The sequence below is a fragment of the Lentinula edodes genome (genome assembly GCF_021015755.1).
Source record: "Lentinula edodes strain Le(Bin) 0899 ss11 chromosome Unknown C8R40scaffold_50, whole genome shotgun sequence".
In the NCBI taxonomy this organism is placed as follows: Eukaryota; Fungi; Basidiomycota; class Agaricomycetes; order Agaricales; family Omphalotaceae; genus Lentinula; species Lentinula edodes.
This window is the reverse complement of record NW_025764356.1, coordinates 262288-332659: the sequence shown is the minus strand read 5'-3', so window position 1 is coordinate 332659 and position 70372 is coordinate 262288. Positions and strand designations below refer to the sequence as shown.

Below are 70372 nucleotides of genomic sequence, written 5' to 3'. Positions count from 1 at the left end.
TTCTTATGTAAAACTTATGTGACAGGGTTGTCACATTTATCTTCAATAAGTTCTTTCATAAGTCCGCAATCTTATCGGGCTTTCATTTTTCGACAGTATCTTATAAGTTTTCGCTAAGCTGCGCAAACTTATTAGTCATTGCATGCAGTGTAGATCGGCAAATATTTAATAGATAGATCAGAGTAAACCGGAGGCTATATCAGAAACTATCGGAACCAAATCGGAACTTGTTCTCGGTCCCGATTGTTGATTGAATTGAACATCAGGCACCTTTAACACTACCTTTTCACAGCTTTTCACCGGTCGATCTTCCTCCTGTTGCAATAAAACTCCATTTACATATGTGCATCCTTCAGTGAAGATGGTTCAAGCGGAAATTTTTTTTTTCATTGGTTGCGTCCATATGAACTTGGATCTATATATATGACTACGACGGTAGTTCGTTGCATCCGAGATGGTACAGCACACGATTTTGTGATCGTATCTGGCCTATGTTCCCCGCAAAACACGCAAAGAATTTTGTACTAGATGTACATACATGGCTCCAACGAAAGGAGTCATTCCACACATATGCTACACCTTGCTACACAAAGAACTTCGTTCGAAACGTATGTACATGACTCCAACGAAAGGAGTCATTTCGCACATTTCCTACCGTGCGACGCAAGGACCAGGAGGAGAGTCATGGAAAGTAATCAATACATTTCAGGATGGGATGTAGTAAGATATTTAGTTGTAGTTAGAGAGTTCCAGTAAAGTACATGTTATGTATACAGGCGTAATGTACACAAGTTATCATCTTTATCGTTAGTACTAGTACCGATGGCGTTCAAAGATTCATAAGATAGCACGAAATAGTTCGTCAGTTATGGTGAGTAGAGATGTACATTATGGGGTGACGGCAAGGAGAACAAATAAAACGAGGGTATTCTGTGAAAGCACTATTCAAGCGACAACCGCACATTGTCCTAGTCCGGGGTGCCCGAGAGTATAAGAATTGAGAAAAGACCAGGCGTTGTCGGAGGTGTATATTTGTAATCAGGCTCTCTGCCGTCGTCCTGTTTCGAGGCTTGGAGAGTCGAAATCAACGGAACCAGAATGGCATCTTTCATGCAAGGTTCACACGATTGTTTTGGCCCAAGATTGGATACAGAACCGGACAGATCGCTGTAGTGGTAATGATCCGCAATACGCCAGGCACTGGAGATGTCGCCTTCATCAGCAGCAAGACTTGATATCGATACGGGCACCGGATAGGGCAAGGAAACTGGTTCCTTGTATTCCCAAGGAGGAGGAGGATCGTACCAGCTTTTTGAACCTATAATGGACTCATCACCAGTGTCCGTTGTGTCCTTTGCTTCAAGGATGACACCCTCTTCGAAGTTTCTGATATTCATAACCCAATCACAGAAAAGAGACCTTGAACGCTCGTGAGTTGATACTCTAGAATCCCACATGAAAACATGAGCATTGGAACCCACCTAAAATTTAACAAGGGCGTAGACAAAAAAGACTTACTCATAAGAGCACTGTTGACAGAGAAGAACGTGAGGGCCGAAATGCCTTGTCGGAGGGAAGCTAAGAGGGAGTCTTCGCGTCTTGGGCGTAAGTCTTCTTTGCTATCGAACTCCGATCCTGCGTACAAGTGGTGCTGATGGTGATCGTGAGATGGGGAGATTGAACTTGGATCTGACGACTGAGACGAAGATGACCATAATTCTGGCGTTTGTCCGGAGGGTATAGAACGTATACGGACAACTTCCCGAATGAGTGTTTGACAAGCCAAAGCCCAGAGCGTCTACGGGAAGAACATCAGCATAAAAGTTCGTCATAGAACGTGAAAGGCGTAGGAAGAAAGAGATGAAACAGACGGACCCCCATTATAGGATTCACGCATCCGAATTCGGCTACATTCAATCCACCTCCGTGAACCATGGCCTGCGCACTCTTTATGCAGCTCTGGCGGCAATCCGCATCCGAATGTGAGAACGTCTCATTCAAGCGTATGATTGACCCGTGTATCAGGGAGTGAGCGAGATGTATTTCTCGGAGTGCTGACAGATTTCGACTTTGACGGTCAAGTTCTTCCAGCGGAGATAGTTGGGAACGCAGGGAATTAATCAAGTACTGTACGGATTGGAACGCCGCAAAAAGGGTTTGGGCATCGCGCGCGGGCATGTCTACGGCGAACGAAGTAGTATAAGATCTAAACAAATAGAACGAAGAAATTGGCTGAAAACAACGTACTTGGATAATACTGCCCAGCGACGAACGAAGCTTGATGGAGAAGCAAAGATGCTTTCGTGATCATGTTCGTCGTACTTGCAAGCTGATGTTCGTCCTCCCTCTGTTGGATATGGTTGAGGAATTCATAAACTGTTGAAGAGCTACGAGGTGGCAGGATGTTCTGTGCATAAACAGGAACTGACGCTGAGCTTACTCCAAGCGCGGATGAAAGATGTTTGAAACGGAACACACCTTTTTATACATATCCATGTCTAACGGCCATGGCGTATCGATCTGGCATCCGGGAGCATCAAATACACCGCACACAGACCTAGGAGGGTCCACTGCGACGGCAACATCTCGATAGAGCGTGAACACGGCCCAAAACGCGTTAATGCGTTCACCTTCCTCAATTGGATCTTGCGGGGGAGGAAGACTGATCGACCCACCCAGGACTACTGGGGCAGACGCCAAGATCGGATTTGAGCTCCACTGCTGTTGCTGAGAAGACCGAAGAATGTTCAGCCTACAGCCTAGAGCAAGCGATGCAGCACTAGAGGTATGACGTTTGGCTTCGAGAATGTTACCGTTACGGAAAAAATAGTACCCGAGCAAGGTCTCGGCTTGGATAGTATGCATGAATCGATGTGGATGTGGGTCAGATGTGCTCAAATCCGAGGCTGTATCTCGAAGGGCTCGCATAAGCAATGTGTGTTCGAGATCCTTATGCTGAGTTTGCGGCGACAGGTGGATGCCCCATAGATACACGGTACTCAAAAGACCCCGACATGGCCTGGATTGGTGCCCGAAATGTAAAGGGAGAAGAGCTGAATTTGTGAAACGCGAAACATTGAGGAAAAACCCGAAGGATGATGCATGTGTAAAAAACCATTCGAGGCTGCCACAGACTTAGTAGAGCATGAATAGAATAAGAGACTGTAACGTACAGATGTCTAGTTGCAGGTAGAGCAATCCCTGGCTCGGTGGCAGGTGAGGCAGAATTTTTTCTATCCGATGATCCAGATGATCCACCTAATCAAAGTTATGAGTTGTGCAATTCAGTATAAGAAGACAAGACCATACCAGGATGAGGACTAGGGATGTTTGCCGAAGGAGACATTACGGAAAACGGGGATGACGGAGAACTATGAGTGGAATACGAAGAGGATGGTGCGTCAATCTTTATCTGAATGGATGTACCGCTTTCATGACTTTGACCGTGCTCGTATGGATTATGAAGCGCCATCGGTGGTGTCTCTTCGGGATGTTCATATTCTCGGAGACGAGCCTCTAATCGCGAAACCGTCTCTTCAAGCGTTCGAGTTCTTGACCTTCCCGGGCCGTCAGCATATTCGCAAGGATCGTCTTTCGGAGTACGTTGACAGGGGCCACATATTGGTCGAGTACCATCGCACCTCTGAGGATAATTTGTTCAGGAAAAGTGCAACCATCAGCGAAGGAAGCGTACAATCTTAAGGAACCTGTAGATAGAGGTTGAATTTGTGTGAGATCGTCAATAGGAAAAAACGCGCCTGCATGTCAAGCAAGCCTTTCCTCTCTTCAATGGCTTCGAGGTGCCAGCACCAGGCGGGGTGTGTTGTCTCTGCGCGTTATTGGAAATCATGAAGATACAGCGCGGGAGTTAAAATTACAGCAGCAAAAGAAAACACAGCCAGTCCGAAGGCCAATGTAACAGAAATTGCGAGTTCAGCTCGCATGTTCGTTGTTCGTTCTTATATACGGCCGGGATTGAGCATGACTTCCTTTTGAAGCGGATCTTCAGTATCGGGAGGTGGATCTATGGTAGTCCTTAATTTAGTCGGTAAATATGTAGACCGTCGAGACGAAGCTTAGGAAGAAAAGAAAAAAGCTGTGATCGTCAGGGTGAAAAGAAACGCGTATTCCCGGCTGGTGAGAAAATTGATAAATTAGCACGTGCTGCATTTATTTTGACCGACCTTCGAAGCTTCAACCTAGACTTCAATAGCGCTCCTCAGAGTCACTGGGCTGGCGGTTCATTAAACTTGCCAACTCACTTATCGTTGACATGCCCACGACTGCGGAATTATCTCAAGAAATTCATCTCTAAACATACATTTGCAAAGATTCTTGACTTTACCGTCCAAGTTTCTGTTCCTCGCTGTACAACCAGATGAAGAGCATTCAATCGTGCCTGGTGGATGAACACTCAATCTCTCGAAACGAAGGACCTTCATGATTTCCTATCGCGTCGGAACGGATCTACGCATTTGTTGTGAGTTACAAGCAAACCTTCATCCGCACCGTATATCGTTCATACTGACCTATGCACAAAGTCATATTTCTCTTATATATTGCTGACGTGGCTGAACGTGGCTTCGTCTGTGATTGACTGGTTAACCAAATTCTTATCCACCGAAATTTGTCGTCCCTATGCCCATATTGCGCACTGCGAATTGCATTACCTTCAACGAACAAGATGTGCCGTGCTGAAGTTCAATCCATTCGCTACCTCGTCAGTCAATTTAGTATGGATATTGAAGTCTTTTTCGGACAAGGTACGCGCTATATCCAAGTACAAGACGCGGTAGCGAGGTATGTGACTCAGATGCTGTACTTTTCTATACCCCACGTGAATCCTGGAGCGCTGGAGCCTCCTGCCTCGTGTATTGATACCAGTCACCGCCATTTAATGTCTCACTCACCAGGTACCAGTCAAATTGTGTATAGATGAGCTCCTCACCACTCCGCAAAAACAGTCCAAGAACGTGTTCTTAATGGTCATTTTCGGTGAATTTCCCTTCCGACTGCGGCGACGTTCTGCAACAGTCTTTCCCGTAAGTAGGTATTACCTTCTTCGGCATTTATTTCCTCTCTACTTTAAGCATCTTTGTCTCTCCGACTGATCGGAAGATTGTCAGATCATCTGTTCATGTAGCTTTCCGACTAAATTTGGCTAGGACCAGGTAGGTACACAAGTATGTCGCTTCAGTTTGTTCTGCTCATTGATTGGCTGGTTTCATCGATAGGATTGGTTTCAATATGTCCGAAATTCATACATTTTCTCATCATATGTGCTGAGTTAGCTTCACCTTCACAAATTAACACATACTCTGTGTAGGTATATTCAGGTACTACCTGTTGAAGGTTGAGGCCTGAGGCTTGTTTCGGGCTTGACACATGTTTGAGCCTCAGGGTTGTTTTAGCCTTTGGCAAAGGAAAAGGTTACCCTTGTCAAGGTCCTCCACATGAGCATGAGCTTCACGCAGGCTTCACGAGAAGAGTAAGTCCTTAGCGCTTAAATTGATATAACCTTTCCGTGTGTCTTTCTGATTTCCTCCATTTGCTCGAAAGTCGCACTGTGTCCAGCCCTAAAGAACCCGACTCGGTCGATTCGTTATCTGAATAGACCAAGTCTAATTCAATCAACCAGTGTAGCAATTCAGGCCGTCGAAGTCTGACTGACCGACTCAAAGACATGGGCTGTCTACAGTAATTTGCGAAAAGCTTTGCACATCATGATGCATTGGATTTCTCCCAGGCTTTCAAAATATTTTTGCCAGTTTCCTTGTTCTGGGAAACAGACAGATAAACATGAACAAATGGCGAGAATAAACATGCAAAGAACTAGCAAAGCACTTGTATCATCATATGTATCACTGGGCGGAAAAGCTCATAAATCACGTGACTTTTAGCAATATTACCATAAACTTATAATTTCCGAAAACTTTCAAAAGTTTACAATAAGTTTTGACTCTTACATTGAATTTACATAAGGGCATATTTTTTTTTTTGCATCCTATAAGATTGCTGTAAGTAGCAATACTTACAGTCAACTTTTTGAATATTTTTAGCAAAAGATATAGTAAATTTCCCATAAACATTTAGCTTAAAAAACTAACATCAAATTTACTATGAAATATATTGTAAGTTTGCAGACTGACAGGTAATGATATTTTCCCATTGGCTTTGCATAAGCTTGATAATTTCAGGTCGACTTTCTATGAACTTTCAATTAAAATTATAATAAAATTATGATTAAATTACAGAACTACTTGTAACACTATGTTGTAAGGAAAACCAAGGACTTTCAATGAACATTCAATATAGCTTGTCACTCAAAAGATTTGTTTAAAATTCACCATAAGTTTTCTGCAATATATAATCCATAATTCTGGTGACTTTGAGGAATATTACAGGGAACTTATCATTTCCAAAAACTTTCAAATGTTTACAATAAGTTTTGCCTCTTACATGGAACTTGCATAAGGATTTTTTCTCTTTTTTTGCATTCTATAAAATTGCTGTAAGTAGCATTGTTTACAGTCAACTTACTGAATGTTTTCAAACAAAGATAAAGTAAATTTCCGACTAAACACATAGCCAAAAAATTAACATCAAGTTTGGCATAAATATACTGTAAGTTTGCAGACTGACAAGTAATGATACCTGCCTATTGGCTTTACACAAGCTTGATAATTTCGAGTCAACTTTCTTTTGAATTTTAATTGAAATAATGATAAACTTATGGTTAAATGACAGGACTAATTGTGGCATTATGTTCTAAGAAAAATGAAGAACCTTTAATGAACTTACAAAACAACTTCTCACTTATGAGATTTGCTTGAAGTTCACCATAAGTCTGATAACTTCAGGTCAACTTTCCATGAAATTGCAATTTAAATAGTAATAAACTTATGCTGAAATTATAAGGCTACTTGTAACACTATGTTGGAAGGAAAATCATGGATTTTCAGAGAACTTTTGATGTGACTTGTGACTGGAAACATTTGTTTGAAGTTTATTATAAGTTTTCTGCAATATATAACCTACAATGTGGTTACTTTCAGGAATATTATGGGGGACTTATAATTTCCACAAACATTGAGAAGTTTACAATAAGTTTCAACTCTTACATGAAATTTACACAAGGGCATATTTTTTTTTCTGCATCTTATAAGATTGCTGTAAGTAGTATTACTTACAGGCAATTTTTTGGATATCCAGACAAAACACTAAGCAGAAAATCTCATCAATCACAGTGACTTTGAGTAATCTTATGATCCACTGATCTTTTTCTGAAATTTCTTTGTAAGTCAAATTACTTACAGATATTCTTTTGAAAATTTGTAAAAAAGATCCTAAATAAATTAACACAAACTTATGGGCAAAAAATTTAAGATCAAGTTTGCAATAAATATATTGTAAGTTTTCAGACATATATTTTTTTGTTGGCTTTTAATAAGATCTCTGAAAGCTTGATAAATTACATGCAACTTTCTATTAATATTGAATCAAAAGAATCAGAAACTTATAGCAAATTTATACAGAACACACCTGGAGAACACTTTTGGAGGATTCCTTGCTTGGAAAGTAAGAAAAGTCATAACTTTTGATCAATATATGATTATATTTCCAACTTATTGGATTTGAGAAAGATTTAGCATAATTTTTTTGCATTATACAAAATTTATAATGAAGGATTTCTATTTCCTGGGCAGGGTGTAATATTACTGTAAGTTTAATGCATTTGGATAAACTTATTGAATGAGTTTGTTGATAGACAATTAGAGACTTATAGGCAAATGGTATCTCCTAAATTCTTTGTAAGTTTATTAACTTTTAAGTAAAGAATTTGTACATAGTGTAAGTCTCCATAAGTTGGCACTACTTACTAAAAACTTATGCAAACCAAGGCAATGCATCCACTCCATCTGGTCTATCCAAGTGATCTGTTCCATTTGTTCACTCAATCCATTCCACCTGTTCTATCCAATCAGTCCATCTGTTCTATCCAATTGATCCATTCCATCCATTCTATGCATCCACTCCATCCATCTCATCTGTTCTATCCAATCAAGCCATCTGTTCCATCCATCCATCCATCCACTCCGTCCGGTTCATTTAATTAATCCATCCACTCCATCCGTTCCATCCAACCGATTCATTCCATCCATCCACTCCGTCCATTCCATCCATCCATCCAACCAATTCATTCCATCCATCCACTCCATCTATTCTATCTATCCACTCTGTCTGTTCCATCCAATTAATGCATGCACTATGTCCGTTCCATCCAATTAATCCATGCACTCCGTCCGTTCCATCCATTCCATCCATCCATCCACTCCGTCCGTTCCATCCAATTAATCCATGCACTCCATCTGTTCCATCCAATTAATCCATGCACTCTGTCCGTTCCATCCATTCCATCCATCCACTCTATCTGTTCAATCCAACCCAATTCCATCCATCCATCCATCCACTCCATCCGTTCCATCCAATTAATCCATGCACTCCGTCCGTTCCATCTAGTTAATCCATGCACTCCGTCCATTCCATCCATTCCATCCATCCACTCCATCTGTTCCATCCAACTGATTCATTCCATCCATCTACTCTGTCCATTCCATCCAATTAATCCATGCACTCCATCTGTTCCATCCAGTTAATCCATGCACTCCGTCCGTTCCATCCAATTAATCCATGCACTCCGTCCACTCCATCCATGCCATCCAATTGATCTGTTCCATGTATCCAATCGATCCATTCCATCCATTCTATGCATCCACTCCATCCATTCCATCCAATTGATCTGTTCCATGCATCCACTCCATCTATTCCATCTAATCCATCCACTCCATCCGTTTCATCTGTTCCATGCATCCACTCCATCTATTCTATCCAGTTGATTCACTCCATCCATTCCATTTTGTGATGGATCTAACACTAAATGCAGAGTAAGTCGTCGAGCTCATCACTCCGAGTCATCTCTGACCTGTGCAATTGATAGAATCTTCTATCAATTTCTCCACTGTTCTGTACAAGTATCTAACAAGTATAAATCTACATAGCATGTAAGGAATAATGACCTTTTTACGATTCTTTGAATATCATCTATATTGAGCTTTACTTCGTGTGAACGTAAGCTAATCCGAATATCAGCGCACTTGACGCCTCGTGCTCATCGTTGATTTCGACTTCCCGGCGTCCAACGCGCAAGCTTGACGACAAGGAAGGATATTCATTGTGTCTATCTTAAGGTATATAGTATTTCGTTGATTTGAATCGAGAGTCTTATTCAAATATTACTCAGAAGCATTACACATTTGTTCCATGCATCCAATCGATCCGTTCCATCCATTCTATGCATCCACTCTATCCATTCCATCCAATCCATTCTATGCATCCATTCGATCCATTCGATCTAGTTAATCCATGCAATCCGTCTGTTCCATCCATTCCTTCCATACACTCCATCTGTTCCATCCAACCGATTCCATCCATCCATCCATCCACTCCATCCATTCCATCCAATTAATCCATGCACTCCGTCCGTTCCATCTAGTTAATCCATCCATCCATCCACTCCGTCCGTTCCATCCAATTAATCCATGCACTCCATCTGTTCCATCCAGTTAATCCATGCACTCCGTCCGTTCGATCTAGTTAATCCATGCACTCCGTCCGTTCCATCCATTCCATCCATCCACTCTATCTGTTCAATCCAACCCGATTCCATCCATCCATCCATCCACTCCATCCATTCCATCCAATTAATCCATGCACTCCCTCCGTTCCATCTAGTTAATCCATGCACTCCGTCCATCCACTCCATCTGTTCCATCCAACCGATTCATTCCATCCACTCTGTCCGTTCCATCCATTCCGTTAATCTATGCACTCCGTCTGTTCCATCCATTCCATTAATCCATGCACTCCATCTGTTCCATCCAACCGATTCATTCCATCCATCCATCCAACCGATTCATTCCATCCATCCATCCACTCCGTCCATTCCATCCAATTAATCCATGCACTCCGTCCGTTCCATCTAGTTAATCTATGCACTCCGTCTGTTCCATCCATTCCATTAATCCACTCCATCCGTTCCATCCAATTAATCCATGCACTCCGTCCGTTCCATCTAGTTAATCCATACACTCCGTCCATTCCATCCATTCCATCCATCCACTCCATCTGTTCCATCCAACTGATTCATTCCATCCATCTACTCCGTCCGTTCCATCCAATTAATCCATGCACTCCATCTGTTCCATCCAGTTAATCCATGCACTCCGTCCACTCAATTCATTCCACATCTATTGTCTCTCTGATTGTCTATACGATCGAATATACACTTTTACTTCAAGTCTCAGCCATCCGAGTGAGTCTCCGAGCTCCCTCAAACATTACTAAAGCTCCCCAATGCCTAAACGCTTTGGTGAGCTACCCTTCCCCAAACCTCCCAGAGCTCCCTAGCTACTTCGTAAGCTTCGGACCTCAATCTAAGTAACGTTGAAGCTACCCCTCACGTTGAACTACGTATCGCTTCTCCGTTACCACCTCCCACACTCGAGGACGTCCATCCTCAAGCCCAGTCCCCAGGGACCTACCCTCCCAGGCATATACCTTCTTGGGAGCTTACACCCTCGAGACCCATTTACATCTATGACCTACTCAATCCTATATTGATGTTCTAGCGAGTACAACTCCTACTACGCAATACCATACGGTCCCGCACTCTTACCTAACCTCCCTACGCCTTAGGGACCTCCCTGGACCTCCTAGGAACCCCTCAAGGGTCACCATCTCGTCGTTCCAGCCACTACTAGGTCATTCCCGTCCTCGGTCACGGTTCCCATAGCTCCCTTCGAGCTCCAGCCTGCTCCTAGCACACTACAACATAAACCCTCATATACCAATCTCTACCATAAGACCCATTCCGACCCAGGTCTTACACATCCAATTGATCCACTTGATCCATTCTGTCTGTTTTATCCGTTCCATGCATCCAATCAATCCATTCCATCATTGTTCCACTTCACGTTGGCAGGCTTCTAATGTGTGCAAGGCATCTCGCAAAGCCAAAGTGAGAGAAGAGTTTTCCTGCTGCGACTCCACAAGCTGAGCCTCCAAAGCACAAACCCGCATGGACAGTTTTTCATTCTCAACGCTATAAGGGTGTATGGTGGAAGTACAAGGAATGAGAGGAGACCAAGAAGGAGGCATCTTGTCTTGCCTGATACCCTTCATACTACTCCAGGGACCACAATCTGTACCAGCCCGTTGTTCTGCGACAGCTGCCAAACAAACCAGGCCAGTAGGACCCTGCACTGAACCAGGTTGATTAGGCACGACAGGGACAGGAAGACTTCAACTTCCAGGATCCTTGGGGATGACATGATGATTTTGCCCCCTGTCAAGCGACACCGTACTGGCAGATGAAAGCGTCGACTGATCACTAATCTTCAGAGAGGGGTCTTCGCGTGCACAACGAGCTCCATTCCTAGACAGGGAGGGTGCATCTGTTCATCAATTGAGAGTGGAAGGCTGCTTCCCACATCATCGTACTTGTTACAATCACTTCTTTTTCATCTTATCTTTTTCCTATCTCTTGTCTTATCTTTTATCTTTTGTCTTATCTTCTATCTTCCTTATCCTATATCTTATCTTATCTTGTCACCTGACCTATTATTCATGCTTACTGATACAACATGCGCTTTTCATTTACTTATATTAAACACAGCAGTCTTACAACACATATATAGCATGACAATCGAGCTTTTATTACTTACACATTGCTTTACTTATGTTTTACTCATGTTTACCACTAACCCAGGGCGTTGGGCATTACTAGGGTAGAGGGTTGTTTACTCGTATATAGGCTGTAGTTACTTGCTGTATTTCCTTAGCTTTGATCTTGTCTATTCTACCTGGTTTAGTCCAGAACTTTGCTTGTCCTCTTTATCGCTCCGCCCTCTACGCTTTATCTGAAGTGTGATACCTGGTGATACCTGTCACTAGAACCAGTCGCTGACAGTACACTATTTTCGAAATCTCTCCCACATTATTCCCGACTTCTACAAATCCAATCATACATTTTCCCATCATCAATACCGAGTTGCATTAGTAACTCGTCTTCCTTACAACGGATTTTACTTCAAGACTAGGACGACCTAGACTTTCGGTACAAACCGATCATTACTGCACCCCTGACTCATCTGCTCCATCCACTTCATCCTCTATCGAACGAAATATCACCTCATTCATACCCGCCTACATACCACCCAACTTCAGCATGTCTAACCCTACTCCCGCTCCCACCACCACTACCTCCAATATTCATGGCAAGTCGTTGCTCAGAGAGCCTAGCATCTTTGATGGCGACAAAGCGCAGTTCAAAGAGTGGTGCCGTACCCTCTTTGCCTACATTTGTGATCCAAGGAATAGAATCATTACAAACAGTGAAAGAATTGATATTGCGGTCTCGTATATGCGAGGTCCCAAAGTCAGTAGCTGGGTCCAGAATTACATGGACGATAACTTCGACAATGATGAAGAGGAATGGGCTATCACATGGAAAGGATTCAAGGACGTGAGATACAAGTCCGAATGGTGATAGTGTTAAGATCATGTACACCGTGTAACCGTGCCAAAGCTACAAGGTGCCTAAGTGCGGAAGACGAGTGGGACAGTAGTGAAGTTATTAACAACACCGCCGTTACGCCGTTAGTCCCCGGAGAACGAGAGTAGAGAGAGAGGCGCTAAGTAGCAGCCAGGTCGGAGCGGCGGTATCGCCGGTGACGAGGAGCGAACCAGAGAACGTTTAAAGTCCTAAGGTCGAGGAGAACGTACTTCAAGGCGTTGAGCCTGAAGACTTAGAGAAGAGTTAAGTTGAGAAGGGAGATCTAAGTTGATAATTAAACTGAGGAACTACAGTAGCGTACAGGCAGTATTTATATCTACGGAACGGCGCATCGGTGCGGAGCGCTAGACTAACTACTAGGAGCTATACGAGTAGTACCTGCAGGGTAGAGTAAAAGACAATAAGGAGAGACTAGAACGAAAGAGTAAAAGACAATAATGAGAGACTAGTACGAAAGGATATGTGTAGCGAGAAAGAACAATAGGAAGAGATTACAATAGGAGCAGATCTTCGGAGTACCGAGCGGCGGAATGGAGGCCCGCGGCATGGACTTGACAGTATCCCCCTCTTAGGCTTGAGCCCTCGAAAGCCATTAATACCGGTAGCTGGTTAGTCACCAAGGAAAAATTTTAAAGGCCGTCAGGATCGGGGATTTGGCCTATCAGTCAGCAGGAAATTTTCGAAAGCCGTTAGTACCGGGAATTGGCGTTAGTCATCAGTGAAAATTTTCGGTTCACCGTACACCCCGTACAACTCGAAGGAAAATTTTCGCTGGTCCGTGCGCAGTTTTTTGTCCTATAAAAGGCCCAGGGTTTTGCCGCGAAGGCCCTAACTTTTTCAAAAACTCTAAGTCCACCAGGATGTCGACAAGCCGTACTACCACCACCACCCACAACTCTGCTGGCCCTTCGCGGTCACGACCCGCCGCTCCTCCGCCCCCCGCTACTCCCGTTGGTCAGGAAAATGAGGACCTGGGGGACGACGAGGACGAAATCCTGAGGAGGGCGCACGAGAGGGTTCGACGTATCAGGGAGCAGAAGGCCGCAGCGGCGGCGAAGAAAAAGGCCGACGAGGAAGCGGCTAAGAAGATGGCGGAGGAGAGTCGGAAGAAGAAGGTGGCCGCGGCGCGGGAGTTAGAGGAGAGGAGACGATTAATGGCGGAAGCGGCGACCGCCCGAAGTCAGAGGGGAACGTCTCCTAGCGAGATGTCCGCTTCTCCACGACGACCCGTGGTAGAACTTCGGCGGGCGGCAAAGAGCAAGGGAAAGGGAAAGGCCCCAGCGCAGGTGAGTAACCTTACTTTTGGTGTGAAGCTTCTTGGCTAACTCCTTGTTTTGTAGCCAGTTGGTGGAGATCCAGATGACGGCGACGATGGCGACGACGATGACGACGACGAGGACGACCGAGCGCCGTGCGAACGGTGTAAAAGCAAGAAGCTCCCTTGCCAAATGCAGGCAGGCAAGCGGAGTTCGATCATCTGCAAGCCCTGCCACGACGCCAAAGTGAGGTGTTCGTACTCGGGGCGTCCAACGACGTCGAAACAGCGGGAAGGCGGCTCCGGCGAGCGCATCGCTGTCATGGAGAGCCAAATGGCTCAAAGCCTCGCCGACCTCCGGGCCCTACGGGAGGCCGATTCAAAAACTCACCAATACCTTCGTCAGTTGTTGAGGAGACAAGAGGACGACCATGCTCGTCTTATAGCCATGGAGACGAGGATGGCTATGATGGGTATGGGAGAAGGAACGGCGACGGCGGGACCGTCGAGGAGGAACAACACCGGGCGGCGGCGACCGCTGAAGCGGAGGAGGATCGTAGAGGAGAGTGAAGAAGAAGAGGAAGGAGAGGAGGATAGAGGAGTGGAGGAGAAGGAGACGGAGAAGGATGGAGAAGGGGAGGAAGAGGAGGTAATTGAGGAAGAGACGGCGCCGACGGAGGCGCAATCGGTGAAGGGGAAGGAAAAGGAGGTGGTAGAGTAGTGTAACGGACATCGGACTTCGGCCTTCGGCCATCTTCTTGTATACTTCTTGTCGCCCTGCCCTCGTTGTACAAAATTTTTTTTTTTTTTTGATCTTTGTATATAAAAAAAAATGTTAACTCGATTTTGAAATCGGAAAGCGAATGGGCCGCGAAGCGGCGTTAGAAATAATTAGTTTTGAAGTATAAGTAGTTTAAGTGTGAAAGAATTATAAGTGAAATAGGGGATAGAAGAATGAGATTAATCATTAAGAGAGAGGGATAAACACTCAATTTACTATCATCGTGTTTACCCTCTAAACGCACAAAGTAAACTTCGGCGGAGCGCGGCGGAAAACGGGGAAAAGGAATAAAATGATTTTGTGTAATCAAGGTCCAGGTTTCGTAGGGTATCGAGCGTGAAATGCGGGTACCAGTTCATCAGCATGTAGTTCATCAGCAGCAACCCAGGAGAATTCATCATCGGTACCTTCATAACCGGCCCACCGAATATAGTAACGTAGAGGACAACGTTTATACCTTCTGTCCAACTTAGAGTCCAGGATTTCGGCAACGTTGTACTCCTCTTCACCATCAACTTCAATTGGAGGTGGAGGAGATTGAGTACGATTCGGGAATGGATTCGGCGTAACCGGCTCCAGCTGTGAGACGTGGAAAACCGGGTGAATTCGGCGAAGATAATCTGGGAGCTTGAGCTCGTAAGACAAAGTACCAGGTCGACTGATGACCTTGAAAGGACCAAGATATTTTTCTGAGAATTTTTCAGTAGGGCGAGTAGAACGAATGTGCTTAGCAAGAACAAATACTTCGGAACCGATCGGGAATTCCGGGTGCGAGATTCTTTTCCTGTCAGCTTGTTCCTTGTATCGAGATTGGGCTAAAAGGATTTCCTCTCGAAGGAAGACGTGGAGTTCATCGAGATTGACGACGAAGTCTCTAGCTAGATCAGACTTCATATCGACCTCGGGCCAAACGGTGATATTTGGGTGGTATCCTTTGTTAGCGAAGAATGGAGTAATACCAGTGGAAGCATTGGGAGCGTTGTTATAGGCGAACTCGGCGATCGGGAGTAAAGGCGACCAGTCATCTTGTTGGTAGGAACAGTAGATCCTGATGTACTGCTCGAGAGTCTGATTGACACGCTCAGTTTGCCCGTCGGCCTCCGGATGATATCCAGAGGTATAGTGAAGTTCCATGGAGAGCGCTTTACCGAGAGCCCGGAAGAACGCCGAAACAAATTCGGAACCACGATCGGAAGTAACATGATTAGGAACACCATGCTTAGAGAAAACGTGAATAACAAAAAGCTCAGCTAGTTGTTCGGAAGTAATGGTGTCGTGAGTTGGAATAAATATAGCTTGTTTGGAAGATCGATCCACGACGACTAGGATAGCTGTATAGCCATTCGACATTGGCAGTTGCTCAATGAAGTCCATGGAGATAGAATCCCATGGGCGGACCGGAACCGGCAGGGGTTTCAACAAGCCGTAAGGCCGGTGACGGCGGGGCTTATTGCGACCACAGATAGTGCAGGAGGTAACGTAGTCACGAACAAAGTCTCTGACCTTGGGCCAGGTGTATTGACGACGTACAGCTTCGAGAGTGCGGTTCTGGCCGAAATGGCCGGAAAGTGGATGATCATGGAAATAGCGAAGTACTTGAAGGCGAAGATCGCCGTGATTAGGAACATAAATACGGTCGTCAAGGCGTAGTAGCTTGTCGCTACCTAAGCTCCAACGTTCATTGGAAGGATCTTTTGCAAGTTCCAAACCAGCAACGGAGCTCGGATCGGCGGGAAGGGCGAGAATGATAGCTTGGTGTAAAGCTTCGATATCCATGATAATCGAGGCTCGTAAAGCCGGACCTTCCAGAAAGGTAGCTCGAAGAGACGCAGTGAGTTGTTCGTTAGTAAAGATAGGACGAAAGTTATGAGGGTTCACTTGGGCGTAGCCGATATCCCCCTCTTTAGGGTAGACGTCCCAGCGTCTAGTTATCGAATCAGGTTTCTCGCCGAGTTTCCCCGGTCGGAAGCGAATGACCATATTAAATTGATGTAAAAATTCAGACCATCGGACCTGTCGGCGTGTAAGAACCTTGGTAGTAGAAAAATACTCAAGATTCTTGTGATCGGTGACGACGTCCACCGGATCACCCGAACCTTCCAGATAATGACGCCAAGCTTTAAAGGCCTCGAAGATGGCCAGTAGCTCTTTGTCGTGGGTATCGTAGTTGAGTTCCGCCGCATGAAGCGTTCTGGAAAGGAAGGCTAGAGGATGAATTTCACCGTCAGCATATTGGATGGAAAGAATAGCCGCAATGGCGTAATCGGAAGCGTCGGTCTCCACGATAAGTGGGCGATTCGGCTCCCAATGAGCCAGTATCGGCGCAGAAGTGAAAGCAGTTTTGAGATTTTCGAAGGCCTCTTGACAGCTGCTGTCCCAGATCCAGGAAGCGCCTTTTCGGGTAAGCCGAGTCATCGGCACAACGATATCACTGTAATTATAAATAAAACGACGATAGAAGTTTGCAAAACCCAGGAAGGACTGAATGTCCTTAACCTTCCTCGGAACCGGCCACTCTAGAACGGTCTGAACTTTCTCCTTGGACATAGTCAATCCGTCGGGAGAAAGAATGTAACCCAAATACTCAACAGTATCCATATTGAATTCGCACTTCTCGGGGTTGGCGTAAAGCCGATGTTTCCGTAACCGCCGAAGAACCTCCTTAACGTGTTCTCGGTGTTCTTCTGGCGTATCAGAGTAGATTAGAATATCGTCAAGATAGACGATGACACAGACATCGAGCATGTCAGAGAAGATGTCATTAACAAACCGCTGGAAAGCCGCAGGGGCGTTCGTAAGGCCGAACGGCATGACCTTCCATTCGTAAGAGCCGTAACGGGTCCGAAAGGTGGTCTTCCATTCATCACCTTCAGCGATTCTGACCAGATGATAAGCGTGAGCGAGATCCAATTTGGTATATATTTTAGCTCTTTTCGGAGCGTCGAGAAGGTCTGAAATGAGTGGGAGTGGGTAACGATCCTTTTTGGTGATACGATTGAGTCCACGGAAGTCGACGCAAAGGCGAAGTTTGCCGTCCTTCTTCGGGACAAAAAGGACCGGAGCGCCGTGAGGAGAGGATGATGGGGTGATGGCACCAGTAGCCAGCTGTTTGTCAATAAAGTCTTTAAGGGCGACTAGCTCCTTTTCAGACAAAGGGTAAATACGGCCGAGAGGCGGCGAAGCGCCCTCTTCCAAGTCAATCTTTAGGTCGTAAGGTCTGTGTTCAGGAAGTGAATCTGCAGCAATCTCGTCGAAGACGTCTGCAAATTCTGCGTACTCTTCTGGGATAGAAGGATGGAGTGGAGGGACAGTAGGAGTGGTGGAAGAGCGGTCGGCGGCGCGGGCCGCGACCTCTGAGTGGATAGCACGAAGTAAGATAGGTTCCATACCAGCGTCCTTGCAAGCCCTGTTAAAGACTGCAGCACTGACAAGTGCAATGTCGACCTCAGGAGTTTCCAGTTGAGCAGCGAATTGAGAGACCGTAGGATAAGAATAGATGGGTTCAAAAGGGAATTTGGACGAAAGGGGCTTGGCCCGTAAAGTCCGAGAGCGGGAGCGAGAGCGAGAGCGAGGTGAGTCCCCAGGAGGGGTCTCCAGAATTGTCGGTGAAACCGACGGCGAAAGTTCCGGTAGCGGAACAGCGACCTTTGCAACAACGGGGTTGATGGCAGAAGGCACAGACGTCTGTGGAGAATCAAGGTGTGAAGTGTTACGGAACGTAATGTTTCGAGATGCCCAGTCAATCAACGGATTGTAGCGGGATAAGAAACTGTAACCTAGTACTGCTTTACAAGATGAATCTAAATGAGTAACATAAAAGGGTAATAGAAGCAGCTCGCCGGAAGGGAACCGAACGGCGATATTCGCCATATCGGTAATGGGTTTAGAAGATAATGAACCATCAAAGAGACGAAGATTAACAGGAGAGATTTTGGTCGTAGGAATGGAGTTTTGAGAAACATAACGAGTATCGATGAAAGAGTCAGTAGAACCAGAATCAACAAGAGTAGGAAATTTAAGAAGAGCAGAGATAGGTTCGGCCGGCGCGGCCGAATCGGATAAAGGAAATTCAGTAGTTAATGATATTACAAGAGATCGTTCAATGGAAGAAAGAGCGGACGCGTTGAGATATAACTCCCCAGGTGAGGTACGAACCTGATCAACGCAGCTCCCGTTTCGTACCGGGGAACAAGAGCTGCGGACTAGTTTTCCGATTCCTCTTCAACAACCTCAACGGTTGCTTCGGGGGTTTCTTCAACCTCGGCAGCACGGCCCTTCGATTCTCGGGCCTTTCGCTTGTTGCAGTCAGCAATCTGATGCTTACCACCGCAGAAGAGACAAAGGTTGTTCTTCATCCTTCTTTCCTTCTCGGAGGGAAGGACTTTCCCATCTGCACCAAGATGGTTGAACGCGGGGCGCTGACCGCCGGATTGGCCGGAATTCGAAGAATTCTGGGGCTTACCATTGTTGTTAGGCTTACCACCAGAGAAGGGTTTGGGCTTCGGCGTGAACGGCGCCGAAGAACCAGAAGGCTGAGAGTTGTTTTGCTGGTTAGTAGAACCAGTCTTAAAGTCCGAGGAACCCTTCTTCGGGTTCCGAGCAACAAAAGGCTTACCAGCCTCACGCTTTCTAGTTTCCTCGCGTTTCCAATAACGATTGTCAATACGAAGAACTTCTTGACGATAATCGGCAAGCGTCGCCGGCTCGGGCAAACGCGCCATTTCGTCCTTGATGCGCTCAGCTAAGCCTCGTCCATAGGCCCATTTTAGGGCAGCAGAATCCCAGTTGGTACTAGCAGCCAGGGTGTTGAACCGGATGTTGTATTTCCGGATGTTCTCGGTTTCCTTCATCTTCAGATTACCGAGAGAATCTTCGGCCTCGCCTTGGGCGTCGTAAACGCCGAAATTATCCTGAAGCTCCTTTACAAGGGCTTTGAAGGAGGATGTCCAGGCCGGCAGCGAGTCGAGATCCGGGTCGAGGATATCAGGGACAAACCATTCTTTGGCTGACCCACTGAGATAGGAAAGGGTGTAGTTCACCTTCCGTTGGTCGGTGAAGTACTTTGGACGGTCATTAAAGACCAGGGCGAGATTGACGAAGAACGTCTTGAGTTTTCGGGGGTCCGAACCGTCGAATACCTCGGGCTCCTTGACTTTGCTCTTGGATTCAGAGCTGTCAGAGGGACGGCCGAGAGCGGCGAGGACGGTGCCAAGGGTCTCAATGGAACCCTTGAACCCCGAGAGGAGTTCCAACATAGCACGTTGCTCGTTGGGGATGTCAGGAGATATGGGAGAACGAGGTCCACCAGGTCCACCAGGACCGCCGGGACCGCCGGGACCACCAGGACCACCAGGTCCACTGGGGTCACCAGGCTCACCACGCGGTAAACCGCCGGAATCATCATCCAGATCGTCATTGTTATTATCGGCGCCCGGATCGTCGGGGTCGACAGGAGGGTCTTGATCTTCGTGATCACCGGTGTCCAAATTGAAGTGAGGAGGTGGGTCACGAGGAGATTCAGAAGCAGCTCGACGTTGGGGTTGTTTACCCGTACGGCGGGCTATGGCTTGGAGGATTGGAGAATCAATCCGAGTAGTAGACCGGCCCCGAGCCGGAGCGACCACGGGGGGTTGTCCACGGCGAGGGGTCAGGACTTGGACAGGTTGTCCGTCACCAGTGTACAAGGTGCTGTATTCGAATTGTTGTTCCTCTTCCATAGCTTCAGGAAGAGTCGACGTAGTTGGGACTGTAGCTGGACCGAAACCGCGATTACGGCGACGTGGTTGACCGATAGCAGAGATAGAGTCGGAGAATGGGGCAAATGATTGGGCTGTAGTGAAGAAAGTGTTTTCTTCGGAGTTAGCTCTAGATTGAGCTCGAGTTTTCGGAGGCATAAAAATGATATGTCAGTACGACGTTAACGGATTGAGTTTAATTATACTGTTAAGATCATGTACACCGTGTAACCGTGCCAAAGCTACAAGGTGCCTAAGTGCGGAAGACGAGTGGGACAGTAGTGAAGTTATTAACAACACCGCCGTTACGCCGTTAGTCCCCGGAGAACGAGAGTAGAGAGAGAGGCGCTAAGTAGCAGCCAGGTCGGAGCGGCGGTATCGCCGGTGACGAGGAGCGAACCAGAGAACGTTTAAAGTCCTAAGGTCGAGGAGAACGTACTTCAAGGCGTTGAGCCTGAAGACTTAGAGAAGAGTTAAGTTGAGAAGGGAGATCTAAGTTGATAATTAAACTGAGGAACTACAGTAGCGTACAGGCAGTATTTATATCTACGGAACGGCGCATCGGTGCGGAGCGCTAGACTAACTACTAGGAGCTATACGAGTAGTACCTGCAGGGTAGAGTAAAAGACAATAAGGAGAGACTAGAACGAAAGAGTAAAAGACAATAATGAGAGACTAGTACGAAAGGATATGTGTAGCGAGAAAGAACAATAGGAAGAGATTACAATAGGAGCAGATCTTCGGAGTACCGAGCGGCGGAATGGAGGCCCGCGGCATGGACTTGACAGATAGGAGATCATGCCGAACGAATAGATATGGCAGTTACCAATCTAGGCATAGACTGGCTATGTTACCATAATCCCAGCATTGATTGGAAGGAATCTACGTCAACGTTCGAACATTGTCCTGACATATGTGGGTATTTGCCACATCATGAATCACCTGAGGATGATGGTACAGAGGAAAAGCTTGTCGATGGTGAAAGGATCTTCTGGTTTGATCGGGATGGATATCTTTCTGACCAAGGCCATATCAAAGTACAAACTCCTACTACAGACGCCGCTGCTCCATACCTTGCTGAGTATGCTGATGTATTTAGTAAAAAGGACTTTGACCAAATGCCAGAAAGATGTCCATGGGATCATGCCATACTAACACCAGGTTCCAAGCCAGTTGATTGTAAAGTCTATCCCCTCAGTCCGCCAGAACAGAAGGCTTTAGATGAATTCCTAGGAGAAAACCTTAGATCGGGATGAATACGGCCATCATGTTCACCCATGGTGTCATGCCCTGTCCCTAAAAGCTCCCCTTGTTCATCCTCCTAGACATCCCAGGGATACTTACCAGTTCCTCCGTACCTCCTAGATAACCTCCCAGGAAACCCCCATGAATCACGGAACCCCAACCAACCTCGCGACCAATACTAACCTCCATCTGAAGCAACTGTCTCGAGACTCACGTATGCCATCGGACAATCCCCCCTATCAATTTAGCCTCATGGATTCCGCACTTCACGCCATCCCCATTAGATGCTCATTTATTACAATGTCTCCTTACCTATTCATCCCACCTATATAAGTATCTTCGGTAACATAAATGGACCCAGCTTGGTATATTTTGAACACACACCCTTTTGCGTAGGTCCAGTCCCTGTCCCTTTGTACCTGCTAACCATACGGATTTCTCTTTACTCTTTGTTTCTCTCAACTCTTGTCTATTGTCTCTACGATCATCTATACGATCCAATACACGCTTTCACTTCATGTCTAAGCAATCCGAGTGAGTCCCCAAGCTCCCTCAAACAATACTAAAGCTCCCCAACGCCTAACGCCTTGGTGAGCTAACCTCCCCAAAACCTCCTTGAGCCCCCCAATTGCTTCACAAGCTCTGGGACCTCAATCTAAGTAACATCGAACTATGTGTCACTTCTCCATTACCACCTCCAACACTCGAGGACGTCACCTCTAACCCCCAGTTCCCGGGACCTCCCCTCCCGGGCGTATACCTTCTCAGGAGCTTATACACTCAAGACCTATTCTCTCTACGACATATTTGATCTTACGTTGACATTCTAGCGAGTACAACTCCTCCTATGCAACACTACTAGGTTCCGTACCTCTACCTCCTCTACTTACGCCTTAGGGACCTCCCTGGACCTTACAGGAACCCCTTCAAGGGTCACATCTCTCAGTCCCAGCCACTACTAGGTCATTCCCGTCCTCGATTGCAGTTTCCGTAGCTCCCTTCGAGCTCCAGCCTGCTCCTAGCACGCTACAACATAAACTCCTCATACCAAAACCTACCCTAAGACCTATTCTGACCCAGATCTTACACATGGCTTCACCTTTCTTCTTTGTCAAAAAGCAAGATGGAACACTACAGCCCATACAGGATTATCGAAAGCTAAATGACATGACTGTCAAGAATCAATATCTACTCCCGTTAATCCAGGAACTCATTGATAAACTCAAGAATTCCAAGGTCTTTACCAAAATGGATGTCCGATGGGGATTCAATAACATCTGGATCAAAGAAGGAGACAAATGGAAGGCAGTGTTCAGGACAAACAGAGGCTTGTTCGAACCTACAGTTATGTTCTTTGGACTTACAAACTCACCTGCCACGTTCCAAGTGTTTATGAATCACATCCTTCGAAAATTAATTGATCAAGGACACGTCATTGTCTACATGGATGATATCCTTATCTTCACAGACGACATTGAGGGACACCGAGTCATCGTCAGAAAGGTTCTTGATATCCTAAAAGCCAACAAGCTGTATTTGAAACCTGAAAAGTGTACCTTTAAGACTAGGGAGGTTGAATATCTTGGAATCATCGTAGGCAATGGACAAATCCGGATGGACCCGAAAAAGGTTGAAGCGGTCCAAACCTGGCAGCCACCAGAAGAAAAACATGAACTACAATCATTTTTAGGGTTTTGCAACTTCTTCCACCGGTTCATCCGAGACTTCAGTAAAATTGCCAAACCCCTAACACGGCTCACAGGGAATATGGCTTGGGAATGGACATCTCTTGAACAGGATGCATTTGATCGACTAAAAGACCGGATCATCGAAGATGTTACTCTCATTATCCCAAGAGAAGCTGGAAAGTTCTGGGTTGAAGCCGACTCTTCCGATTATGAAAATGGTGCCGTATTGTCACAAAACGTTGACGGAAAGTGGAGACCAGTAGCCTTCAGGTCCAGATCACTCAATGAGGTTGAACAGAACTATCAGCTTGGCGCCAATAGAATCCTTGGCCATACCACTCCGTGCCCATTGATATTTGTTGGGATACTCCTCGGCCAGGATCAAACAACTGGATGCATGCTTCTTGATTCGAGTTGAATCGTTATTTCCGCTCTCTTGGTGAGGACATTTTGTTGCAATACATGTCCAACCTGGTTTTCCTGTCTTTGTTGTTTTCTCGACCCGCTCTATTAGTTGCTTGATATTCATGTTTGGCAGCCATCCCATAGCAACTGTCTTACCCTGTTCATGATCATTAATAGTTAACTTTGATTGAGATGTGCAACAGCTATCATTACCTTGACAGATACTGCTGTATCAGGTTCTGAAGAAACAGAACTGGTTGTTGCAGTAGATAATATGCTATCAGGTGTGCTTATGAGGTGAATTAGTATCATATCATTCATATGATTATGGATAGAAACAGCCTATGCAAGGTATTTGACTCCATTTAAGACATGTTCCAAACGTTCCTTTACTATGTCAAATGGAAAGACTTTCAGATCCCACTTTATACCATACAAGTACACAAGGAAGTACTCCATTCCGAGTTCACCACGGCGGATTTCCACAAATCTCCCCTCCGAGTCACAGCAATCGCGACCAAACACATGATCAAGGCATTGGTTCAGATTCTCCCAAGCCTTGTCTGCAGATCCGTCTTGTGCATTGGAGACAGCAGTATAAAGTTTATCATCTGCTGTCCCAAGTGGGACAGATGATGACAACCACTTGGATATGAAGTAGAGCCGATATTTCAAGAATGTCAATGGTGAAGGGATCCATGAAAGTAAAAAGCATCAATGAGCGGCGCCCGACAGTAATGTCAGGGTAACAAAATCAAATTTGCAGAGTCTAGACAAGTAAGGCTGTTCCAATAAACATGATACTGTTTACAAGCTAGCAAGAGAAGGAAGGGAGCAAGAATGAAATTATATGCTATATAGTGGTCCCTAGCACTAACTGATAGTTTCTCACATTTCTCACATCCATTTTTCAGAATTTTCGGACCCATGTTAGTAACATTGTTAGTAACATGTATTTCTAACATATGTTATGTAGGAAGTACTGACTTTCTTGGCAGACCCTAGCTAACTGTGAACACCATCACATAGCGGGCCCTGCTTGCCGGCGCTATGACGTTATTTGCTTGTACATATGTACAAAGGATACCAGGAACTGCTTCGGTGGCAGATAGACCTTAACAAGCAAGGTGATGAACCGCCAAATCCGGATTGTGGTTGCCCCTTGGATACGTGATATTCTTGCTTGCAAAACGCAGGACCTCTCCCCCGGAATGTACAGCGAACCTGTTCATCGCGCACCGCCAAATTCAACATCGAATCTCACCATCAATCGGGCTTGCAATTGGGATTCAAACAAAGGGACCTTTGTTGCGTCGATACTATTAAAGAGGATATTATCAAAATTCTTTCCCCAAATCTTCTCACTACTCCTTCTGAATCACCATGACCGACTTAAAATTCCACTTCAGCTTCAATAAAGATGGAACCACAAAATATGTTCAGCTGCCGGCAGCTCACTGTATTGCTGAAGTGGACCATCAGAGGTAGCGTTTTCATCGTCATTACTGTGGCTTTAGCTTTTGAACATCGACTTTCAATATCTTAGCAACTCTAAGAACCACGTCCCAGACGACGGTCTCCATTTTGGTGATTTGATAGCCACCCCTCAATAGTGAGCGAGTAAATTTCGGTCCTTCCAATTACTAATGCGCTGTCGTAGTGATCACCCCCAACGCCAGTATTCTGGACATCCTATGCTGCTTTCCACCCACGAAGACACTAGTACTACTACGGCCTCATAGTGAGTCGCTATCAAATTCGCTATTTGCGCCTCTGACATGCTGCATAGTGTGTCTCCCAAAAACCAACATCGTGATGCTGGGGAGTATCACTCTGACATGAATGTTCCTCCTTCCAGGTAAGCTATTCAAAGGCTTGGAATTGGAAACCCTTCAAGTAGTCGATGCTTTTTGTAGTCTCAGTGCTGAGCCACAGCGCTATGACCTCCCTAACTTTCCAAATTGCTTCATGCCTCTACCTGCCGTATCGAATCCTGCCCAAGTTGAAGGTCTTATGTGTAGTGCTGTTGCCATGTCCCCGCAGTGAGTTGTTCGAAGCTGTGCCAAATCTGTGCGATCACTGATGATTTTACAGTATTCAGCAATCTGAACAAGCTGACCTTCCTGGTTGTTCCACGGTTCAAGACAAAGACCTGTGTTCTGGCAGTACTGACCACTCTCTCCTGGGGTAGCTATCCTGAAATTGTGCCGATTCCTCTCAGCCACTGACCTTCATGTAGTGTCCATCACAAGCATGCTCCTACTTCCAGTAAACCTGCACCAACGACTGACGACTCACACGCCGCTGATCGTGCTTCGACTGCATCTCCAAGGTGAGTCTTATGAACTTGAACTTGTCCTTTCGGTCGCTGATGATATGAATAGTCTTCATGAAAATTCTGAACATGTACATGCTACTTCTTCGGCGGTTTCTTCCGAGGCGAATCATGATCCAGACCTGCAAAGCATGCCCTCAGATGCAAGCGTTACAAATTCATCCGAAAGAGATCTAAGCCCCAAGGCCGAATCAGGATCGGTTTGGACTGGTATCAAGGTATCTGCCCAGGATTCTGCCCAGGATTCTAAAGCGCCAAAAGAAAATCATTTACGAGTTGGCATCCACGGTGGAAAACCTTCATCTACAATCATTTTTGTTCAGAAAAAGGTGAATCACAAGGATGCCTGGACTCGTTCCTTCATTCTCAAAGCTGCGCTCATGGTTGATCACCCTCCGGACTTCGAATTGCCTCGCGGCTCCGGCCTCCTACGTCCTAACGATCTTTTCGTTTGTGTGGACCTGTCATTATGGCACGAAACAGAGGATGTTTTGAGTGCAAACTCCATCTCCTCTACCTCGATATCTTCTAGTGCCCTTTCCTCCAACTCCAGTACTGCATCATCGAGGAATGATCCATTGCGTTGGTCTGATCCAACCATGTCGCAATACCTGCGTATATGGTGCTGGGACGATAAGCTCAAAGTGTGGCAACCGATACAATATGGTTGTTCGCGCTGTATTTCGAGCTATGATCTTGTCTTAAGCTTCTATCGGAACACATTCGAACCTTTGTGGGTCACACCTGAATCACTGCGCAGAAAGGATCATCATAGATTGGAACCCTTGACTAAACCGAAGGCAAGAAGGAAATCCAAGTTGGGTAAATTGCGGTCGAAGTGAAGACCATCATAGGTGAAATCACAGTAGACATTCAGTGGATATACTACATGCAAACTTGTTATTTTGTTCGGAAATTCATATACTTAAACTCATTAACTCTCATGTTTCGAAGTCAACATCTGTGTTACGGGGGTCGGTTCATCAAGAATTTTGTCAAATCTAGTTATGTAGGTCGAGAAAATAAGGAGCGGTTTCTTGATGTTTCGCGATTCGGGATTTGATGAGAACAGCTTCTGTTTCTGATACGGTAGCGATCGCGTGAAGAGCAGCGATTCAGAAAACAGATAAAGGACTAGCTATATGACGTCACTAGTCGCTCACCGACCAATTGCAAGTCAACTGCGAACGCAATGGTCAGACTCGCGATTACTGAAGATAGTCACCGATACCATCAGCAAGCCCCAACGCACATGCAGCTTCAACACTACCGCCAACATAATCGATCTTCGTACGTTTCTCGCCTCTGAGTTTAAAATCGTCCAGTTTACCAAAATACACCCCCGAGAGCACCTCAAAACTTGTGACAACCCGTTTAGACAAGATGTGTACAAACAAGCAGCGGAGAAGAGTGTGGAATCAGTCAAGAGGTACAGCGATTAGGAGACGGACATCCCTGACAGAGATGTGTTTTGTCTGTTCTGGGCCCCGCGGGTTTGCGGTGAGGAGCAGAATTGTTGTTGTTGTTGGATGCAGATGGGGTTGGGGGTTAGGTGACAACGACGATGAGTTGGGGTTGGCTAAAGTAGAGGAGTTGATGATGGAGGGGGGAGGGGGGAGCGCTAGAGTACAGCCACGCCTTCAACGACGACATCGCCTGGTCAACCCAGAGGGGCAACACCAAATGGGATCATCTCGAATACAGGACCTGGACCGGGCGGTGGTGGAGCATATCGCTTTGAAGAGCATAATGGACCCAAGCAGTGTAGAGCCCGAAAGGGTATTTACCTCCTCCTTCAGATACGACAGAGGCAACTGGCACCCAGACCACTGCGAACACGTCGACGTCAACGATGCTCACAGACCTCTCCACAGGGGCAATGTTCGTAAGCCCATGGGACAGTTTTGATAGGTTGGGACGCGGGCTCAACGACACGTAATGGGAGATGGTGGGAGAATAAAAACTAGCTGTTCTGTGACTTGCATAGGAGTGATTGATTGGGCGAGCCGAGAAGAGCTCCTGTGAAAGCATTTCCTCGTACTTTCCGGTGCTCGACACTGCGCCAGAAGACGCGCAATGGTTTTCGCCTAGCTCTCTTCGTATCCTGGTGAGTTCGTTCTTCGGTGCGCTCGACAAATTTGGCTCTTGAATCTTGGTAGTTGTTTTGCCCGTGCTAGCACCTTCTTCCCCGCACCTTCTACAGCTCTGGTACATGAATAGCCTCATCGATGCTAAAGAAGCTACCGTCGCTTTTCAAGATTTAAACCTCCTTGCGAAGCCGAGTGACTGCCTTGCAGCCATTCGACATCATCCCATCCTCTTATTATGAAGCACAACTCGGGTTTGCTATATTACGGGCACGGTTGGCATATTCAAAGGTGCTTCTAAAAAGCTTGAGATTGAGTAGGAGAAGGAGAGATACTCCTCTGCGAGGCCGAGTGGGAAGCGGTAGCTTCAGTCTTTGGATGCGGAATTATCGCGGTGGATGGGCGAGGGAGAAAGAGATGTTGTGGGGTACCTGGTTCAGACAAAAGATCTAGACCCATGATTTTGGCAAAATTTTCATCAATGAGGATGAATCTGACGTGTTATTTGTAGCATCGCACTGGTAATGTACCTTTTATGTTGTACAGCAGTTCTTCGCTGCTGCCGTATCGATTTTTCACGAAATCGTTCCATTTCATGATGAGCATCGACATTGAGGAAGAACAACGAACTGTATTCGATCTCAATGTGTGGATGTGGACGAGAAAGGTGGAAGGCTGCTCACTCGCGGGGAGATGAGCTTCCGAGCTCTGTAGGTACGGTCCAGGGCAGGCAATAATTGAGGTCAGGATGGATCTGTAGATCGAGTCTGACGGGTCGTTGCGCTGTAAAATAAGAGAGAGAAGCATGAAGCAGAGTGTACGCTGATCCTTCGAGCTCCAATTCCAGGACTGGGAGTTAGCCATTTGGGAAATGGCGGGACCGACGCGCGCAAGTTATTTCCGACAACCAGGTGTTTTGATGAAAGATAATTAATGGAAATTGATAATAATTAGACGCTGTTTGAGCGCGCAATCTCAGCATAAACGCTTACAAATAAACTCTTCCGTTACACTTCCGTTTGTTGATCCTCACTCGCACTCTGAACATGGTGCTGATTTGGAAAGAGAGCGACCGCTTCCAAATTGAGCCTTGTACAGCTGACTCAAACCATGACCGAAAATACTCCATCAATTCGATATCACTTTCGCCTGATGCACACTATCTGGCCATTGGCTACGGGACTCAACTCCAAATCTGGGATTTGGTTGATAATACGGCAGTTACTCCGAAGGCTAACGTAGAGGTCAACACCACGACCAATTTCGCGATTTGGTTCTCGAATTCGCCAAGATTAGTTACAGCTCATGACGAAGGACCGGTCTATGTCTTCACAATCAAAAACCCAGGAGTTGACATAGCTTACCACCGTGACATTGGTGTCGAAAAGCCTGCCACATCTATTGCAATTCTAGATGAAAGAACTATTGCAGTCGCACTAACGGAGTTTGTACAGATTCAATGGTTGGATGAAGGTGAGTTTTGCGCTTGATTCACACTTGTACTGGGCGTCTTAGTTAAGACCCCGAAGAGTCAGGCAGATGGAAGACTATAGCACAAATCTCTCCTTCTCTTAACGAGGGCACATCTGTAAGATCGGTGCATACCATTACTCAGAATAGAGTTCTGGTTTCATGTAGTGATGAACAAGCTATGTGGGTGATTGTCCTTCCACGTTGTGTCGATGCTGAACAAAATATAGCATTTGGCAGATCACCCGAGACTCTGTTGGCTCTGTTGAGCCTCAAGTTCTGAATGTGTTTTTGCTTCCTGGTCTAATGTAAGAGATACCGCTTCCCAATATTATCTTGTAATCATAAATATACTTCTCAGTGTAGACTCAATAGGAAACCAAATATTGTGTACGGATCATGCATCCCGCACGTACAAATCTTTCAAAATTGGTGCAGGCGGTGTTGAACCTCAAGCAACCCTTTCTCCACGGACACGCGATGTGTATAAGACACCACAGCCAGCTTCGACTGCAACATTTTTACCCCCTTACGGAAATGCTATAATTGGTGGAGGTGTTGGACAGCTAATACTATTCGATGATCAGGGCAATCGGTTACAGAATCTCTCTTTCAAGGATGAGAGTGAGCAATGTTCAATGGTTGAACAGGCTAATCGAGGTGGGTTTTCGCTGCTCAGAAGAATCATGTGAGAATTGAACTTTTCTTGATCACAGCTTGTGTTGCGCCCCAATCGATTTCAGTAAGTTCATTGCCTACGTATAACTGGCGATCTCGATGTCTGAAGTTTATACACTCAGTGCATCTACGTTAATGGCACCGATACTGGCTTTCTTGCTGCAGCAATCAACCTTGACAACCGAGGCGAAGTAATCATCTGGCGTACAAAAGAAATGGTTAGTATTTGGCATCGCCCTCTTTTTAATGTTATAATGGCCAAAAGACACGCATTTAGTAGTGGATTTATAATGGCATTATTAGCCTATATTGTGCTTCGCTGGTACAATGTATAAATAACACTACAGTTTTACTTGTACCTGTAACTGATTCTCTCTCAATCGTAACTTCTGCTTGTACTGGTAGTTGTTCTGGCGATACATCATAACTGCGTCGGAAGTTTGCTTAGTCGGCAGGAATACAAGTGCGACAACAATCAAGCAAAGAAGTGATAGATAGAAGCGAGGCCTTCGAAGTTTCAATCCTGGAGTTTGTTGCATGAAACCTGCGATCTGGATTGGAGTGAGATATCCCGATATTGAAGAAATGCGAGACATCGAGTGACCATAAGCATTTCGAATTGACCCTGCGCTTCCTGTTCGAAATGAGGAGGCTAGTCTACATGAGGCTATCCAACCAATGCACATTGAAAGGTTCACGATGAGGTCAAAGACTTTCTGGATTAGAGTGAGATATCCCGGTACTGAAGAAATGCGAGACATCGAGCGACCATAAGCATTTCGAATTGACCCTGCGCTTCCTGTTCGAAATGAGGAGGCTAGTCTACATGAGGCTATCCAACCAATGCACATTGAAAGGTTCACGATGAGGTCAAAGACTTTCTGGATTAGAGTGAGATATCCCGGTACTGAAGAAATGCGAGACATCGAGCGACCATAAGCATTTCGAATTGACCCTGCGCTTCCTGTTCGAAATGAGGAGGCTAGTCTACATGAGGCTATCCAACCAATGCACATCGAGAGGTTCACGATGAGGTCAAAGATTTCCTTGGTACCTCCTTGCCGTTGGGGGAGGGAGAGCCGAAACCTTTTCGAGATATACACGTTGCTAGCACTTGCCAGATGACGTAGGTCCTGCTCAGTCATTTGAATCAAGCAATTGTCGAGTGCCTTTGTCGTAGTGACTGAGTTCTGGGGTAGCACATCTCCAGTAGCGCCTGTCTTATCGTTACATTGACCGAATGGCTCGAGATCTTCGAGTCCAGCCAGAAAGGTTGCTGCTTTGGTTTCGAGCTTTAAACCCAAACCGGAAAGATCAGAGTCGGGGCTGGGCTGGGAATTGCGATGAGACTGGATCAAGGCAAATTCTTGAAGCTACAGTGTACACAAGTGCGTTAAATCATCGAGGACCAGTTGATATTAGAGTACGAACCAGAGTACGATGCTGGGTGGGGTGGTCATCTTGACTGCGCTTTGCAGGGTTCGACGAAAGATAATCATAGCCAAGATTGTTAGCCTCAAGCTTGTTCATTATCAAACCTTCCGAAAGCGAACTGGAGTGGAACATCTCGGACCGCGGAGAGGGAGGTTCAAGATGCAGAAGATCAGGGGCGGGGGCCTAGATATAACATCAAGCTCTCGAGAATGAGGAATCACTCTAGACTTACGCGGGAAACAGGAAGGGGGATGTCACTAGGTATGCCTGACGAATGTGGTGGCTTCCAAGGACAAGGAGCAAGATGTATAGTTTGCGATGGTGGTGAGTCTGGATAAGATGAGATCTAATAGAGGGTATCTAGTCTATTAAGCAAGATTTTGGTTAGTGATGTCACTTACGCCTTGGCAGTCTAATAAGTAACTAATGTTCGCATTTTCGGTGAGTTGAATTCCCCAGATGGGATCCTTATTGACTTGGAAACAGTCAAAGCAGCGTTCTGTGGAATTCTTGAGTCATTGAATTGCATATGTTCAGAGAGACTCACGAAGTGTTGACAAGCTGGGATTCAAGGATTGATCACCAACCATCATACAGCTTACCATCATCCACAAGCTGTTGAGAGAGATCGTGTGATTGAAACCTTGCACTATTGCTGGGTCGTGATAATATGACACGTCCGTATTCGGTCTGTCCCTAGAGCTCATATTATATACGCGATCAGCCACGTCTTCGACAAGAACGTTCAAAGCTGACTGTACAGCAGGTCAGCGATGATAGAGGATTGACATTTGGACTGCGCACTAAAATCTCTTCGTGGTCTTTGATTCTTGTTTGAAGGCAGTTCAGAGTCTCCTGTGTGTCTTCCAATCTCTTGTTCCCTTCTTGCTCGAATGAATCTATGGCTGCCCAGGCTTTTCTTGAAGAGTCCCCATAATAATTAGTATAAGTTATTTCAGACTTCTCGGGTGCCTGAGGGATTTTAATGCGATACTGGACACAGCGGATAAACATGCTCACGTTGCAGGGAGGTGTGATACAACTAGGTTCATCAGTCGATGTGTTGCTTAGCCGATATTCTCTCAATACCTGCACGGTTTTCAAGCCTATTTTGGTCAAGTCTAGGGCTTGAGTCAAAATGGTATCGCGGTCCCAACATGATGGATTTGTAGGAAATTCATGCATGCGCACTAGAACACAATATTATTGTTATATCTTTCCTTCTGAAAATTGAGATGACTGGGTGGCTCACATAGCAATGTCAAGATTGCGGAATCGCTGGTCAACTAAAGGGTCGAATGATGAAGGATACAGACTCGCAACAAGAACATGATCACAACTACATACCTTCAAAGGCTCCGCATTGATCAATACCAGCAGATTGGACGACGCCGAGCACACTGCCTTCTTCAATCGAGATATCAAGTTAAGATGTGAGGGATATATAGGCGGGATTCGTCCTAAAGGTTGCGTGGAGTCGGAGTATCGTTGAATGTCTTCAATTCGTTCTATGATAGAGTTCTATCATGATTTTCTCAGGAGATGCAGGAGCAATGTGAATAAGTTGAAGTTGCGTACCGCATTCCTAATGGCACGGCGCAGAGTCAAGTTGAGCTGATTAGCTTCTTGGTGTAACACTGAGCATAACACATCTCTCCTAGACTTTGCATTCTGCAAAGCATCTTCAACGCCACTGATGTCGTGTTTGATCTTTTCGACAATGTTCATGATGGAGGAAGGCACAGAGCGCGCATCTCTAGGAGATACTATTTATATTTGCCTAGCTCCTTTGTCCTTAGGCTCAAAGGATAGACATGGCGCAAAATGACGCTTAAGCGCTTAATCAACCTCAAGCAGCCAGCGAGCAAACACTGGATTTTTGCGCTTCCCCTTCGGAAATCATAGGAGTACTCATGCTAAATAGATGTTGTTTCGGACGATGAGAGAAAAATTGCCTACGAAACACGTCTAAAGTTCAGACTTCCTGAGTGCCTTTCAATATGACGGCCGGATACCTCCGAATTCTTGGTTGAACGTTGGTAGCCCATCAGTTGAAAGCTCGCCTAACCACCATTCTCGACGCTATTCCGATTGAAACTTGTCCACTTATCCAAAAATTCCGCTGCACAACGAATTGACTAAGACTCCACTCGATCTTCGGACGATTTGTACCTGAACTCTAATTTACTTGACGGCTGTCTGGAAAACAAATTGTTTTGCTTATATGTTGCGTTGCGTTCTCCAGATCCATCAGAGGTCGGAATTGAGCTAATTCAACATTTATTATATGTATCAGGATAAGCTTTGGAAATCCTTCCCCCAGGTCCCAGCTCTCTGCCTATCCTCTCAATGCGTCCTCGCTTGAAGGACGGAAAACCCATTGGCCAGTATCAAAGACCGATTTCAGGCCATGACAAACCTTATTACCTCTGTTGCTGTGAGTTCTGTCGTGTCGGAGGGATCGCTTGGACCGCCGAGGGCGAAGTAAAAGGGCGTTATTTTCGTTCTGGGGCTGAGATAGAAGCTCATCGGCAGTTTATTGATTCCCAACCCAGGGAGAGTACCCGATCTTCTACGTATGCTGCTCCGCTCCCTCGGTCTGCGGCTATTCCAATCTCTACGGTCCCAGACTCACCTACACCCTCTAACCTCTCTCCTGCGGCAAGTGACTCGTCGTCGATTCCCGTCGCCGTTTCTTTGGGTTCTATTCCTGTGGACGAAAGTAACAGGATGAAATCTCCGAGGGATGAAGATACTTATGACCTGACAAAACTTAGAGCAATTCAAGAACAGCTCGAGAGAGAAAAAAGTCATCCTTCCTGGGACCCCACAGACATCGAATTCATTGAAGATCCTTCTGCAAGTCCCACTCTTCCAGAGAGTAGCGATCATTTGTTGCTCCTTCGCAAGGGACCCTCTAATTCTTTTATCCGCGGCCATTTAGAGTGGCTTAAACAAAGCTCCGATTTTGTTGCAACGCTCTCAAAAACCAATCCCACTTATCAGAGTTACACTTTTCAGAATGTACGAAAGGTTGTTCAGCGTGAGCTGGATCGCCAGACAGTACTTGCTTGGAATAAGGTAGAGGAGGAATGGAACCGGCAACGTCGAATTTCCCTGTGCAAACAGCGGCGAGTCAAAGCTCACAGTAAGCTCAACTATTTTGGCTACATGCTTACGCTAATTGTACTTCTCGAGGTGTGTCTTATGCCGACATAGATCCTTCAAAACAAAGCTACTTGATCATATGGATTCTAGCAGCGGTCATGCATTTCATTTGCAACATAGCGGTTGAACGTATGACATTTCTTCTTGGTGGCCTGCGAATTGTCGCCGGCTTACAAGGTGGTACCCCTGATGAGATAATTTCCTTCATTCCAAAGGAGATGGACACCATTGCAGCCCGACTAGATCTTGAGCCTCACTACACCACATTTGCATGCTGTCCCCGATGTTTCCAGCTCTATGACAATGATGACTTCCCCGACCGATGTTCCAACAAGGCCGCTGCAAACAGCAAGCCCTGTGGTCGTAGATTAAGGCCTTCCGACAAGAGACCAACTCATTCTAGGAAAATGCGTTCGGGTACTAAACTATCGAGCTTGCCAAGACGATCGTTCTTACAGCAAGATTTGGAACACTGGATTGGGTGGATGTATAGCCGTTCGGCTATGGAAAAGTGGCTGGATCGGCCATACTCGGAAAAACCATCCCCTGACAACACTGTCCATGATATGTGGGACTCTTCTTTTCTGCGGACCTTTCTCGGGCCTGATGGACAGAAACCGTTTCTGTGCCCTCCTCCGGGTACCGATGAAAGTCGACTTGTTTTCAACTTGAATTCCGACGGTTTCAACCCTTTTGGAAATCGTACAGCGGGTAAAAAGGTTAGCATCGGGGGTATATACCTTGTGTGCATGAATCTCCCCCCTTCCTTGCGGCATAAACCAGAAAATGTTTTCCTGGTTGGCATTATTCCTGGTCCCAAAGAGCCATCGATGGACCAGATCAATTACATTCTGCGTCCTCTTGTCGACGTGCTCGAGCGGCTCTGGGAAACTGGGATGTACATCAACCGTACCCACCAGCATCCTCATGGACGTACAGTCAGAGCTGCACTTGGTGCTCTTGTTTGTGATATGCCTGCAGCGCGTTTGCTCGCTGGATTCTCTCACTATTCCAGTAACACACTTTCTTGTTCCATGTGCAAAGTTTCCGATGTTAATGAGCTGGACGAAGAATCCTTCCGACCTCGTACTGCTTCAGAACATCGTCAAATGGGTAAGGCCTGGCTAGATGCACAGAGCGAAACGGAGCGAAAACGTCTGTATGAACAGAACGGTGTTCGATGGTCAGAGCTTTTGCGCCTTCGTTATTGGGACCCTGTCCAAAACACTGTCATAGACCCCATGCATGGCTTTTATCTTCGGATTCTTCAACGACATTGTAGGGACATATGGGGCATGAGTGTCAACCTCGAAGACTGCGATGGATTATGGGAGCTGGATGAGCCTACTGATGAACAGAAATCTGCAGCTCGAAATGTGTTCCGATACGGTTCGGCCTCTGCGCTGAAACAACTTCGCACCAACGCTCTCCGTTATCTTGCATTACAGGAGGGTTTGGAGCACCGTCGGAAGAAAAACTCGCTCCTATCTGCTTTACTGCAGCTGGTGTGTCAATTTATACTTCATACTTTCAAAATCTGACCATATACTTTAGCGCGTCGCTAGAAACTGGTTCGACGCTGACAACAATCGGTTACCTATCTCCGGCCGATCTTCTGACACACCCTCAGACTCCGATTCTGTGCCAGAGATCGAGGTGGACGCCGAAGCAATGCGAGTGGTAGACGAGAATGAGGAAATCGTCAAAGCTCGGAAAGAGTATAGAGATGGAAAAACGAAGGAAGGCTTCCGCAATTTTAGTCCTGATACTATCCGTCAGCTTTCGGATGAACTAGGCGTCACAGCAACCACCGGAAAAGGCAAACCGTCTCGAAGCAAAGTAAATCTAATTGATATGCTAGTTCAAAAGGTCTGTTGTGTTTGTCATCATTGTATAGCAAGCTAACCATCATGTCCTATCGTAACCAATGACAGCGAAAAGAGGACGCTTCGATTCCTTTCCCAGAAACACTTAGCCAGCCTGAGAATGCTTTCAATAAAGCTTCCGTGGAACAGCTTTATGAGCGGGCTCCTAAAAGGGTCATCGATAAGATGAAGTGGCCAGAACTGAAAGGTATATGTCTCTTTATTGGGAAGCTCAAAGTCCGAAGAGTGCAGAAGGGTGAGGATGACAACCTGGGCAGCTCAGACCAGGAGGATGGCCAGGAGGATACCTCAGACGGAGAAGAGTTCATATTCGAAGAGGGGGATCTTTCGAGTGACCTCGAGGCCGATACCGATCGGAACTCACAAGTGCTGCGAATGCAAAAATTTATCCACAAAAATGTATGCTTTGTTTTGTTCTCATCCCCTTTTCTAATCCATCACTGTAGCGTTACGACTCCGGAATAACCAACAAGGCTGGTCGACTGAAGCGCCGAACGAAAAAGGGGAAGGCTGGTGTCAAGAAGGCCGGCGTTTTGGGAAAACAGATGCTTGCTGATGTCCGTCGAGACATGGAACGACTCTCTCTTCCATCATGGGTTGCCAGAGCACCTAGCCGCCCAGGCGAGACAACGCAAGGAAAATTCAGTGCAGACCAGTGGCGAACATTTTGCACCGTAAACTTACCAATCACCTTGATACGTCGATGGGGCTCGTTGCCAAAAAACGAACGCAAGTATAGAATGCTAGCAAATTATATGCAGCTCGTGTCCGCAGTCCGTCTGGCGAACATGCGGGAGATGACAGAAAAACGCATCCAATACTTCGAGGAACTCATTCGCTTGTATCTGAAAGGCATACAGGAGTTGTATCCTCACACTAACATCACAATCTATCAGCATATGATGCATCATTTTGGATCTTTACTCAGACGCTTTGGCCCTGTTCATAGTTGGCGTTGTTTTGCTTTCGAACGTCTGAATTATGTTCTGCAGCAGACATCCACAAACAATAAATTAGGTGCGTTTTGCACCCTTTCCTCTCTTCATGTTATTGAATGTTACCCAGGGGAGTTGGAAAAGACAATGTTCCGACGATTCTGCATGACTCAAAAACTGCGCTCCATCTTCCATGGCGCTTCTCTTCCAGCTTATTTGGTCTCCCTTGCTACAATTTATGAAAAATGCTTCGAGAGTTCCGACACTCGAGGCACCCGCATCACTGATGTTCTTGCATGGGAGACGGCGGCCGAGAACTCGCTAACAGAGAAAGTCGATTGGAGCGACCAGGGTCAACTTACTGCTCTAGACACGCAAACTTTCAAGGCACTCTCGCATGCGGTCAAGCTTTTGACGCCAGAAGTACCTCTTCGCCTTTCCCCTCACGTACATGACTGGAAGCGAGTAGAATGGCGAGATTTCACGTTTACGACTCAGAATTGTGCTTTTTCGGACTCTCAAGTTGTTTTTGACACCGGCAAGGGATGGTCTGCCGGCTGTATAGACCGCATCTTCAGCGCCCGTTGGATTGCTGATGGAAGCCATCACTATTCAACTTTTGCTCAGGTCAAGGAATATTCTCCTTTGTCGCAGCAAGACAGTCAATTTGACAACTACCGCGATTTTGGCTTCGCTGGCGGCCGCTTGTTCTACAATCATTTCGAGAAAGAGCCGATCGTTTTGCCTCTTGCTCAACTTAGTTCCCATTTTGGATTTTCCATTCAGTCAGTCCCTAGTATTACAACAGAAATCTTCCACGCGCTCCCCTTGAACAAAGTGAGTTTCTAGTTATTCCTACGGTAGGAGTCACCGTGCTGAACTGTTGATAGACTTTCGAGTTCAATTCTTAACAACACGCAAGGAAGAACACCACCGGTAAGCGATGTCAACGAAAGGATCCATGGTTTCATCACCTGCATGTAGTCTGTACTTGTATTGTCTACCTGCTACTCTGTAACTGTAGTCACGATAATTACATTAGTGCTGTCACATTCATAGATATTCATATCCACATCGTAGGTGCTCAAACTGGTTGGAGTCTATAGTGTATTGTTCCCTCGCAGTTAGTTGTACGCTTCTAATCTGCACTGCGATTCGCAACCTGAGTCGTCGGCTGAGTGATTTTGCCCTTCTTCTTTTTGTTGGGAGACTGACTAGCAGTATTCGAGGGACCTGCGATGTTCGAGGGACCTGCAATGTTCGAGGGACCTGCAATGTTCGAGGGACCTGCGATGTTCGAGGGATCTGCAATGTTCAAGGGACCTGCGGTGTTCGCGAAACCTGTAACATTTGGGAGACTTGCTTTATTCAAAGGACCTGCGTTCGGAGGACCTGCGACCGAAGGGTTCGCGATACTGACACGCACACGTTTGGCGTCAACGTCCGATGCACCTGTTTCTATTAATTTGCGTTTGAGTGTCCTAGTCATTGACTGGTGAATAATTTTGAGCGGTATGCATGGCAAGCTAACTCACTTTGGGCGCGGGTCGGCAGCGAGAATGGAGGGAACATCATCTGATTTAAGATGTTCATCTCGTCATGGCACCAGGAAGGAGTGTTTGACCTACCAACAAAATGTCCAAGCACAGAGAGTTGACTGCCCGAAGGTCATGAAATCAGCTGATAATGTCGAAGAGGGTTGAGAAAATACACACTTTGGACCTTCTAGGTGCAGACTACATTCGATATCCTTGTCTAGTCGAATGAGGATTTGAGTATGGTCCAGCTTTGTTCCGACGATCAGGGCCATGTAGAGCAAGATACAAAATACATACCGCTCCTACTCTCATCGTGGCAATGTTAAAAGATTCACCCTTGCCATGTACAGCAAGAACTAGTGTTGTTCGGGCAAACACATCCGTATAGTTCTTGATGGCAACATTTGTCAATACTAAGTTCCGAGTGGGTTTGAACGTAGTCGAGATTCCGGCAGAAACATTCATCCCCCTGCGCAAACCAGTTGAAAGTCAGGTATGGAATCGGGATAGACAAGAGATGAGAAGAGACATACCAGAACGACATGATTTACGCAAAGAACGAAGTTAGTGGCAGGTGGCAAGTCAAAGGCCATTTTATAGTCCAAAACTATCAAGACAAAGGGATCCGCGCGGGGTTTTCCGCAAATCTGGCCATGGTCGAACAAAGCACGAGCAAACCACGTTCCAGCTAAATTAATGCAGAGTCCCGCCGGCCCGCCATTATAATCCAAAGCACAGCCACGGGGCCAATAAGGAAATTTGCACGCATTCTGTTCTGTTCTGTTTCCATAATGCTGGTCTTTTGCCTGTACGCATAATCATACTGCTTTGCTGGCTCGGAATGTATTGATGTTCCTGAGTGGCAGGGCACTCAAACCTAGGTTTTGCGTCTACGCATGGATCTCTCTTGTAGACGATCAAGTCGTTAAAATTTTACTCGCTTTCAACTTCCGAATGTTCAATGCAAGAACACCCCTGCCCTCCCGATTGCCCTGAGGGATTTGCTCTTATGCCTCAGAAAGGGCCTTTCTGAATATCCAATGCAAGAACACCCTGCCCTTTCCAGTTGCTCCAAGGGTTTTGTTCTATAATTCCGAAAGGGCGTTTCATGGTATATTCATATATGTACCTAACAGAACAAGTGGTACTGTCGCTGAGCCTTAAGCACTACATGTGAGTGGCATTCAAGCCTGGAATATATTCTCTAACAATCCGTCACAGTTGAATATACCTGTTGAATCAGTATGCCCCAACGACTTCGACCAATTCCGATACATCGTACTATTGCACCAGCGTCGAACCCGGAGCTCTTACTCGAGCCCTCCTCTACATTAATTGGGAAACGAAAACGTGCAGCCGATGACAACATCGAAGGAAACCAAGATAACATTGACGATACCGGCGATCATGAGGGTCCTACTAAGTTATCTGCCCCAGACATGAAGCGTGTCAAGATATGGGGTGGAGAGTCACTCGATCGTGGTCTACCTATTTCCGTTCTTACCCAAGGCAGCTATTCTCCGACTCGTATTGACGGTCAGCTGAGTTTCTCCTTCTCATCGTCATCTTTCATTCTCAACGTATTTCAGCTGGCGTCCATATTTCCCAGGTCACACCGTCGTTAGACCTGAATATGTCTACTGTTCCTCCCGGAGCCTCGATTCCTCCCAATTCCGAATCCTTTCCTATGCCTGTTGCTGAATCTTCTTATTCAGTGTCTGGTTTGGACTGTCAAGCTAGTAAGTCGAAGCATCTTTTCTCTTCATGACCGCGAAATTGTCTCAATATTGCAATGTTGCAGGCCTTCCCTTTCAGGACATCCCACCGAATGCAACGCAGCTCCAAGGTCCCATTCCCGACGTGGTTGACCCTTTTCGATCCTCTCTGATTGTCTCATCCTCTGACGGAACCACTCATACCTGCCCCCTTGATTCGACAATCAAAAACCAAACACTGGGATTGATCCCTGTCACTAGTTCCGCTTGTCCCGACCCGACTCATCCATACCCAAAAGTAGACATCGTCTCGGAGTCTAGCTTTAGCACCGCGCTCAATCCCGATTCGGAAGATATCAGTGAAAACGACGATGATCAAGTGGAAGAGTGCGCAACACTTGGGGAGTTCATGGAAGAGGAACCGTATAGGCATGATGGCGGAATGTCGGCCAGTGGTTCTGTCGTTTCTGATGGAGCTGTACTGGCTGAATCAGGAGGTGGCACGTTTAGGAAGGCATCCGAACCCAATCCCTTCGTCGAAAACATTAATTTTGATCGCGATATGGGCTTCACCGAGGTCAACGACAATCAAGCCAGCAATCTGAATGACACCGATACTGCCCATATGGAGACAAGCAATTCGTTCACTATCCGCGAGGACAATCCGTCCATTCCGAACCAAAATCAAGCGTTTGAGGAAGATGTCAATGAAGATAACGAAAATAAGGAAAGCGAAGAGAGCGAGGAGGACGAGGAGAGTGAGAATGAGCGTGAAGATGAAGGGAATAGTGCCCCGGTCGGCAGCGCCATGTCGATCAGATGCTCTATCATCGAACTGGAGGAAGAAAATGTCGCAGGTCCCAGATCTTGTGTACGCGAGGTTGCTGATTCTGATTCAGATATGAATCCAGATGGATACGACTACCAATCCAGTGGCGATTACGGCCAAAGTAGTGTTCCGAATGGCACCGAGGCAGAGACCACCCATTTGCGCTCGGGTACAATTGTGTCCGAGGATGCTCCACCTGTTCAAATCCAAACTTGCGAGGAAGAGGAAGATGATCATGATGAGGAGGACGAGGACGGTTATTTTGAAGATTATAACATGGGTAGGGAAGACCAGTATGAGGAGACGGAGGAGGAGGATGACTATGTCGAAGATTATAACGTGGATGGGGAAGACCGGTATGGGGAGGCGGAGGAGGAGGAGGAGCACTATGGCGAAGATCGTAGCATGGGTGGGGATGATGATGATCAGTATGATGCAGAGGAAGAGGAGGAGGAGGACTATGTTGAAGATTATAACATGGATGGGGAAGACCAGTATGGGGAGGCGGAGGAAGAGGGGGAGGAAGAGGAGGAGGAAGGGGAGGAAGAGGAGTGGGAAGAGGAGGAGGAGGAGGAAGGGGAGGAGGAAGAGGAGGAAGGGGAGGAGGAAGAGGAGGAAGAGGAGGATTATGTCGAAGATGATACCATGGATGGGGAAGACCAGCACGCAGAGGAAGAGGAGGGCGATCTTAGCAATGTCATTGTCCAAATGTCAGCTAGAGATCCTATTGCCGTTGAAAAGGAAGAAGACGTGATTGAGAGTCACGCGTCCGAGGAAGCTTTTGCCTACATTGGAGACTATGACATGGATGGAGAAGACCAGTACGAGTTGGACGAGGAGAAGGATTCCGGAAGCAGCATCGGCCGGTCTGAGGAAGCTTATCAATCCGATGCTTACGACGAAGACTACAACATGGACAGCGAAGAACAGTTTGCGGGGGAAGCGGAAGAAGAGGAGGAAGAGGAGGAAGAGGAGGAAGCGGAGGAAGCGGAGGAAGAGGAGGAAGCGGAGGAAGAGGAGGAAGCGGAGGAAGCGGAGGAAGAGGATTCCGGCAATGGAATTGGCCGAATCTCACCAAGAGGTCCTACTGCTGTTGAAGATGAAGAAGAAGAGGAGGAGATAGAGAATTGCAATTCTGACGAGGCTTTCCAACGTCATGCCTATGTTGAAGACTATAACATGGACGAGGAAGACGAGTATGCCGATCATGATGATAGTGAAGATTCGAACGACGAAGATGTCGATATGCGGGACGGAGATGTTGATATGCGGGACGAGAGCCCAGTTATTCATGATACTTCACGAAAGGCAATGGTAGAGGATGTGTCGGATGAGGACGATCAGTATCCAGCGACGCATTTCCATTCTGGAAAGCAACGGGGTACCGCCTCATTCTTTTCAATTTCTCCGCCCAGCACGCCCTTCAAAACTTCGTATGTGGAGATTGACGAGGAAGTGGACAATGAAGCGGATAGTATCGTGGATAACCCAGATCAAGACACTGTGCTTTGGATGAGAGACGAGATACAGGAGCTCATCAAGACACAGGTCAAAACCAAGGAAATGGTATGTAACTTCATTTCCTCACATCGACATCTTTCTAACTCATATCACTCAGAAAAAGCATTTCACAACATTCCTCGAAAAATCAATGGACAATCCAGCCCTAGTCCTTGTTGCTCTTCATGCCCACATTGTCTACAACAGTGGCCGTCCGAGCCGTAATGCCTCGCAGGACATGGAACACTTCGACTTCGGCAGTGCAGACGGCATGAGTGCTGCAAGTCAGGAAAGCGACGAGGATGATGATCCTCCCCCTGCTAAACGCAAGAGTCCTAAGCGACGATCACAAAATCAAATACATCTTGCTCGCCAGATTCGCGCTTCTGTTAAGTCTTTACTGAAGCTCGATGACGATAAGGAAACCCTGATAAAAAGGTGTGTCGAGCAGTGGGAGATAAAGGATTGGATCGATGCGAAGTGCTCGGGACCCACCGTCGATAATTTTCGTCTGGATTTAGAGAACAAAGGAACACTGACTCGTTGGAACAAGGCCGCTTGCACTGTATTTGTGTCTTATTTCAAATCTTCCCCAGCGCACCAAAAATACTCTACGGTCATTGTCACGAAGGCTTTTGAAACCCATTTGATCCAACTTAAACGAAATATGGCCAAGGCGAGGGAATCAGTCAAGACCAAAACGAAGGGTGGCCAATCTGTAAAGTCGGATCGAGAGAGACAGAATCGACGAGTAGCTAGACGTAAACGTGTATGTTTGCTATTCTACTTCTTTTGACATGATCTGATCATCTGTTCTAGTTGCTGGAGCGTCGTCTTAACCTTTTCGCAAGGTTGAAAAAAAAGTATGGCGACGCGATACCGAAAGAGCTGGAAGACGCTATAAACCTTCTTACTTGGGAGATGATGAGTGGGGATGAGACCGACGGTCGTTCACAATTGGAATATCCCCATTTTTGGATCAGGAAACTCGAGTGGCGCTCCTCCGAACTTGCAGATTTGCTTGCATATTTGTCTGCTCTAGACATTGCATTTCGCTATATCCAGAATGGTCTGTACACCAAAGGAGCATTTCCTCTAGCTCGCACCAATCGTCTCAACTGCATTGAGACACAGTATCATGATCCTCCGACAGGCTTGCCCCGCAATTTCTATTCGACCGCGTGGCTGGAAAGTCATCCTGACCGCCTTGGTTCGGTTGTACCTACGAAAGCATTGAATCTGACGTTGCCTTCCAATATTCAACAGTAAGTCGACTCAACGCGTGCGATTTCGTTAACTAATGGTTTACTAGGAACGCTTTCCGTTTTCTGCATGTCAAAGAACGCTCAGACAAGCCACTGAATGTTGATGACCCGAGGCTGAAAAATACCTAAATAACCGCATGGTTGCTTGCGCTAACGCAGAGATGGGCGTTTGCCCTGTAGTATACCGCTGAAAGCTATCTATATTCATTTTAATCCATCTATGAAAAGTATGGGCGATGTCAACTTCCTCGGCCACTGCAACGTTGACCTATCTTACTGCCGTACCACCTTTCGTGTAATCATACCTAGCTGTCGAACTCGACGAAAACTTTTTGTAGAATTCAGTTTCCTCTGCCAATTCTCTGTGCTGCCTTCCCTTCCCTCTACTCACGCGGCAGATGTGTAAGGTAGAGCCAGCACTTGCCCAAGTATCCTTGTTCCATTGGTTAAGTTACTAATGGCAGAAATTCACTCAAAGAACAAGAACACCAGCTGGAATTATAGGTCATCTGTCTGGCTGATCCGACGCGTGAACAAACTTGAAGTTGGACACATGACCGCACTACACTAGAACGTGTATGTCACTGCATTTTCGAAAATCTGTGCAAAGATTTGTTCTAACCATGATAGTTTCAATGCTACCTAGCAGCAACAAAACTCCGTACGTTTTGATTTAGGACATCCCTAATATGAAGCAGCTCATCACATCGAACCCCAGTAACATGACATTCAGTTGTTTCATGGATTATATATTTTGCAACAACATTTGTCTCACTGAAGCTAACAAATTATCCAATGAAAAATGTCAGTCTGAACAGCAGTCTTATGTCCCATCAACTGCTACTCATGAGGATGAAATGATGTAACAGATGAACCCATCTCAGAGTATGTACAAAGGTGGTTTCACTCTGAGTTTGTTTTTGTCATGCCCTGTCCCTAAAAGCTCCCCTTGTTACCCTCCTAGACATCCCAGAACCGCGTATCAGCTCCTTTGCACCTCCCAAATAACCTCCCATGAAACCCCCATGAACCATGGAACCCTAGCCAACCTCCCGACCAATGCTAACCTCCATCTGAAGCAACAGCTCCGCGACTCGCGTATGCCGCCGGACAATCCCCTATCAATTTAGCGTCATGGGTTCCGCACTTCACGCCAGCCCCAATAGATGCTTGTTTATTACAATGTTCCTTTACCTATTCAGCCCACCTATATAAGTATCCTCTGTAACATCAGCGTCCCTAGCTTGGTATATTTTGAACACACACCCTTTACATAGGTTCAGTCCCTGTCCCTTTGTACCTGCTACCTATACGGAATTCTCTTTACTCTCTGTTTCTTTACCTCTGTTTCTCTCTACTCTTGCCTACTATCTCAACGATCATCTCTACGGTCGAATATACACTTTTACTTCACGTCTAAGCAATCCGAGTGAGTCTCCGAGCTCCCTCAAACAATACTAAAGCTCCCCAACGCCTAACGCCTTGGTGAGCTAACCTCCCCAACGCCTAACGCCTTGGTGAGCTAACCTCCCCAAAACCTCCTCGAGCTCCCCAATTGCTCCACAAGCTCTGGGATCTCAATCTAGGTAATGTCAAAGCTACCCCTTACATCAAACTACGTGCCGCTTCTCTGTTACCACTTCCAACACTCGAGGACAAGCCCCAGTTCCGGGACCTCCCCTCCCGGGCGTATATCTTCTCTGGAGCTTATACACTTGAGACCTATTCTCTCTACGACCTATTCGATCTCACGTTGACGTTCTAGCGAGTATAACTCCTTCTACGCAACTCTACTAGGTTCCGTACATTTACCTCCTCTATCTACGCCTTAGGGACCTCCCTGGACCTTACAGGAACCCCTCCAAGGGTCACAACTCTCTATCCCAACCACTACTAGGTCATTCCTGTCCTCGGTCGCGGTTTCCGTAGCTCCCTTCAAGCTCCAGCCTGCTCCTAGCTGTCATGCGCTGGCTCCAAGCCACAGCGCAGTACTCCTTCCTTGTATTCCAAGTAACACCCCGAACCTCCTTCTCCCTCTTGGGAACCTCCCCTTCCTCCCTAGACGCCATCTTGAAACCTCCTCAAACCGCTACCCAAGAACCCGGTACCTCCACAGCCGCCACTGCTTGACAGACCCGGGAACTCGTCCACGCACCCATCAGCCTATTCTCATATATTTTAGATCATCCCCTTTAAGTGTCCACTTCACACAATGTTCCCCTGATCCTTTCCTCCTGTCTATATAAGTACTCGTATATCCTAAGGATCCCTAGCTTGGTATATTTTGAACACACACCCTTTACATAGGTCCAGTCCCTGTCCCTTTATACCTGCTACCTATACGGAATTCTCTTTACTCTCTGTTTCTCTATCTCTGTTTCTCTCTACTCCTGTCTATTGTCCCTCTGATCGTCTATACAATCGAATATACACTTTTACTTCAAATCTAAGCCTTCCGAGTGAGTCTCCGAGCTCCCTCGAACATTACTGAAGCTCCCCAACACCTAAACGCTTTGGTGAGCTACCCTTCCCCAAACCTCCCAGAGCTCCGTAGCTACTTTGTAAGCTTCGGGACCTCGATCTAGGTAACGTCAAAGCTACCCCTCACGTCGAACTACGTACTGCTTCTCCGTTACCACCTCCCACACTCGAGGATGTCCATTCTCAAGCCCAGCCCCCAGGGACCTACCCTCCCTGGTATATACCTTCTCAGGAGCTTACACCCTCGAGACCCATCTACATATACGACCTACTCGATCCTATATTGACGTTCTAGCGAGTACAACTCCTACTACGCAATATCGTATGGTCCCGCACTCTTCCTTAACCTCCCTACGCCTTAGGGACCTCCCTGGACCTCCTAGGAACCCCCTCAAGGGTCATCATCTCATCGTTCCAGCCACTACTAGGTCATTCCCGTCCTTGGTCGCGGTTCTCGTAGCTCCCTTCGAGCTCCAGCCTGCTCCTAGCACGCTACAACATAAACCTCCTCATACCAAAACATACCTTAAGACCTATTTTGACCCAGGTCTTACATTATACCAAGCTCTCCCGTCACCGAATGGACTCGTCGCGACGAAATGTCTGCGACGTCAACGGAACGACCTTCTAGTTCCAAGATCGAATCAAAGAAACAAAAGAGCGCCTTATCTTGTGGAAACATGACACAAGCTCAAAAATTGAACCAGGCTGCTAGCTCCACTGTCATCACAGTGGCAGCTGGTCAACGCCTGATGTCCATTCCAGAACAGTCGTTCGGGGATAAAACCGCTAGCAACGTAAGGACCCCCAAGGGACGCCAACCTGCGGTTCAGGAGCCCCCTCCCGTGGAACCTGGGATGGGACCACCACAACGGAGGTATACCTCCATGGGTTATGCCCAACCTGCCAGTAGTCCCATGGGAGGTTTCACCTACTCCCCTACCTGGGGAACGAGAGGACCTCCTCCTGGACCGGTACCGCAGCTAGACATGGAGTCAGCTTCGAACGCGGGTGGAAGAGTCAGCAGCCAAGTAGCCGCCATCGAAAGGATACAAGGGGAGAATACGGATCCTCTTACAGTATGACAACAGGAGAAACTCCCAGAGAGGAGGGTATCACCTGCAATATCCAAACAGTCTCGGACGTCATCCCGGAGGTTACCAACTCCTCCAGTACAGTCCCTTAACCTTCCTCCCCCGAGACGAGGAAGTTCGCTCTCCACTCTCCTGAAGAGTCCAGCTATGAATACGCCCAACTGGGTACACATGCAATACATCATAGCAGGACCAACTTCCCAGTACAACCGTTGTCTGAAATGACATTGCGTCTGGAAGACGTCATTTGAATTCAGGAGTGTATCCCGGAGGACGTAGCTATGGTCTTAAGGGAGGTATTGGAGTCAATGGGGATCGAAATATTGGGAGATGGTATGAAACGAGATCTAATCCGTCACACGAAGTAGACCCGTCTCGAGTACGACGGGAGGTTTGAGTTGGTCTGAAGAATGGCCTGAACTGGGGAGTTTCGTACGATTTTTCCTAGGTTTTTCTTAGATTCCGAAGGTCAGGGGGATAAAATCTGTCTTCTCTTCTCTTTTACCTACTCTCTAAGTAGGGAAAGATACCATACACATGTGACTTAAAATACGTTTGAAACAAAAGAAATGAACCCTCGAAACACTGGATCATACAGAGAGGGTGCGGGATAAGTACTTTTTAAGGGAACAAATAAAATAAGACTGGCTACCAATGGTACCCTTTTTGAGGGATTACCGCTGGCCTATCCTGTACGACCTGTCCTCAGCCCGATGTGCTACCTATCGCGTGGGACCTTGTCGAGTTCCGTGTGCAGAGCCACATGGAGCTCGACAACGGTCTCGAATTCTCAGACTTATGGGTACAGTTCCTAACAGTGGAAACTCAACTGGAGATAGACCTCCCAGAGAAGGCCCAGCAGTGGCTGATGACCCCAGCAAACTGATCAGACTTTCTCTGGTTGTACAATGTCCTGTTGGACCCAGAGAGGATATTGGAACTGTTAGAGGCAGAGGCACATTACGGGTGATTGTTCCGAAACTCGAGGGGAATACCTCCCCTCCTCCCTCATACCCATAGAAGGGAGAAGGAATTCTGTGGCGAAGCGGGGCTGCGTATATTGTACCGAGCATCTAACTACAGATCAGGAGCCGTACGATTTGAACCTCCCCCTTTGAGGGTTAATATCCCGAACTACCAGGCGATCCAAATACTTCGGAATGCAAACTTAGCGGCGGCGGCTGCAAAAATTGATGAAGAAAGCAACAAGGATGTCAACACAATCGCTGCAGAAAACCGTAGACACAGGATATACACCATGGCTCTCACTGGCGCTGCGCTATCCCACTTCGATACATTGAATCAGCAAAGACTGAGGGGGGAGTACACCTGTCTCGAAGATTGGACGGAGTTCAAACGAGAATTTGGTTCCAAATTCGTACCCATTGACGAGGCGGACGAGGCAAGGAGGAGACTGGCCTGGATGAAGCAAATGCCAGAGGAAAGCTTCGCCAACTTCTTCATTCGCTTCAACGTATATGCCCCTCTGACCGGATTTAACGATGAGGCCCTGGTGACATACCTCAAGAAAGGGTTAGCTCCCTGGTTGCCTCTACAGGTTGTTACCAGAAGGGAAGAACCTCAATCCTACGACAAATGGACTCGAGTGTTCACGAAGTTAGATAGAGCTGCACGTGCGCAAGCGGAGAGTTTGAGGAACCTCCACAGCAAAAAAACACTGCAAGGATGGCTGAGTCGCTTTCCCGGGTTGGAGTTAGCACCCGAAGCTCCTTACAAGTCCCCCTTGCGTAGGGAACGAGATCCAGCTGACGTCTGGACCTCCAATCCAAAACCAGCTGTGACAGGGAGGTTCCAAAACAGGTCCAACTGGAAAGAGGGACAACAGAGGGCGTCTGCAGCTTGGGGGGAAGGAGAAAATTACGATAGCGAAAATCAAGAGGAAGACGAAGACTGCTGCCACTGCAGGGATGGGGGAGAATGGACTGAAGCGGTCCTCCGAGCAGGAGTTACTGATACTGGGAGGAAATGGACTCCTGAGGAAAGAGCGGAGAAGTGGAGGAGATGAAGGCAAGAGCTCTGCATGCGTTGTGAACGAAAGGAGCACTGGGCAAAGGACTGCCCTAACCTGGAATTGTTAGAACGTCTAGCAAAGGATCAAGGGAGCTCAGAGAGAGCTTCCAAGGCTGATTCAACTCGAGGGAGAGGGACAGCCAACCAAGGGGGAGGTCATAAGGACGATTCAACTCGTCCTTTAGAACGGATTCGCGCCGGGATCATGGTGGAGGAACGGGAAGGAATGGACGATCTCTGGAACATTCACATCTTAGACTCACCAAAGGAAGATGAGCAAGAACTGTTGGACGAAGTGGGAAATGGGCAGGGGGCTTTGAGGTAGATCAGGGCGAACTGCGAAGCCCTGCAACATCTTTGCCTACCACAATAAGAGCTGCATTCGCGGGGAGTCAGCCAGCTTGTCTCACATCCCGATCCTACAACTCCTTCATCATCCTTACATGCTTTCCATTCTCCGACCTCAATGAAAACAAAGAATACGCCACACTAGTGGATAGTGGAGCAACTAGATGCTTCATAGACAAAACGGTCGCTATGCAACATCCCAAAAATTTGGTTGACCTAACAAACAGCATCCCTTTGGAGCTGTTCGACGGGCAACCTACCTCTGCAGGATTGATAACTCAGACCTACACTGACCAGATCAGCTTTGCGGATGGAACAATTCACAAGGTGGAGTTCCTAGTAACTTGATTACACCCCACGGCTCCAATTGTGCTAGGACTACCGTAGCTATGCACGCACAACCCAGTAATTGACTGGAAGGAACTTTGCCTGACGTTCCAGGACCGAAACATCCAAATCTCAGCAGCCCTTGCATCGGAAATTGTCCAACCAGGTGCCGAGGGAGGTACTGAGGAGCTAGGAAGGGGGGTAAACGGCGAGGAAATACACGAAGGAACTCCCCAACCACCTTCTGAAGCTCCTCAACAACCTCCTGAAGCTCTGCAACAACCTCCAGAAGCTCCTCAACAACCTCCTGAAGCTCCTCTTAAAGCTCCAAGGACGAGGGTGAAACTAGAGGAAGTGAAGGATGAGGAGTACGAGGCGAGACAACCAGGTCCACACGAGTTATTCCCCTCAGAAAAAGATCTATGACCAGACGACCCAATCCTTATGGGGATCAACGAATGGCTAGTGTTCGCAAGCGAAAGCACGGAACAAGAGGTGGAGGAAACCCTTGAGGCGGGATGATTTGCCATGAAGGCAGAAACTCCGCGACCAGTGAAGGATTCAGAAGAGGCCTACCAAAAGTGGAAAAGTAGGGACACAGAACGATCCTCCTCCTGGCCGGGAGCTAAGCAAAAAGTCCGGTGGAGGAAGAAAAGGAGGGAACATGGACCTTATCCCGACCTCCCCACCTTAGACATCAAAAGCTTGAACATACCCAAGATTCCTTCAAGATCTGGTCTGACTCCCAAGGGTTCAATAAGATGTAACAACTTCCAAAGAAAGCAACTCATAGCGGGTACCCATGTGGTGGAACAAAAATCGGATCCCACCATACAAGGGAAACCCATCAGCTTAATAGGAGCTGCTGGGATGGATCATCTACTGAGGGAGGGAACCCCAGCGTACTTCCTTCATATATCGCCCACAAAGGAAGAGTCCCCTACCAAAGAAATGCTCCGGGCGAGTGATAGCAGCGCCCCAGAGAAAGTGCAGCAACCAAAGGATCCTGAGAGTGGAAATCCTAGTTCGGAACAAGGGGGGGTCATCAAGGAGCTCGACAAAGAAGCATCAAAGCGCCAGGAGACAGAGGAGTTAAAGAAATCCATTCCCGTCCAATACCAGGACTACCTGGACGTATTCTCACCTGGAGAAGCAAGGACGCTACCTCTGCACCGACCTTACGATATCAAAATCGAAACGGAAGGGGATGCGATACCCCCCATAGGGAAGCTCTATAACATGTCGGAGAAGGAGCTGAAATCCCTTAAGGAATACATCAACGAGATGTTGGGCAAAGGATTCATACGATCCTCCAGTTCCCCCGCAGGAGCTCCTGTCTTGTTTGCCAAGAAAAAGGATGGTACCCTACGACTCTGCATCAACTATCAAGCCCTGAACAAGATCACAAAGAAGAATAGGTATCCTCTACCACTGATAGGCACCTTAGTGGATCAACTGCGGAAGGCGAAGATCTTCACAAAGATCGACCTCCGCGCAGGATACAACAACATCAGGGTAGCCCAGGGACATGAGTGGAAGACTGCCTTCCAAACTCGGTATGGGTCATTTGAGTACCTGGTAATGCCGTTTGGGCTCACGAATGCTCCCTCCGCGTTTCAATTCTTCATGAATGAGATCTTTCACGACATGGTAGACGTTTGCGTGGTGATCTACTTGGACGACATACTGATCTATTCCGACAATGAAGTATCCCATATGGAACACATCCAGAAGGTCCTCGAACAACTACGAGCGAACCACCTCCATGCAAAGCCGGAAAAATGTGCATTCCATGTCAACACTGTCAAATACTTGGGGGTGATTATATCACCGTTGGGGGTATCCATGGACCCAGAGAAAGTGAAAGCGGTAATGGACTGGCCAAAACCGAGGACGGTTAAGGAGCTCCAGGCATTCCTTGGATTCGCAAACTTCTATAGGAGGTTCATAGACAACTATTTGGGAATCATCAAGGTGTTCATGAAGCTCCTCTGAAAAGACTTGGTGTGGAACTGGACGCCACAGTGTAGCAGTGCCTTCGAACTCCTGAAGTCAGCCTTCTCCGAAGCCCCAGTTTTGGGGCATTACAACCCAGACCTACCGGTAATCCTCGAATGTGATGCTTCAGACTTGGCTATAGCAGGGATCCTATCACAACTGGATCCTGAGACAGGGGAGATACACCCCATTGCCTTCCATGCGCAATCAATGATCTCAGCAGAGCTGAACTACGACATCTACGATAAGGAGCTCCTAGCTATCGTGGATTGCTTCAAGCAATGGAGGGCGTACTGTGAAGGATCCCGACACCAGATCCAAGTATACTCAGACCATAACAACCTCCAGTACTTCTCCACCACGAAGCAACTGACAGCACGACAAGCCCGGTGGGCAGAGCTCCTTTCAGGTTACGATCTCATCATCAACTATCGACCAGGGAGGTTGGGAGCCAAACCGGACGTGCTCACCTGAAGATCAGACATGTACCCAAAGAAGGGAGCTCCACAGAATCAGGTCTTAGTGGGGAGGGAAAGGGTACTCATACCTCCAGAACATCTGAACGCTACCATCCTCATGAATGAAGACCTCCTAGTAAATCAATTAAGGGAAGCTCCAAAGGACACAACAATGATTGAAGCACTGAAGAGGATTGCACGCAACGAGGAGGAATCTCTCGTTTGGGAGGATGGGCTGATAAAGAGGGGAGGTCATATATATATCCCAGACATTGGAACTCTAAGAAGGGAGGTCCTACAGTCATACCACGACCATAAACTGAGGGGACACCCGGGGGAGAAACGCATCAAGAAGCTCGTAAACGAGCTGTTTTTCTGGAAAGGGCTGTCTAAGGACGTGAACTACTACGTACAGAGCTGCCACCCATGTCTGAGAGCCAAAGCCAGTCGCTCCAAACCTTACGGGAACCTCCGTCCACTACCAATTGGTCAACGACCTTGGTCCTCAATCTCCCTAGACCACATCACCCAGCTCCCAGCCATGGCGGGTCCAGAGAAATACGACGCCATCCTCATAGTAGTCTGCCGACTCACCAAACAGGCCATATATGTTCCTTGTCATATGACGGATAATGCGGAGGACTTTGCCAATCTATTCATGACACACGTCTTCTCAAAGCATGGGATGCCCTCCGACATAACTTCAGACCGGGGCTCCCTATTCATGTCTCAATGCTGGAGGGAGCTTTGCAGAGTGTTAGGAATTGAGTCTCGCCTATCCACGGCATACCACCCTCAAACAGATGGACAAACAGAATGTGTAAACCAGACGGTAGAAGCATACCTCCGAATTAATTCATGGGTGGGATGGGAAGGAATGGCAGGCTCATTGGAACTTATGAAGCAGTGGCATAGGGAGCACAATAGAAAGCGTAAACCAAAGTGGGACCAATGGGAGCTACTGGAGAAGCAGGCCGAGGATGACAGGGAGGAGGTAGCGGGATCAACAGGGCGCACAGGAAACGAGAGGGGAAAGAAAGACGGAGGGAGGCGGGGGAACACGAACTAATGACCAAAAGACTTCAACACACAATGAATAGTTATGATTTTCTTAATTTCCATTGCAAACTTCATTTTTTTTTCTATTCATTCACTCCTCACTGAGTGCGCTACTCCCAATTCACATCGAATGCATAAGAAAGAATTGAGTCACATTCAGGAATCGGACTACGGACTACGCGACACTAGACAAAAAACAACAAGAAAAATAACAAAATCGTACCACGGAATAGAAGCAGATTACAACGCAAGACTGAACCTCTTGTTCTTAACCACCACATCGCCCTGCATCCTAGCTTCAAACTCCTCACAAGACTCATATAAATCCTTGCCATTGTTATCAATCATTGTGAGGTCGATGATGTGGGGAACGACAGGGACAGACAGGATTAGAAGGGGAGACAAGGGAGAATGAGAAGCAGGGAGGAAAAGAGGAGTCCAAGCCATGGCAGGAGTCTCCGAACCTCCCACAGGAGGATCCCTGTCATCCTCCTCTGTGGGTGTTGCAACGTTCGGACAAAGAGCCACACCCGTCTCCCCTGTAACCCCCACAACCTCCCTGGGAGCATTTTCGTCATCCCCCTCTGCTAAAACAGAACCTTCTAAAGGGGAAGGACCGCCCCCAATGCCAGGAAGCTCCATTGAAGTGGGAAAGAAGTAATGGGGTCCTGGGGTGTCAATCATATTGCGATAAGACGTTCCCAGGAGACCATAATAGAATCCATAGCAGGGACGGCGGGGAGGTGATCGGATGTAGGAGAAGGTGTAATGGGAATGGGGTGATCAAAGGAAAAGAATCTCCTATGGAGAGGAGGTTCCAAGGAACCAGGATGGGCATCTACATATCCGGTGTGCTGGGCAGCCGTGAGGAAGGCATCATGAGAAGGGAAACGAGAGTGGGTCAACATCTCCTGGTACAGACCCTCGACCCGGTCTGCCGCATTGGAATAGTAATACAGGAGACTACTTGTCAACCAAAGATGCAGCTCACCATGGGTAAAGCGAGCCTGGGACAAGTAACCCAAAACGGGGTCAACAACAGAGGAAAGATGCTCGGGAGTGTGATGGAGGCCACAATACAGTAGGAGGGTGATGGCCTCCAGGAGACCTCCTACATACCGGTTATGGTAATGGAGCAAGTTTGCGGGATAGGCTCGATAAAGTCGGTGAGCGAAAGTGGCCAACCGACGAACTAAGGCCTCTGAGGCATCGAGTTTCCGCTGAACCTCTGAAAGGGAGGGCAGTTCGACCTTGTACAAACCCTCATCTTCAGGGTACTGCTTAATCAAACCCTCGGCAACATGAGCCCTATTCCGGTACCGGCAAACCATTTCCTCCAACTCCTCCAGACGATCTTGTTGACGCAATGCACGAGCATTAGCGGAGTCAAGCTCCGCGTAAGCATCGGAGGAACGACTACTAGCGTCATCAACCTGCTTACGGAGCTCCCCAATCTCCTGCTTTTGATGCTTTGCCACCTCCTTGTAGGCATCCACCTCAGAATGGGCGATGTGGAAATGGGTCACAAGGTCCTGACAAGAGAAAGCCGCTTAGATCAGTAAGAAACAAAGCAAGGGGGAAGGAAACATACCTCAGACGCAGGCTCAGGCAATTCAGCTTCAATAGCCCGAAACTGGGACAGAACCCGTTGATACTCAGCACGGTCCCTTGCAACCTCCTCCAACGACTGACAACTGGCCTCAAGCTCCTGGCTCCTAAGGTCCAACAAAGATGAGGTGTCTCGGAGGAGAGAGGTCAAGGTTGAAACCTGACCACGAGACTGCGCAAGGAGTGTTTGAAGCTCCTCCACCTCAGTCTTCAGACGGTCATTGTCAACCCTTAGAGCGGAGGAGGCTTGGGAACGAGGGTAGGGGCGCAAAGGCTCCCAAGAATGCTGGATAGGCATATCAGACAAAGGGAAGAAAAAGTAAAACCAGTTACTGACCTGTTGAACAGGGGGGGTTTTTATTCTGCTCCGAGAAAAGTCTTCCACCTCACTTGGAGGCACGAACTGCTCAAACGAACCAGCCTGTGGAATGCAATGAGGGATCTCGGTGTAACCCTGAGATCGAGATTGGTCGACAACCGACTGATGGGAGGAATCCTCAGGGACGGGGTGCCCTACTCCCGGCAAAGTGGGAATCTCCAAATCAGGAATGTGAGGAGGATGGAGGATGAGAACCACGCAACAATAACCTGAGCCTCCCTCAACCTGTGGAACTGTAGATGCGATGGGGGACGACCTATCCACAGCCTGTTCCGGACGTCGACGCTTGGGGGTAGAACCAGGATCCACCTTGACTAGTCGTTTGCGTTTTTTCGTAACTGGAGCAGGAGGTAGGAGAGAAGAACCGCCAGCTAACAGGGAGGTGTGAGGAACTGATGTCGATGGTCCAGGAACCAATGGTTGGCACTGACAAAACTCCCGAAGCTCCTGACGATCCAGCTCCCGCTGATCCTGATCATCCAAAGGGTTCAACTCAAGAAGTGCACTGGTCGGATTAGTGCTCTGTTCAACACGATCGTAAAGGATCCGCCACTGCTCAGTTGGGAGAGAGTAGCGGGTGCGCTGACCTGGGTCTCCGTGGACCTCCAGGAAACGACGAGCGAAAGCCAAGTTGTGAGAGCACTTGCGGGAAAAATATCGAAAGTGCGCTAATCGTCCAAGGACACACGGCTTTTTATCATCACAATTGCTACACTGAGCAAGATGGGGAACAAGTGAGCAACTACCTTCCTTTTTACCTCGAACGCAGGTGGGACACGGCAGACCTGCAGCAGCCAAGGTAGACCACAAGGGATTGTCGACAATGTAATGTGCAAGCAAGACACCTATGCCAAAGACAGACTTAAACAGCGATAGCTGCCCAAGGGAAGGTTCCTCCACATTACTTACAATCTTGTCCACATCGGAGTCGCGGCGATTTGGAGAGGAGGGAGGTATGCCAAGAGCATCGGAAACCCCGGCAGAAGTAGAAGCATGAGGTGCAGTCATTGCAGTCGAGTTTTACTCAGGTGATGACAGGTAGGAGGATAAAGAAGGCAGATGGGGAGGGAAAATGAACTTATAAATGGAAAGAATTAGATCACGTGGAAGCCACGTGATATTTCGAAGTGAAACCTCCTTGGAGGCTCGGAAGAGTGAAGGGGGGGGTAATGTCATGCCCTGTCCCTAAAAGCTCCCCTTGTTACCCTCCTAGACATCCCAGAACTGCGTATCAGCTCCTTTGCACCTCCCAAATAACCTCCCATGAAACCCCCATGAACCATGGAACCCTAGCCAACCTCCATCTGAAGCAACAGCTCCACGACTCACGTATACCGCTGGACAATCCCCTATCAATTTAGCCTCATGGGTTCCGCACTTCATGCCAGCCCCATTAGATGCTCATTTATTACAATATCCCTTTACCTATTCAGCCCACCTATGTAAGTATCATCAGTGTCCCTAGCTTGGTATATTTTGAACACACACTCTTTACATAGGTCCAGTCCCTGTCCCTTTGTACCTGCTACCTATACGGAATTCTCTTTACTCTCTGTTTCTTTACCTCTGTTTCTCTCTACTCTTGCCTACTGTCTCAACGATCATCTCTACAGTTGAACATACACTTTTACTTCACGTCTAAGCAATCCAAGTGAGTCTCCGAGCTCCCTCAAACAATACTAAAGCTCCCCAACGCCTAACGCCTTGGTGAGCTAACCTCCCCAAAACCTCCTCGAGCTCCCCAATTGCTCCACAAGCTCTGGGATCTCGATCTAGGTAATGTCGAAGCTACCCCTTACATCGAACTACGTGCCGCTTCTCCGTTACCACCTCCAACACTTGAGGACATCCACCCCTAAGCCCCAGTTCCCGGGACCTCCCCTCCCAGGCATATATCTTCTCAGGAGCTTATACACTTGAGACCTATTCTCTCTATGACCTATTCAATCCCACGTTGATGTTCTAGCGAGTATAACTCCTTCTACGCAACTCTACTAGGTTCCATACATTTACCTCCCTGGACCTTACAGGAACCCCTCCAAGGGTCACAACTCTCTATCCCAACCACTACTAGGTCATTCCTGTCCTCGGTTGCGGTTTCTGTAGCTCCCTTCGAGCTCCAGCCTGCTCCTAGCACGCTACAACATAAACTCTTCATACCAACACCCACCTTAAGACCTATTTTGACCCAGGTCTTACAGTTTTGTCTGTCCAGCACGAACAGCAACTTTTGATGAGCTTGAGCTCAAGTGGAGTGGTCTCCAACATGGTGCTTGGTGCTCTGCATCCAGGGCTTCATAAAGGCTTGACTATGACCAAACGGCAACTTTATGACTCCGAAATTGTATACTGCCTTACTGCTCCGGTTCGAAAACTACCTCCATAGATTCTTCGCTTGATTTTCAGCTTCAGTGCTTCAGTAACTAAGATTGGATATGGCTCAGATTCAGAACCTCCTTTGGTCATTTCAGTCACCACTACCTGTGTATTCTGGCGCAAAATTGGCCTTGATTGCGATTTTCTTTGGGCTCGCATATCGGTCAAGCTTCCAGAACCGGGAGAATCCAGCCTTTCCCTCCTTCTTGCTGTTCACAACTTCTCAGCTTGATCCAGAAATCTCCCTAGGTCAATCGAAATCATTTTGCACTCGGAAACTGCTGCACGCGGAAGCATGATTCTTAACCATATCTTCTATGAAACCCTGAATTGGCAAGATCTTCATGTTACTGTCCCACAGTTCTCTTCATACTCGCTTCAAAATAGCACAATTTTTGGATCAAAGTGAGATTTTTCTTTGCTAGAATCGTTGTGTATTGGATCTTGGTAATTGTTGTCGAAGTCATCCTCATCCCAATTATTGGAGATGTAATTCAGATCCTGTACAATACTCGTTCCATTAGGTCCCTCCATAGAGATCTTTGACTCTGCCCCTAAGCTTAAACATCTCAGCTTAAGCCAGTGCGCTTTCCAGTATGCACTTTCTGCCAATCTTGGAGATTGGGTTTCATTCCCTCCTTTTGACATTCTTGGTCGGCTTACAAAATTAGTCCTTATTGACTGCTGCATGGACATCTTCTGTTTTATTGAATGCTGCACAAGTTTGGTTGTGCTAGACATACAGTTCTCATGGTCCGCCTTTTTGTCAGCAATTGAAATGATCCCACCAGACTTGCACACACCAATTGAGCTTCGCAAGCTCAGGCACCTCAGCTTCAGCAGCGGCAATTACAATTTGGGGCATGCTCTTCTTGAGGCATATGTCGATAAGCTAGAGCTACCTTGTCTAGAATCTCTCGAGATTGAGGCAATTGCTAATTCGGAAGCAGCTGACTATCCACACATGCCCTATATCTTCCCTTATACTGTAATTGGTGCAATGCTCAGGCGATCTAGTTGCAGTCTAACCAAGCTAGTTCTCATTCATATCTCCATCGTGGATGAAGAACTGCTTGCTATACTTTCTCTTCTCTTAAACTTACAGAAGCTCATGGCCGAAGAGCATCTCGACAGGAGGGTCTTGATCGTCGTGATCATCAGCATCCAGATCGAAGTGAGGAGGTGGGTCATGGGAAGATTCTGAAGTAGCACGACATTGAGGTTGTTTTCCAGTACAACAAGCTATGGCTTAGAGGATGGGAGAATCAATTTGAGTAGTAGACCGGCCCCGAGCTGGAGCGACCATGGGGGGTTGTCCACGGCGAGGGGTCAAAACTTGGACAGGTTGTCCGTCACCGGTATACAGAGTACGAATTGTTGTTCTTCTTCCATGGCCTCAGGAAGAGTCGACGTAGTAGGAAATGTGGCTGGACCGAAACCGCAATTACGGCGACGTGGTTGACCGCTAGCAGAAATAGATTTGGAGAAAGGGGCAAATGATTGGGCTGTGGTGAAGAAAGTATTTTCTTCAGAGTTAGCTCTAGATTGAGCTCGGGTTTTTGGAGGCATAAAAAATGATATGTCAGTACGACATTAATGGATTGAGTTTAATTATACTGTTATGATCATGTACACCGTGTAACCGTGCCAGGGGCCACAAGGTGTCTAAGAGCGGGAGGTCGAGTGGGACAGTAGTGAAGTTATTAACAACACCGCCGTTACACTGTTAGTCCCCGGAGATCAAGAGTATAGAAGGGAGGAGCTAAGTAGCAGCCAAGTCGGAGCAGCGGTAATGTCGGTGATGAGGAGTGAACCAAAGAATGTTTAAGTCCTAAGGTAGAGTAGATGTACTTCAAGGCATTGAGCCTGAAGACTTAGAGAAGAGCTAGGTTGGAAGGGAGATCTAAGTTGATAATTAAACTGAGGAACTACAGTAGCGTACAGGCAGTATTTATATCTATGGAGCGGTGCATCAGTGCGGAACGCCAGACTAACTACTAGGAGCTATACGTGTAGTACCTGCAGGGTAAAGTAAAAGACAATAAGGAGGGACTAGAACAAAAGGGTATGTGTAGCGAGAAAGAACAATAAGAGTGAGATTACAATAAACGGTGGATCTTCGGAATACCGAGCGGCGGAATGGAGGCCCGAGGCATGGACTTGACACCAACAAGAAGAAGTGTAAGCATGGTAGTGGAAAGCACAAGAAGGCTAAGAAGAATGCAAACACTGCCCAAGCTGATGCAGACTCTATGGACTTCAGTCCAATTGGCAGTACTGTTGACTTTGGTCCGGTATGTACCAATCTTACTCCTTCTGTCCCAGATGTGCACAAGCACTCCATCCAACTCCTCCTAATGCTACGTCCCTTCGTCTTCATAAGAAGACAAGGATGGCCGTCAATCGTGCTTGTAACATTGGCATCTGTGTGACTGCCAAAGTCATTTGCACCCTTGAGCCGACTGGGCATATTTCGGAGTTGGACAGTGATGATGAACTTGATCCTCTGACAAAGCGCACTCATGCAATGTCTCCTGTGGATGATGTTGAGAATGGCAGTACTGCCTCCTTCATCTCCTCCTATGGACTTTGAAGTCCCAGGAACTGCCTCTTTCAACCCTGATGAGTTAATGAACTTCGACTTGGATTGTGAGATTTTGGCAATCACTGAATTCATGGACACCATGGGGTCAGTACCCTCCTCTGATCTTGATCATATGAAATGTACTAACGCACCTTCATCGGTTGCAGTGATGAAGATATGCAAGTCGGCCTTTAAGCCTGATCTCTTGTCCCGCTTGTATAATTATCGTATTGATGTCAAGTATATATCCAATGAACATTTCTGTATACATGATGTTTCATACTCTGTGTGCAAGAAGTGTAAGGGTAAACAGAGAAATCAACCTAAATGGTGGATGAACGACTCTGGTTGTTCTGAACACACTACCTTTGACCTGAGTGACTTCATTGAGTATGAAGACCTTGAGGAAAAAGTTCTTATAGCAACTGCAACCACAACTGCCTACATTACTGGCATTGGGGCTGTCTTGATACATTTCAAGAATGTAAGAGGTCGCATGCATTTGGCACGGATCGCTCCAGTATTCTATATGAAGGAGTTGAGTCATCGCCTTATAGCACAAGGATGCTTCCTACAAGATGGCAAAACTGTTCGCAGCAACACAGACAAAGTTGACTTCTGGGACAAAGATGGTTTATTCCTGTCATTCAAACCACAAACTGTCAAGTCCATGCCTCGGTGCCCCATTCCGCCGCTTGGTAACGAGCTTGCCTCGTTTTTGTGTGAAAGAGAAAGGAAGGAATCTAATGGGCACTCCAACCAACCAATCTAATACACAATATGCGAGTTCACTGCTATCAAATTTATTTAATAGCAAGGGGTAGCGTTGGCAAAGGTTCCGCAAAGCTTTGAGAGCTAAGTACGAAGCTTTGATCAATCAATTTGAATCGTTCTAAGGATTCGATATATTCCTTTGATCAAGGTAGATTCAGCACGATCTGTGCTTTGGTTTGTATTGATTTGGGGTATATCAAGAATTGGGGGTTTGAATCAAAGTAAATTAAAACCGAAACACACAGACCCCTACGGAGGGCTAGAACTATGTGCTGGCACAACCACACAGCGTGATTTGCCCTTAAGACCAACGACTGATCCTAAGTTCGAAGAATACCCAACAACTGGATATACTTCTCGCAGTCACAAGGAGCAGAACACAACGTTCCTATACTCACAAGTGCCGGGCCCGAATGGCTGCTAGCGAAGAGGTTTCAGTCTGGCGGGAGTGTGTCTTTCCTTTTTATGGATTAGCTGTAAGACCTGGGTCAAAATGGGTCTTAGGGTAGGTTTTGGTATGTGGAGGTTTATGTTGTAGCGTGCTAGGAGCAGGCTGGAGCTCGAAGGGAGCTACGAGAACCGCGACCGAGGACGGGAATGACCTAGTAGTGGTTGGAACGACGAGATGGTGACCCTTGAGGGGTTCCTAGGAGGTCCAGGGAGGTTCAGGAAGAGTGCGGGACCGTACGATATTGCGTAGTAGGAGTTGTACTCGCTAGAACGTCAATATAGGATCAAGTAGGTAGTTTATGCAACTGGGTCTCAAGGGTGTAAGCTCCCGAGAAGGGATATGCCAGGGAGGGTAGGTCCCTGGGGGCTAGGTTTGAGGATGGTCGTCCTCGAGTGTGGGAGGTGGTAACGGAGAAGCAATACGTAGTTCGACGTGAGGGGTAGCTTCGACGTTACCTAGATCGAGGTCCCGAAGCTTACGAAGTAGCTAGGGAGCTCTGGGAGGTTTGGGGAAGGGTAGCTCACCAAGCGGGTAGGCGTTGGGGAGCTTTAGTAATGTTCGAGGGAGCTCGGAGACTCACTCGGAAGGCTTAGACTTGAAGTGAAAGCGTATATTCGATTGTATAGACGATCAGAGAGACAATAGACAGTAGTAGAGAGAAACAGAAGTAGAGAAACAGAGAGTAGAGAGAATTCCGTATAGGTAGCAGGTACAAAGGGACAGGGACTGGACCTATGTAAAGGGTGTGTGTTCAAAATATACCAAGCTAGGGACGCTTATGTTACGGAGGATACTTATATAGGTGGGCTGAATAGTAACGGGACATTGTAATAAACGAGCATCTAATGGGGTTGGCGTGAAGTGCGGAACCCATGAGGCTAAATTGATAGGGGATTGTCCGGCGGCGTACGCGAGTCGCGGAGCTGCCGCTTCAGATGGAGGTTAGCGTTGGTGGGGAGGTTAGTTAGGGTTCCGTGGTTCATGGAGGTTTGTGGGAGGTTATTTGGGAGGTGTAAGGGAGCTGATACGCTGTTCTGGGATGTCTAGGAGAGTGACTAGGGGAGCTTTTGGGGCAGGGCATGACATTACCCCCCCTTTTACTCCTCCGAGCCTCCGAGGAGGTTTCACTTCGAAATATCATGTGGCTTTCACGTGATCGAACTTTTTTCGTTTATAAGTTCGTTTTCCCCTCCCCGTCCGCCTTCTTTATCCTCCTGCCTGTCATCACCCGAGTAAAACTCGACTGCCATGACTGCGCCTCACGCTTCTACCTCTGCCGCGGTTTCCGATGCTCTTGGCGTACCTCCCTCCTCTCCAAATCGACGCAACTCTGATGTGGACGAAATCGTAAGTAGTGTGGAGGAACCCTCCCTTGGCCAGCTATCTCTTTTCAAGTCTGTCTTCGGTGTGGGGGTCTCACTTGCACGTTATATCGTCGACGATCCGTTGTGGTCTACCTTGGCTGCTGCGGGTCTGCCGTGTCCCACTTGCGTTCGAGGTAAAAAGGAAGGCAGTTGCTCGCTTGTTCCCCATCTTGCTCGGTGTAGCAACTGCGATGATAAAAAGCCGTGTGTCCTTGGACGATTAGCGCGCTTTCGATACTTTTCCCGTAAGTGCTCTCGCGACTTGGCTTTCGCTCGTCGTTTTCTGGAGGTCCATGGAGACCCGGGTCAGCGCACCCGCTACTCCCTCCCGATTGAGCAGTGGCGGGTCCTTTACGATCGCGTTGAACAGAGCACTAACTCGACCAGTGCACTTCTTGAATTGAATCCCTTGGATGATCAGGATCAGCGTGAGCTTGATCGTCAGGAGCTTCGGGAGTTTCGTCAGCGCCAACCGTTGATTCCTGGACCATCGACGTCAGTTCCTCGTACCTCCCCATTAGCTGACGGTTCCTCTCTCCTGCTGTTAAGATCATGTACACCGTGTAACCGTGCCAAAGCTACAAGGTGTCTAAGTGCGGAAGACGAGTGGGACAGTAGTGAAGTTATTAACAACACCGCCATTACGCCGTTAGTCCCCGGAGATCGAGAGTAGAGAGGGAGGAGCTAAGTAGCAGCCAGGTCGGAGCGGCGGGATCGCCGATGACGAGGAGCGGACCAAAGAACGTTCAAGTCCTAAGGTATAGTAGAGAGTACTCCAAGGCGTAGAGCCTGAAGACTTAGAGAAGAGTTAAGTTGGAAAGGGAGATCTAAGTTGATAATTAAACTGAGGAACTACAGTAGCGTACAGGCAGTATTTATATCTACGGAACGGCGCATCGGTGCGGAGCGCCAGACTAACTACTAGGAGCTATACGAGTAGTACCTGCAGGGTAGAGTAAAAGACAATAAGGAGGGGCTAGAACGAAAGGGTATGTGTAGCGAGAAAGAACAATAAGAGTAAGATTACAATAAGGAGCAGATCTTCGGAATGCCGAGCGGCGGAATGGAGGCCCGCGGCATGGACTTGACACCTGCCTCGTGCTCCAGTTACGAAAAAGCGCAAACGACCTATTAGGGTGGATCTTGGTTCTACCCCCAAGCATCGACGTCCGGAACAGGCTGTGGATAGGCTGTCCCCCACCGCACCTCCGGTTCCTCGGGTCGAGGGAGGTTCGGATTACCGTCGCGTGGTCCTCGTCCTCCGTCCTCCTCACGTTCCCGATTCGGAGAATCCCAATTTGCCAGGAGTAGGACACCTCGTCCCTGAAGATTCCCATCGGTCGGCTGTACCCCAATCTCGATCTCAGGGTTCCGCCGAGATCCTTCATCGCGTTCCGCAGGTTGGTTCGTTTGAGCAGTTCGTGCCTCCAAGTGAGGTGGAGGATTTTTCCAGGAGCAGAATAAAAACCCCCCCTGTTCAGCAGGTCAGTTTACTTTTCCTTCCCTTTTTTCTTCTGATTGAACCTTATGCCTCTTCAGCGTACCCGGGAGCCTTTGCGCCCCTATCCTCGTTCCCAAGCTTCTTCCGCTCTAAGGGTGGAGAATGATCGTTTGAAGATGGAGGTAGAGGAGCTCCGAGCGCTCCTTACACAGTCCCGGGGTCAGGTTTCGACCTTGACCGCCCTCCTCCGCGACACCTCTTCCTCGTTGGATCTTCGGAGCCAGGAGCTTGAATCTAGTTGTCGGTCGTTGGAGGAGGTGGCGGCAGACCGTGCTGAGTACCAACGAGTTCTGTCTCAATTTCAGGCTCTCGAAGCAGAACTGCCTGAGCCCTCTTCTGAGGCATGTTTCGTTCTCGTTTGTTTCCTTTTCACTGATCTGACTCGTCGTCCCTTTTCAGGACCTTTCAACTCGTTTTCGTATTGCTTATGCTGGGTCGGATGCCTACAGGGAGGTGGCGAAGCGTCAAAAGGAGGAACTCGGGGAGCTCCGTAAGCAAGTCGATGATGCCAGCAATCGTTCCTTCGAAGCTTACTCGGATCTTGACGCTGCTAATGCTCATGCCCTGCGTCAACGAGATCGTCTGGAGGAGTTAGAGGAGTTGGTTTGCCAGTATCGGAATAGGGCTCATGTTGCAGAGGGTTTGATTAGACAGTACCCCGAAGATGAGGGTCTGTACGAGGTTGAATTGCCCTCCCTTTCAGAGTTGCAACGGAAGCTTGATGCCTCGGAGGCGTTAGTTTGTCGGTTGGCCACTTTCGCCCATCGACTCTACCGATCTGATCCTGCCAACTTGCTCCATTACCATAACCGGTACGTAGGGGGTCTCCTGGAGGCCATCACCCTCCTCCTGTACCACGGTCTTCATCACACTCCCGACCGTCTTGCCTCCGTTATCAACTTCGTTTTGGATTACTTGTCCCAGGCTCGCTTCATCCATGGCGAATTACATCTTCGTTCGACAAGCAGTCTTCTGTATTACTATTCCAACGCGGCGGACCGGGTTGAAGGTTTATACCAGGAGATGTTGACTCATTCGCGTTTCCCTTCTCACGACGCCTTTCTTACCGCCGCCCAACACGCCGGATATGTAGATGCTCGTCCTGGTTCCTTGGAACCTCCTCTTCATAGGAGATTCTTCTCCTTTGATCATCCCATCCCGATTTCGCCTTCCCCTACCTCCGATCACCTCCCCGCCGTCCCTGCTATGGATTCCATTATGGTCTTCTGGGAGCGTCTCATCGCCAATTATATTCGCGATATGATTGACACCCCAGGTCCCCGGTACTTGTTTCCTTCTCCGACGGAGCTTCCTGACGTTGGGAGCGGTCCTTCCCTTTTGACAGATTCGGTTCCAGCGGGAGGAAACAACGAGAGTGTTCCCAAGGGAAGTGTGGAGGTGGAAGGGGCAGTGGGCCCTGCTGTTCGTCGGAACGCCACCACACCCGCGGAGGAGGGTAGCAGGGATCGTCCTGAGGGAGGTTCAGGGGCTCCCCTTTTCCTTCCTGATTCTCGTTCTCCTTCATCCCCCATTCCCCTTCTTTCCGTCCCCGTCGTTCCCAACGTCATCGACCTCACAATGATGGATGATGATGGCGAGGATCTTTATGAGTCCCATGAGGAGTATGAAGCTAGGGTGCGGGGTGATGTGTCGGTTAAAAGCAAGAGGTCTAGTCCCGTATTGTAGTCTGCTGTACGATTTTTTTATTAATTTTTTGCTGTTGATTTTTTCGTATGTTTTGCTTAGCGTCGCGTAGTCCATTTCTTGAATGCATAGTCCGTTTCTTGAATATAGACTGATAGGCATTCGATGTGGTTTGTGGGTAGCGCGCTAAGTGAGTAAATGAAGATAATATGAAAATGAAGTTTGGAAAAGGAAATGAGGAGATCATAATTTGTTCGTCGTGTTGTGTTGTCCGTTATTCATTAGTTCGTGCTCCTCCGTCTCTCTCCCTCCTCCTCTCCGCTCTCACTTCCTGTGCTCCCTGGTGATCCCGTTCCTTCCCCTCTGTCATCCTTTGCTTGCTTCTCCAGTAATTCCCATTGGTCCCTCCTTGGTTTCCGCTTTCGGTTGTGCGTGCCGTGCCACTGTTTTACAAGTTCCAGTGAGCCTACCATTCCTCTCCATCCCACCCACGAGTTGAAGTCATCATCGTAACCCTCCCATTTAACCAGGTATTCCACCTCCTCCGACTTCCCTTTAACGGGTCTAGAGTCTAGGATGCTCTCCACGAAGTGTTCCGATTCGCCTTTTACGAAGATTGGAGGGGGTGGGGAGTTCTGTCGATTGAACTTGTCGTGGAAGTGGGGCTTCAGTCTATCCACGTGGAACATGTTGTGGATCTTGTGGAGGTCTCCCGGGAGGTCCAACCGGTAGGCATGACTCCCTACTTGCAAGAGTATCGAGTACGGTCCCGTCCATTTGTGATCCAGTTTTTTCATGGGTCGCCTAGTTTTGACATTCTCCATATTCAGCCAAACTTGATCGCCCTTCTTCCAGTCCGGGGCCTGCTGACGTTTTTGGTTCGCATACTTCATATATCCCTCGTTAGCTGTTCGAATTCGTTCCTGGAGGTACGTATGTAGCTCCTTGAGGTTTGAGGCGTACTCGTTGACCTCCGCTCCCTGTACCCGTTCCAACGTAATTGACAATTTCGGGTGATATCCTTTGTTGGCAAAGAAGGGTGAGACACCTGTCGTGGTGTTGGGGGTGTTATTGTACACGAACTCAGCTATGGGGAGCAGGAGGTCCCAATCATCTTGGTCGTAGGCGCAGTAAATTCGGAGGTATGCCTCTACCGACTGGTTTACACGTTCCGTTTGCCCATCTGTTTGGGGGTGATATGCCGTGGATAGGCGAGACTCGATCCCTAACACTCTGCAAAGCTCCCTCCAGAACTGAGACACGAATAGGGAGCCTCGGTCCGAGGTTATATCGGAGGGCATCCCATGCTTTGAGAAGACGTGCGTTATGAATAGGTTAGCAAAGTCCTCCGCATTATTTGTCGTATGACAAGGAACATATATGGCCTGTTTGGTGAGTCGGCAGACTACTACGAGAATGGCATCGTATTTCTCTGGGCCTGCTGTGGCTGGGAGCTGGGTGATATGGTCCAAGGAGATTGAGGACCAAGGTCGTTGACCAATTGGTAGTGGACGGAGGTTCCCGTAGGGTTTGGAGCGACTGGCTTTGGCTCTCAGACACGGGTGGCAGCTCCGTACGTAGTAATTCACGTCTTTAGACAGCCCTTTCCAGAAAAACAGTTGATTTACGAGCTTCTTGGTGCGTTTCTCCCCCGGGTGTCCCCTCAGTTTATGGTCGTGGTACGACTGTAGGACCTCCCTTCTTAGAGTCCCAACGTCTGGGACGTATATACGACCTCCCCTCTTTATCAGCCCATCCTCCCAAACGATAGATTTCTCCTCGTTGCGTGCAATCCTCCTCAGTGCTTCAATTATAGTCGTGTCTTTTGGAGCTTCCCTTACTCGATTCACTAGGAGGTCCTCGTTCATAAGGATGGTAGCGTTCAGTCGTTCTGGAGGTATGAGTATCCTTTCCCTCCCTGCTAAGGCCTGGTCCCTTGAGGCTCCCTTCTTTGGGTACACGTCTGATCTGCAAGTGAGTGCGTCCGGCTTGGCTCCCAACCTCCCTGGGCGATAGTTGATGACAAAATCGTATCCTGAAAGGAGCTCTGCCCACCGGGCTTGTCGTGCTGTTAACTGCTTCGTAGTGGTGAAGTACTGGAGATTGTTATGGTCTGAGTATACTTGGATCTGGTGTCGGGATCCTTCGCAGTACGCCCTCCATTGTTTGAAGCAGTCCACGATAGCTAGGAGCTCCTTATCGTATATGTCGTAGTTTAGTTCCGCGGAGATCATTGATCGTGCATGGAAGGCGATAGGATGTATCTCCCCCGTTTCAGGATCCAGCTGTGATAGGATCCCTGCTATAGCCAAGTCGGAGGCATCGCATTCGAGGACTACCGGTAGGTCCGGATTGTAATGTCCCAGAACCGGGCTTCGGAGAATGCTGACTTCAGAAGTTCGAAGGCACTACTACACTGTGGGGTCCAGTTCCACACTGAATCTTTTCGGAGGAGCTTCGTGAACACCTTGGTGATTCCCGAGTAGTTGTCTATGAACCTCCTATAGAAGTTTGCGAATCCGAGGAACGCCTGGAGCTCCTTGACTGTCCTTGGTTTTGGCCAGTCCATTACCGCCTTTACTTTCTCTGGATCCATGGATACTCCCAATAGTGATATGATCACTCCCAAGTACTCGACAGTGTCGACATGGAACGCGCATTTTTCCGGCTTTGCATGGAGGTGGTTCGCCCGTAGTCGTTCAAGGACCTTCCTGACGTGTTCGACATGGGATACTTCATCGTCTGAGTAGATCAGAATGTCGTCCAAGTAAATTACCACGCAAACGTCCACCATGTCGTGAAAGATCTCGTTCATGAAGAATTGAAACGCGGAAGGAGCATTCGTGAGCCCAAAGGGCATTACCAAGTATTCGAAGGACCCATACCGAGTTCAGAATGCAGTCTTCCACTCGTGTCCCTGGGCTACCCTGACGTTGTTGTATCCTGCGCGGAGGTCGATTTTTGTGAAGATCTTCGCCTTCCGTAGTTGATCCACTAAGGTTCCTATCAGGGGTAGAGGGTACCTATTCTTCTTCGTAATCTTGTTCAGAGCTCGATAGTCCACGCAGAGTCGCAGGGTACCATCCTTTTTCTTGGCAAACAAGACAGGAGCTCCCGCAGGGGAGCTGGAGGATCGTATGAACCCCTTGCCTAACATCTCATCGATGTACTCCTTGAGGGATTTCAGCTCCTTCTCGGACATGTTGTAGAGCTTCCCTATGGGAGGTATCGCATCCCCTTCTGTCTCGATTTTGATATCGTAGGGTCGGTGAGGAGGTAGCGTTCTTGCTTCTCCAGGTGAGAACACGTCCA

The 70372-nt window shown here is 47.5% G+C and overlaps 9 protein-coding genes across 9 annotated transcripts; 4 read left to right on the top strand and 5 right to left on the bottom strand.

Moving 5' to 3' along the window:
• Nucleotides 1-528: 528 nt before the first annotated feature.
• Nucleotides 529-4211, bottom strand: C8R40DRAFT_1240775 (uncharacterized protein). Its single transcript, XM_046233530.1, has 10 exons — nucleotides 4193-4211; nucleotides 3759-4137; nucleotides 3695-3707; nucleotides 3310-3643; nucleotides 3174-3258; nucleotides 2479-3124; nucleotides 2248-2407; nucleotides 1876-2180; nucleotides 1482-1798; nucleotides 529-1419 (listed from the first exon to the last, which is right to left on the bottom strand). Exons 2-10 carry the CDS (start codon nucleotides 3848-3850, stop codon nucleotides 969-971), a joined length of 2403 nt encoding a protein of 800 aa, XP_046081037.1. The 5' UTR covers nucleotides 3851-4137; nucleotides 4193-4211; the 3' UTR covers nucleotides 529-968.
• Nucleotides 4212-8271: 4060 nt separating this feature from the next.
• C8R40DRAFT_1005776 (uncharacterized protein) lies at nucleotides 8272-9881 on the bottom strand (the record flags this gene model as incomplete). Its single annotated transcript, XM_046222802.1, has 5 exons — nucleotides 8272-8369; nucleotides 8534-8600; nucleotides 9461-9549; nucleotides 9637-9699; nucleotides 9806-9881. Coding segments are annotated over 5 exons (393 nt in total), but the record flags the coding sequence as incomplete, so codon positions are not given.
• Nucleotides 9882-25126: 15245 nt separating this feature from the next.
• Nucleotides 25127-26920, top strand: C8R40DRAFT_1176276 (uncharacterized protein; the record flags this gene model as incomplete). Its single annotated transcript, XM_046232486.1, has 8 exons — nucleotides 25127-25227; nucleotides 25290-25355; nucleotides 25404-25484; nucleotides 25533-25601; nucleotides 25660-25785; nucleotides 25838-25930; nucleotides 25983-26075; nucleotides 26128-26920. The coding sequence occupies 8 exons, from the start codon at nucleotides 25127-25129 to the stop codon at nucleotides 26918-26920; spliced, it is 1422 nt and encodes a 473-aa protein (XP_046081035.1).
• A 576-nt stretch (nucleotides 26921-27496) lies between these two features.
• On the bottom strand, nucleotides 27497-28292 carry C8R40DRAFT_1176275 (uncharacterized protein; the record flags this gene model as incomplete). Its single annotated transcript, XM_046232485.1, has 2 exons — nucleotides 27497-27699; nucleotides 27866-28292. The coding sequence occupies 2 exons, from the start codon at nucleotides 28290-28292 to the stop codon at nucleotides 27497-27499; spliced, it is 630 nt and encodes a 209-aa protein (XP_046081034.1).
• A 919-nt stretch (nucleotides 28293-29211) lies between these two features.
• Nucleotides 29212-30508, top strand: C8R40DRAFT_1073734 (uncharacterized protein; the record flags this gene model as incomplete). Its single annotated transcript, XM_046226622.1, has 6 exons — nucleotides 29212-29638; nucleotides 29686-29818; nucleotides 29866-29943; nucleotides 29997-30295; nucleotides 30352-30377; nucleotides 30479-30508. The coding sequence occupies 6 exons, from the start codon at nucleotides 29212-29214 to the stop codon at nucleotides 30506-30508; spliced, it is 993 nt and encodes a 330-aa protein (XP_046081033.1).
• A 146-nt stretch (nucleotides 30509-30654) lies between these two features.
• On the bottom strand, nucleotides 30655-33475 carry C8R40DRAFT_1176273 (uncharacterized protein; the record flags this gene model as incomplete). Its single annotated transcript, XM_046232484.1, has 10 exons — nucleotides 30655-31686; nucleotides 31745-31930; nucleotides 31980-32093; nucleotides 32149-32246; nucleotides 32295-32502; nucleotides 32552-32719; nucleotides 32768-32937; nucleotides 33000-33033; nucleotides 33095-33268; nucleotides 33326-33475. 10 exons carry the CDS (start codon nucleotides 33473-33475, stop codon nucleotides 30655-30657), a joined length of 2334 nt encoding a protein of 777 aa, XP_046081032.1.
• A 3841-nt stretch (nucleotides 33476-37316) lies between these two features.
• Nucleotides 37317-38585, top strand: C8R40DRAFT_1058187 (uncharacterized protein; the record flags this gene model as incomplete). The annotated part of the gene is made up of 2 exons (XM_046225192.1): nucleotides 37317-37818; nucleotides 37867-38585. Coding segments are annotated over 2 exons (1221 nt in total), but the record flags the coding sequence as incomplete, so codon positions are not given.
• Nucleotides 38586-38874: 289 nt separating this feature from the next.
• C8R40DRAFT_1073731 (uncharacterized protein) lies at nucleotides 38875-39818 on the bottom strand (the record flags this gene model as incomplete). The annotated part of the gene is made up of 6 exons (XM_046226621.1): nucleotides 38875-39217; nucleotides 39272-39311; nucleotides 39365-39393; nucleotides 39452-39522; nucleotides 39572-39743; nucleotides 39808-39818. The coding sequence occupies 6 exons, from the start codon at nucleotides 39816-39818 to the stop codon at nucleotides 38875-38877; spliced, it is 666 nt and encodes a 221-aa protein (XP_046081030.1).
• A 579-nt stretch (nucleotides 39819-40397) lies between these two features.
• C8R40DRAFT_1073730 (uncharacterized protein) lies at nucleotides 40398-44712 on the top strand (the record flags this gene model as incomplete). The annotated part of the gene is made up of 7 exons (XM_046226620.1): nucleotides 40398-40447; nucleotides 40518-40810; nucleotides 40864-41013; nucleotides 41076-43384; nucleotides 43437-44087; nucleotides 44138-44583; nucleotides 44631-44712. The coding sequence occupies 7 exons, from the start codon at nucleotides 40398-40400 to the stop codon at nucleotides 44710-44712; spliced, it is 3981 nt and encodes a 1326-aa protein (XP_046081029.1).
• Between the last annotated feature and the right edge of the window lie 25660 nt (nucleotides 44713-70372).

Bases quoted from the DNA above. Each gene is read 5' to 3' on its own strand.
- C8R40DRAFT_1240775 (XM_046233530.1), bottom strand. From the start codon at position 3,850: ATGATTTCCAATAACGCGCAGAGACAACACACCCCGCCTGGTGCTGGC. The intron at 2,181-2,247 runs GTACGTTGTTTT...CGTTCGCCGTAG, and splicing joins CGCTGGGCAGTATTATCCAA to ACATGCCCGCGCGCGATGCC. The intron at 1,420-1,481 runs GTGGGTTCCAAT...CGAGCGTTCAAG, and splicing joins ACGCCCTTGTTAAATTTTAG to GTCTCTTTTCTGTGATTGGG.